The sequence below is a fragment of the Zingiber officinale genome, chromosome 10A, assembly GCF_018446385.1.
Source record: "Zingiber officinale cultivar Zhangliang chromosome 10A, Zo_v1.1, whole genome shotgun sequence".
NCBI lineage: Eukaryota > Viridiplantae > Streptophyta > Magnoliopsida > Zingiberales > Zingiberaceae > Zingiber > Zingiber officinale.
Genome location: NC_056004.1, coordinates 74,104,683 through 74,176,771, shown reverse-complemented (window position 1 = coordinate 74,176,771; position 72,089 = coordinate 74,104,683). Strand labels below are relative to the sequence as shown.

Here is a 72,089-nt window from a genome sequence, read left to right as displayed (position 1 = left end):
GGATCGGTCGACCGAACCTTAGTACAAAAGGATCAAAATTCCATCTCTCGGTGAAGTGTTGACCAAAGGTTCGGTTGACCAAACCACGGGATCAGTCGATCGAACCGAGGATAGATAGAGACTCAGTCGAGCTGAGTTGATCAGATCGAATGAGGCTAAGATCATCAGCTGATCGGTCGACCGAATGGACGAATCGATCTACCGAACCTGCCTAATCCTCCCCGTCATCCGTTCAGATGCAGCCTCTCCGGATATTGCCTTCGTTTGGTCGATTGATCCCGCCATTCGATCGACCAATCAGCTGATGATCTTCGCCTCATCCGATCTGATCAACCCAACTCGACTGAGTCTCTGTCTATCCTCGGTTCGGTCGACCAATCCCGAGGTTCGGTCGATCTAACCTCTGGTCAACACTTCATTGAGAGCTGGAATTCTGATCCTTTTGTACTGAGGTTTGGTCGACCGATCAAGGCTAAGTCCAACCTTGCAAAATTCTTAGTTTCCTGCAAAACAGAGTTAGACAAAATAACAAATAATATATAAATAAATAACATGACAGCCTTCGGACTATCCGATTCTGACTTCATATTTCCTTCGGAAATCTTAGGTCGAACTGACGCCTACTGTTTGCTCAGCGGGGAACGCGTCCTTACCTATTCCTCTCAGGAGAAGTTACCTGTTGTCAGACATAACAATAATTAAAGGAATTTGAACATGAGCATAAATACAATGATTTATAAAAAAAACCCTTATGCTCCCCCTTTCATAAAAGTTATGTTTACTCTTAACTTTAACTTTTCTCTCCCCCTTTGACAAAAGTTAAAAAGTAATATAAGTGGAGAGAAGGTTATTTGACAAAAAGGTTTTTACTCTGTTTAACTTTAAGCTCCCCCTGAAGGGTCGTACTTAAAAAAAACTTAGCTAGTTTTTAAGCGTTGAAAGTTAGTTAGCCTTTTCAAAAAACTTAGCTAAACTTAGCTTTGAAAGTAATTACTTTGAAAAATAATTAGATAAATTAGAAATTTTTTGAAAATACTTAATTTTATTAACAAAAACCTAGCTAAACTTAAGTTTTGAAAATTACTTAGCTGTAAAAAAAAACTTAGCTAATCTTAAGCTTTAAAACTATCTTAGTTTTTTCTATAAAAACTTAGATAAATTTTAGCTTTGAAAATAATTACTTTGACAAACACTTAGCTTAATTAAAAAATACTTTATTAAGTACTTTAGCTTTCTGAAAAGAAATTTTGATAACAACTTAGCTTTTAAAAAGACATTGATAAAAACTTAGCTTTAAAAAGATTTTGATAAACACTTAGTTAAGTACTTAGCTTTATAATGATTTTGATAAAATCTTAGTTAAGTGCTTAGCTTAAAAAGGATTTTGATTAAAGCTTAGTTAAGTAATTAGCTTAAAATTTTTTTTGATAAAAGCTTAGCTTAAGTACTTAGCTTAAAAAATACTTTTTTCAAAAACTTTTTCAAAAATATTTGAACTTGCTTTTACAAATAAGGTTTATTTTCAAAAATACAAAAAACTGAACTTTTTAAACATTTACAAAATTAACTTTGAAATCTTGAAAAAAAAATGCTTTTAAAAAAATTAATGCCTTAAATTTCTTTACACTCCCCCTTAATTAATTCCAAAAATAAATGAATACTCTTTAGGATATTCTAGAGTCCAATCATGTAAAATAAATATAAAAGTTATTATTTATTTTTCTAATTTTCCATCTCACATATTCTAAGTTATCAAGCATGACCAGCTTATGAGTTTGTGTGAGATGGAGTTAAGTTAATCTTGAAGTTGATTTTATCTATGATGGTATTAAAGAATATTTCAAAAAAATAATTTTAGTTAAATTTTGATTTAAAAAATATTAAATTTTGAATTTTAAAATATAAGTTTAATTATATTTAAACATTTGACAATATTAACATTTTAAAGATTAATTATAATTTGAAAATTAATTAATATTAACATATTGAAAATTAATTAAGTTTGAAATTTAGAATTTGAAATTAATCAATTAATTAAAATTAATTATATTTTTGAAAATCGATCATTATTTGAAAATTAATTATGATTTAAAAATTAATTATCATTTTAAAATAATTAAGATTTTAAAAATTAATTAAAAATTTCTAATTAATTTAGATTTTGAAATTAATTAATATTTTGTAATTAATTAGATTTTGACATTAATTATCATTTTGAAATTAATTATGAATTTTAATTGAGTTAGCTTTAATTTAATTAATTTAGGTTTGGTTGCATCTGGACAGAAGGCCAGGAGGATTTAGCAGGTTCGGTCGACCGAACATGGGGATCAGTCGACTAATCTGGGTCGAGTCAAAACTTGATCCCGAGATCAGAGGATCTGGATCAAGTTTGAAGAGGCTATAAAAAGGGATCTCAGCCAGCCCTTCAGGGACACTGAAAATCAAACTACTTGCTTTCTTATGTGCTGCTCTGAAATGCTTCTACATCGTTCAACTGCTACACCGACAATCGATGAACCTTTCCATCATCTTTGTCTTGTCGGTAACTTAGTTTAATATTGCAATTGTACTTGTTCTTCTTGTAGAGATTTCTCAAGCTTATAGTGATTTCTCAATGTAGGCGATCAACGATCGTGAGCCTTGGAGTAGAAGTCGTCATAGGTTCTGAACCAAGTAAAAGAAATCATGTTAGCGATTTCTTTTGTATCTTTCTTTATTCCGCTGCATTCTTACTTTGTGTTTTCCGATAAACGAATAAATTAGCCACGAGTGCTATTCACCCTCCCCCTCTAACACTTTATCGATCTTACAAATTCAAATCAAATAACTTAAATTATCATCAAGTTCACTATAATTATAAAAGTAATCGACACAAATCTAAAACTTAAAAATTAGCCAAATAATTCAGGGGGAGACTTCAAATTAGCTGGCACCTCCAAAATAATAGTCTACCCAGCTGGGTAATTAGGATTAGTTAGAAAGGGATAAAAGTTTAAATTGATCAATGGTATAGGTGAAGTTTTGGATGATAGTAGGTTAGGGAAACTTTGTCTATGCATGTTTAGGAAGATATGACTTTGACCTGGTGCATTTGGCTTAGTGGAACTAATTGAAGCTACCCCTTACAAATCCTAACTGGTTAGACAAAAGTTTTTTTATTAAGTTCAGTGGATATTTGGAAAATCTCAAAGGCATTGTTACTCTAATGATGCCTAGGTGACTCACCATAGCCCAAAAGTTTATCCGAAAAATATCTATTTGTTGAATCCAAAGCTAAATTTAAATTTAACACAATGTTAAACTCAATCCTAAAATTTAATCTAAACTCATATCACAAAATTATAGGATACCCTAATTGAAAACATAGATCAGGTGAGATGACTAAGGATCATAAAATTAAATTAAATCAAATTTAAATTAAATCAAATTAAATTAAAATAAAATTAAATTAAATCAAATTTAAATTAAATCAAATCAAATTTAAATTAAATCAAAATTAAATTAAATTAAATTAAATTAAATTCAAATTCAAGTTAAAGTTAAAACAACCTTAATCCTTGATTCAGTTAATAAGTGACTCCTACCTTTTGTAGGAAACCAAGTGGATATTGGGCAGTAGTTGTTCCACACACATGATTGGAGATTACACCAAGTTTACTCAACTAACATACAAAAGCTTAGGAACAGTTACTTTTGGTAACAACGGTAAATTCAAGGTAATTGGGATAGGTAATATTGAACTCAAAACTAACTTTATTATTAAAAAGGTATTATTGGTTGGTAACTTCAATATATTCTACTTAGCATCAGTCAACTGTGTGATTCTAGATATAAGATTAGGTTCCTATCTTCTGAATGCTTAATCAAGTACTTAGATAACCCTAACATAAACCTAAAAGGATTCAGGAAGGATAATATCTATACAATCAATCTAATTGTCTCTTCACTTAAGTGTCACCTAACAAAAAAAGAAGAAACCTGGTTATGACATAGAAGAATGTCCCACACAAACTTTAGAAACTTAAAAAAATTAAATGGCTTAGTCACAAACTTACCAAAATTACCCAACTTAGATCCAACAATCTGTAATGCTTGTCAACAAGGGAAGCAAACCAAATCAACCCAGAAATCAATTAATCAAACTCAAACCAGTTCAATACTAGAATTACTGCACTTGGACCTATTTGACTCTCATGGAATCAAATCCATTAATGGGAGTCTCTATTGCCTAGTAATAATAGATGATTACTCAAGATTTACCTAGGTAAAATTCCTAAAACATAAAAATGAAACGTTTGAAGTGTTCATTAAATTTTTCAAACAAATTAAAAATGAAAAAGATCAGAAAATAAAAAAAAAATCAGAACTGATAACGGAGGTGAATTTAAGAATCATAACTTTAACCCATTTTGCCTTGAAAATGGTTATCATCACGAATTTTCATGCCCTAAACCCCTCCAACAAAATGGAATAGTAGAAAGAAAGAATAGAACTCTACTTGAAGCCTTTAGGACAATGCTAAATGAGTATAAACTTCCAAAATATTTCTGGGCAGAAGCTGTCAGCACAACTTGTTATGTACAAAATAGAACCACAATAAATAAAACTTATAATAAGACCTCATTTAAACTCTATTATAATAAACAACCTAATATTAAATATTTTAAAGTATTTGGGTGCCCAGCTTATATATTAAATAAAAGAGAACACTTAGGAAAATTTACCTCAAAAGTAAAAAATGGAATTTTTGTGTGTTACTCATTAAATAGTAGAGAGTACACTAAGAATCGAAGAGACCACAAATATAAAATTTGAAGAATCCAATCTAAACCTAGAACAAACTCATATTCAACCAATTGACTTTGTTAGAGGTAACACTAATCTAGGGGAGCAAGTGACGAAGAGGACAATCAACCTCAAGAACAACAAACTAGAATCATAAGGATTAACCCAAACCATCCACTTGCCCAAGTAATTGGTGAACCATACCTAAGAGTTCAAACTAGATTAGCCTTTAGAAACTTAAGTCAAATAGTGTTAATCTCTAACATCGAACCCAAAATAGTAGAAGAATCATTAAGTGATCCAGATTGGATTTTGGCTATGAAAGAGGAACTAGCCCAATTTGAAAGAAATGAAGTCTAAGATTTAGTTCCATTACCAGAAAATAAAAGGATAATTGAAACCAAGTGGGTCTTTAGAAACAAACTAAATGAAAAAGGGAAGTTATTAGAAACAAGGCCAGATTAGTTGTAAAAGGATTCAACCAAGTTAAGAGACTTGACTATGATGAAATGTAACGACCCTACCCTCCCCTTAGCTAGTCTGTGGGAGTGGTGTTGGTTAATCTTAGGAAAACGTACCGGTTCCACTGTACAAAATTTTGTTGTACAAGTGTCGAACCTTTCCTTAAATAACCTATTGTGTTATTTAGAAGTTAAATTAGGAATCGCAGACGGAACTTGACATCATTGATTCCAAATTTAACTTATCTGTTCTTAATGGTTTAGATTTGAATCGCAAGCGGAACTTAACACTATTGATTCAAATCTACCTAAGTTATTAATTCCATAAATATTAATTTCCAAAATTGACTTCCAGGACTGCATGGTGAGGCACATGACCTTCTTGGATATGGGAGCAACCACCACCGCCTAGGCAAAGCCTTTTAAGGAAAGCTAATATTTATTTCCTTAAATAACTCTAGGTTAACCAAAAAGAACAATTGAATCACAAATTCGAAAAAGAAGAAAACACAAAATTAAAAAATAAATTCGATAAACTAGATCTAATTGCCTCTTGTATTTAGAATTCTTACAAAGAAAATAACTAGTATGATGCGGAAGAAAACTACTAGTTATACCTTCTCTTTGTAAGCTAATGACCTCGAGATCTTCTGTCGTATTTCTCGCCTCGCCTTGGACGTCGTGTGGGCGACGATCCTCCAAGATGAACACCACCCAAAAGAGTCCTTCCTCTTCCTCTAGAATTCGGCCACCACCACCACCAAGGAGAAGAGAGCAAAGGGAAAGGGAGAAGGGAGAGGGCCGACCACCAAAAGACCTCCAAGCAATAGAATAAGAGTTGTTTCTCATGAAGCCCCCTCACCCCTTCTTTTATATTACTTGCCCAAGGCAAATAAGGAAAAACTTTTTACAAAAAATAAAATCATCCAAGAGTTTTTCCTTTTTCCTTTTAATTTTCCTTTTCTTTCCTCTTTATTGAATCAATCACCAATTTTAATTTGTGATGATTTTAATTAATTTTATGATGGCCGGCCACTTGCTTGGGCACTAAGCAAGGTGGCCGGCCACCTCATCAAGAGAATAAAGGAAATATATTTTTATAAAATTTTACAAGAAAAACTCTTATAAAATTTTACAAGCTCTCTTTCCTAAAGTAGGAGTTAAAAAAGGAAAATTTCTAAAAATTAAAACCAAGTTTTAAAATTTAAAAACTCTCTTATAAAATTTTCTTTTTTAACATGATGATAGAAAATTTTAATTTTAAAACTTATCTTCCTTTTTTTCTTAAACCATGAGGATGGTTAAAAAAGGAAAGTTTTAAAACTTTTAAAACTCTCTATTAAAACATGTGGCCAAATTCAAATAAGGAAAGTTTTTAAAATTTAAATCTCTCTTTTAAAACTTATAGTTTTCTACAAAGAGAAGATTTTAAAAATTCAAAAACAACTGTAAAATACCGGAAATAGACGAATATTAGTAAGGGATTTTTCCGAAATTTTTGGAAATTTTTCGAGAATTTTTCGGAGCTCGTACGGACGAGTTGACAGGGATAAAAATGGGGCCGGAAAAGCCTGTTTAGGATATCCCATTTAAGTGAGGAAATGTTTATATTTACATTTCCTTTTCTTTTATTTTCATTATTTGTTTTTTTTCTCTGCCTCGCCGAAACCCCCCGTGCCCGAGCCTTCTCCGCGCGCGCCCGTTTCCTCGCCGCGACTTCCTCCTCTCGATCCCTCTGCCCTAACCACCTCGAGACAGTTCCTTCTCCCTCTCTTCATTTCTTCTCTTCTGCCGACGACCTCTACGCCCTAACCGGCGCTCACGGCGGTGTTTCTCCTCTCCTCCCGCGTGCATAAAATTGAGACAAGAGCGCCGCCTGTTCTCTTCTCTCCTACCCGAGCCGCAGTCCTCCTCTGCCGAGGTCGAAGGCAAGTCGCCTTCCCTTCCTGCATGCCCTACTCCCTCTGCTGTCGGCATCCGAGCCCTAGCGCCGATTTTTCTTCTCCTCTTCCGAGTTTAGGTTGCCTCCAAGTTGTGCTGTTCGGGGGATTTAGGAATTAGGGTTTGCTGTTGGTTGTTCTTGGCTTCGGCAGCCATTTTCCAGCGGCTACCTTTCTCTGGTAGCAACATCCCTGCTGTGGGTGAGGTAAGATCAGTGAATTATTTTCTTGAGTTAGGTTGTCGTTGGAATACTATGTTTGAACCCTAAATCTGATCCGTGGTCTCCACTCTTGCCATTACCTTTGATCCGGACAGTGTAGGGGAATCTTGAAGAGAAGTGTTTACTGTAAGTTTTCTTGGATTTGGGAGCTACTTTCATCCAGCAGCAAGGAACCGCTGTGGAGGTTAAGGTGAGGCATAGGAATTTGATATATGCTATTGATCATGTATGAGTTGATTTAGGTAGGAATTGGTACATATATAATTTCTTATGCATTTGAGTTAGGTGATTGATTATGTAGAGGTGTATTCATGTGAAAATGGATTAGGTGTGGAATTGGTCTGATGGTATGATTAGGGTTAAGGTAAATTAACCCTAGTTAATTGTTGGATTTATGTCAGCTTCTCGTGGATTTGATTTAGCTATTTTATCTATATGAAATTAGCTAAACCTGGAAACTATGAATATTACAGGACCTTGACGCGAGACGAGTATCTCGGAGTCAGATTGGACCTTTCTATTTTCGGAGGCGGGTACTTTTGACTTTTTTGTCTTTGATATGCTTAGTAATGAAATTAACATATTGCATCAATTGTGTTTCTTATCTGTTTCGGTTAATCACTACCCAAATCTTGGTACGTACTTGATTGATTGATTGATTTGCATCTCATGTATATTTTACCTGTTTATACATGCTTATAGGGGGTAGTGATATACCATGCTTCACCATGTTCAGGACCTAGGTTTTTATACCTTCTGTGTACCTTTGATTCGATATGATTCGTTGACCTAGGGTGCACTTTTCTATATATATGGATTAGGTCAGGATGTTTATATGGTTATTGCCATGCATCATTTGCATGATTGCATGTTGTGTGATAGTCCGCTCCATTATTGTTGAGCACATCGCCAGTTACATGGATCTGCACACACCACCACTCATGGGTTAGTGGTCGATTCAGGTAGAGTGTGTTGCAGCAGGGACTCTGTTAGGCACCGTTGGTCCGCTCATGGGTAGTGTGACACAACGTGTTATCCGGTAGGGATTCCTCCCCGTAGAGCATTGAGCGCCCCCATTTATGATTTGGGGTAGGAGGATAGGTGTACTCGACAGCATCCCGTCCACTCGGTCACTCATCGGAGTAGTGACGACAGAGTGCAGCGTTGTCACAGCCCTACCCACTCGGCCTCACTATTGTGTGAGATGATCGATCGGCGTCAGGGGACGGATCATTGGCATCATATGCATGATGCATTTATTGCTTGTGTTTGTGTTTGCTGCATTTATGCTGCATATTGTTTGGATACCTATGTTTGACATGCATATGTGATTTCCTTATCCTCGGACCGCTTGACCTTATACTCAGACTGTTAGTACAAGATTCTCCTGCTTACTTCGATGCATTTTTTATCTTTCTTATCGTGAGACCACGCATGATTAGTGCTAGGTGTTGTTTCTTTACTTGCATATCAATTGTACTGCCGAGTGTTGACTCACCCGCCCATTGTCGTTATTTTCGTGTTGATCTGTCGGAGGGAGTTTCATCGCTAGTCCCCACAAAGACGTGCTAGATCTCTCGATGGTTTATATATCGTTTAGTTTTGTTTTGCATTTATTGATTATGTGTGGATTTGGTTTGTTTGGATACTTGGTTGTTGTATGGATTTTTGTGATGATGATGGATTTTTATTCGATGTGTTTTTTTTACTACGTGCCTGCCTGGACGGCAGAAGAGGTGAGTTCGTCGATTTTGAGCTTTACGAGTGTAGTTGAGTAGGGTGGTTTTTGAGTCAGAGTATTACTACTTTGTTTGATTATATATAACTGCGTGGTGATGTTTTATTTTGTTGTTATTATTCCAGCCGCCTGTGGCTGAGGTATTTATGAGATGTAGAAAAGTTTCAGATTGTCCGCCGTACAGGGGAGATGTTGCCGAAATTTCTTCGGACGGGGACTCCTCTGGGGGCGTGACAATTTAGTGGTATCAGAGCCAGGTTGGCGATACTTGTTGACCTTCGGGTTTCGGATTTTCGAGATTTATCTGATACCAATTTAGTGGTATCAGAGCGAGGTTATACGGTTCTTTGATTTCGTATTTTGGACATTTGGGATAACATGATACCAATTTATTTGGTATCAGAGTGTCGAGGTTGGCGATACTTGTTTGATTTATTTCCGTGTTACGGATTTTTGAGATTTGGCTGATACCAATTTATTGGTATCAGAGTGGGTTATGACACCTGCTTTAGGTATTCTGGATTTTTGGATTAGCCCAAGTTTGCGAGTCAAACTGGGTAGTTGTTTGAGTGACATGGATTTTTCCATTATGATTGTGTTTGGATTTCCGTTTCGGATTTATATGGATTCTCGGTGATTTTTATGATCGGAAATTTTGAGGTCAAGTTGGGGACTGGACAGCGACGGAACATCTCCAGACGACATATAGGTATGATGTTTAATTTTATAGTTTATGACAGGTATTAGCATTCTTTATTTAGTACCTGTCTGGTTGCTGTAGCACATATTACTTGTGATGAGTTAGCCATTGAGGATGGTTGACCTTAATAGAGATAAAGGATTATAATCTCTGGTGATTTTTCTTATCATACCATCAGTAGTGTTAGCTTCTGTTACTACTCGTAGGAGATGGTGGCACATACCAGCCTCTGCTATTGTTAGTTGGGTAGTGGATGACATTTACCTATTCTTGTTGACTTAGCCAGTAGAGTTTTTATACTCATATCTTTTGGATATTAGGATATCCGTTACGATGAAAATTGGTCATTTGGGAAGTTATCATGTTTGATCATTGTTGAGAATGATTTGAGGTTGAGGAACATTGTGAGATCAGATATTGTGATGTGTTGATTTCTAATGATTTATGAGAGTAAATATTATGTGGTTGTCTAATGATCTATTACTAGATATTTGTTTTGATGATCTATTAGTGGATAATTATTTTGATGGTCTATTATTTGGGTTATCGTTGATGGTGACATAGTGAGTGTCATGTATGATATTCACAGGTTTGATGATTATAGTTGGTGATCAGATATAGATCAGGTGCTAGAGAGTTTACGGTTGAGTGTGTCTAGGAGATTTTAATAAATCTGGTTAGTTAACAGGATGATAAAATCGATATTTGCTTCTTCTGATATTGGACTATGTGGATAAATAATGATGTGATGTTTTGAATGTTAACTTGCTCTCATGGGGAGTAGAGACTTATTCATTTGATATTATGTGGGTTGATATTTTTGAGGATAAAAAAAAAAAATGAGAGTGTCTTGATGTTCTTGAATTCTGACTTTATCTTTTGGGTCGTATACCTTTATACATATGATTATTGTGGGTTTCTAGTAGATTATACCCGAGTGGTTAGACATACATGTCTGATTGTTTATTGGAGGTATTTGTCAATTAAAAACTATGTTGTGGAATGTGCACATATGTTTGAGTGTTTTATTGGATGTATCTTATCGATCTAATATGAGTTGTGATATGTGCAGATGTGTTGGGTGTAATATTTGAGGTATCTCGTTTATTATATGATTGTTTTGAGAGTATACATGTGTCGATTATGATTTGTTGGAAGTATTACGTTGATTATATTCTTGGCATAGGTGTACATATGTCATGTGAGTGTTGTTGAGGTGTATTGTTGATTATACCTATGTTGATATATGCACACGGGTTTGACAAGTATTGTTGGAGGTATCACACTGATTTATACCTGTGCTATGAGTGTGTTTGGTGTGTACAAATTGGAGGATTATGTCGATTATACATATGTTGTGTGTGCATGTGTACCAGGTGTATGGTGGGTAGCATCATGATGATTCTACCTATGTTGAATGTAGAATGCTGAGTGTCTACATTATGTTATTGGTTGTATAACCCTGTCAACTCATTCTCCTATTAGTGGGTGACCAACCCCCTAGGATGATGATAGAGTTGACTATGGATTTGATTTTTTTACTAGGTTGTTTATACCTTTGGCTGCCCACAGTGATATGTGGTTGAGTGGTCTCGTGCAGCCTCTAGTTGGATAGTTAGGTGCCTTGGACACTTATGGATCGTTTGTGGTGGAGCGGAGCTCCCACATATACATATTTCGGATTGCTTGTAGCGGAGCATTGCTTCCATATCTATTGCAGATACATGTTATGGATTATTTGTAGTGGAGTGTTGTTCCTACATATTGAGGATTTCTTGTGGTAGAGCGTTGCTCCCACATATGTGGTGTTTTCTGTGATGGAGCGTTGCTCTCACACGGGTGGATCTATTCTTGGTGATTTGTATTGTGGTGATTATATTTCAGACATATTGTCAGGGATCTTATGGTTAGAAATGTCTGTGATACGGACATTATGGGTCATGATTTTACCATTAGGGTTTGGAAAGTCTTAGATGTTTTCAGAGACTTGATGATTTTTGTAGTCCCAGGATGTTTGGATCGGTTTCCATTGTCTTTGTTGACGGTGTTGTGATCTATTTCGGATCCACGGTGAGTTACGCACTTCATCTTTGTATAGTTCTAGAGATGCTTCGATGGAAACGTCTAGATGTGAAGATCAGTAGTGCGTATTTTGGTTGTCTTCTGTGAGATGTTTGAGACATACGGGCATCAGTAGGAGTATACCGTGGTTCCACAGGAGATCGAGGTTGTTACCGTTGGGAGTAAACGGAGTCTATAGAAGAGGCTCGCAACTTTCTCTGTTTGGCTCGATATTTCCGGAGATACGTTGAGGGTTTCTCTCGGATTGCTATGCCACTTTCACGCTTGATCAGGAAAGGCATGAAGTACACTTGGACTGAGGAATATGAGATCAGCTTCTAGGAGCTGAAGCGGAGACTAGTGTCAGCTCCGATTTTGGTTTTTTTTTCCTTCTGAAGAGGACGGATTCGTGCTTTATACTGACGCGTCTCTACATGGTTTGTGCGTTGTTTTGATGCAGCACGGCAGGGTAGTCTCCTACTTCTCGGCAGTTGAAGGAGCATAAGGAAAACTACCCAGTACATGACTTGTGGCTGGCTGCCATTATTTGCCTTGAAGATTTGGCAGCAGCATCTGTTCGGTATTACATTTGAGATTCTCACTGATCATAAGAGTCTCAAATATATATTTTTACCCAGAAGGAATTTAATCTTCGACAGAGGAAATGGATGGAGTTCCTGAAGGACTACGATTGTACCATTAGCTACCACCCGGGGAAAGCTAATGTGGTTGCAGATGCACTCAGCAGGAAGTCCAGAGGGACTTTGGCTTGCCACCGGACTTCAGTCACGGACTTGATTCAGAGTTTCCCGGAGTTAGATCTTGAGGAGCAGGGACCGACAGAGCAAGGTATTCTTGTTACCATGGTTGCTCAGTCGTCGATCAGGACGAGGATCCGAGAGGCACAGGCCAGTGATCAGCATTTGCAGTTTATAGGCAGCAGACCGAGTTTACACGAGACGAGGAGGGTATTATATTCTTCCGAGGCAGATTATGCGTACCTCAGTCTCATCCGGTCTTACAGGAGCTATTACAGGAGGCACACCATTCTCGATTTACGATCCATCCAGGCGGGACCCGTATGTATCGAGACTTGAGGCGTTCCTACTGGTGGAACGACATGAAGAATGACATCGCGAATTTCGTAGCTAGATGTCTTGTTTGTCAGCAGGTGAAGGCTGAACACCAGAGACCTGCAGGATTACTTCAGCGGATTCCTATTCCTGAGTGGAAGTGGGATCACATTACCATGGACTTTGTGGTAGGGTTGCCGAGGACACGACGAGACCATGACGCGATTTGGGAAATTGTTGATCGATTAACCAAATCAGTGCACTTCTTAGCGATCCGGAGGATTGATTCCCTGGATCGATTGGCAGATCTGTATTGTCGAGAGATTATCAGACTACATGGTGTTCCATTGAGTATCATTTCGGATAGAGATCCACGGTTCACGTCTCGTTTCTGGCAGAGTCTGCAGCAGGCCTTGAGCACACAGCTCCGTTTCAGTAAAGCTTTCCATCCACAGACAGATGGACAGTCAGAGCGGACCGTTCAGACATTAGAGGACCTGCTGAGATCATGTGTTATCGATTTCGGAGGCAGCTGGGAGGACCATCTGCCGTTGGTAGAGTTTGCCTACAACAACAGCTTCCATTCGGCTATCCAAATGGCACCGTTTGAGGCGTTGTACGGTAGACCTTGTCGGACACCCGTCCTCTGGGATGAGGTTGGAGAGGCCCAGCTGTTGGGACCTCATAGAGTTCAGCAGGATGCAGAGTTGGTCCGTACTATCAAACGGAGGATGTCAGAGGCGCAGGATCGCCAGAAGGGTTATGCTGATCGGAGACGTAGACCACTAGAGTTCTCTGTTGGCGACCATGTATTTCTGCGAGTTTCACCCACGAAAGGGGTGAAGAGATTTGGCCTCAGAGGTAAGCTAGCTCCGCGGTACATTGGTCCTTTCGAGATCTTGGAGAGGATCGGAGCGGTAGCTTACCGATTGGCACTACCACCGTCCCTGTCAGGTGTTCACGATGTATTTCACGTATCGATGCTGAGGAGATACGTGCCTGATCCGACACATGTGCTGGCAGATATCCCAGTTCCAGTTCAGCCTGACATTACATATGAGGAGGTTCCGGTACGGATTCTCGACCGGAAAGAGCGTCAGTTGCGGAACAAGACTATCCGGCTGGTTAAAGTCGGATGGCAGCATAATTCGGACGAGGAGGCTACTTGGGAGCTTGAGGATATGATCCGAGCTCGATATCCCCATCTTTTCACTTGAGGTATGTGATTTATTTACCGTTCAGCATTTATACTCTATATCTGTTGTTAGTACTTGCTAATGGTAGATAACGAAATTTGGGGACCAAATTTTTATTAGTGGGGGAGAATGTAAAATACCGGAAATAGGCGAATGTTAATAAGGGATTTTCCCGGAATTTTTGGAAATTTTTCGAGAATTTTTCGGAGCTCGTACGGACGAGTTGACAGGGATAAAAACGGGGCCGGAAAAGCCTGTTTAGGCTATCCCATTTAAGTGAGGAAATGTTTATATTTACATTTCCTTTTCTTTTATTTTCTTTATTTGTTTTTTTTTCTCTGCCTCGCCGAAACCCCCCGTCCCCGAGCCTTCTCCGCGCGCGCCCGTTTCCTCGCCGCGACTTCCTCCTCTCGATCCCTCTGCCCTAACCACCTCGAGACAGTTCCTTCTCCCTCTCTTCATTTCTTCTCTTCTGCCGACGACCTCTGCGCCCTAGTTTCTCCGCCGTCTGCCGCCGTCGAACAGAGAGTGCCGGCCATCCTTTCCTCTGCCCTAGTGACAACAGTCGACCGCCTCCTCTGTGCCGAGGTCGAAGGGAGAAGTCGCCTCCCTCGTCTGCACGCCCTACTCCCTCTGCTGTCGGCATCCGAGCCCTAACGCCGATTTTTCTTCTCCTCTTCCGAGTTTAGGTTGCCTCCAAGTTGTGCTGTTCGGGGGATTTAGGAATTAGGGTTTGCTGTTGGTTGTTCTTGGCTTCGGCAGCCATTTTCCAGTGGCTACCTTTCTCTGGTAGCAACATCCCTGCTGTGGGTGAGGTAAGATCAGTGAATTATTTTCTTGAGTTAGGTTGTCGTTGGAATACTATGTTTGAACCCTAAATCTGATCCGTGGTCTCCACTCTTGCCATTACCTTTGATCCGGACAGTGTAGGGGAATCTTGAAGAGAAGTGTTTACTGTAAGTTTTCTTGGATTTGGCAGCTACTTTCATCCAGCAGCAAGGAACCGCTGTGGAGGTTAAGGTGAGGCATAGGAATTTGATATATGCTATTGATCATGTATGAGTTGATTTAGGTAGGAATTGGTACATATATAATTTCTTATGCATTTGAGTTAGGTGATTGATTATGTAGAGGTGTAATCATGTGAAAATGGATTAGGTGTGGAATTGGTCTGATGGTATGATTAGGGTTAAGGTAAATTAACCCTAGTTAATTGTTGGATTTATGTTAGCTTCTCGTGGATTTGATTTAGATATTTTATCTATATGAAATTAGCTAAACCTGGAAACTATAAATATTACAGGACCTTGATGCGAGACGAGTATCTCGGAGTCAGATTGGACCTTTCTATTTTCGGAGGCGGGTACTTTTGACTTTTTTGTCTTTGATATGCTCAGTAATGAAATTAACATATTGCATCAATTGTGTTTCTTATCTGTTTCGGTTAATCACTACCCAAATCTTGGTACGTACTTGATTGATTGATTGATTTGCATCTCATGTATATTTTACCTGTTTATACATGCTTATAGGGGGTAGTGATATACCATGCTTCACCATGTTCAGGACCTAGGTTTTTATACCTTCTGTGTACCTTTGATTCGATATGATTCGTTGACCTAGGGTGCACTTTTCTATATATATGGATTAGGTCAGGATGTTTATATGGTTATTGCCATGCATCATTTGCATGATTGCATGTTGTGTGATAGTCCGCTCCATTATTGTTGAGCACATCGCCAGTTACATGGATCTGCACACACCACCACTCATGGGTTAGTGGTCGATTCAGGCATAGTGTGTTGCAGCAGGGACTCTGTTAGGCACCGTTGGTCCGCTCATGGGTAGTGTGACACGTGTTATCCGGCAGGGATTCCTCCCCGTCATCGTGTACCGGGAGTTGAGAGCATTGCGCTCCCCCATTTATGATTTGGGGTAGGAGGATAGGTGTACTCTGACAGCATCCCGTCCACTCGGTCACTCATCAGGAGTAGTGACGACAGAGTGCACGGTTGTCACAGCCCTACCCACTCGGCCTCACTATTGTATGAGATGATCAACTGGCGTCAGGGGTGACCAGGACGCATCATTGGCATCATATGCATGATGCATTTATTGCTTGTGTTTGTGTTTGCTGCATTTATATGCTGCATATTGTTTGGATACCTATGTTTGACATGCATACAGGATTTCCTTATCCCTCGGACTGTTTGACCTTATACTCAGGACCTGGTTAGTACAGTATTCTCCTGTTTACTTCAGATGCATTTTTTTTATCTTTCTTATCAGGAGACTGTACGCATGATTAGTGCTAGGTGTTGTTTCTTTACTTTGCATATCAATTGTACCTGCTGAGTGTTGGACTCACTCCGCCTCCATTGTCGTTATTTTCAGGTTGATGCTGTCAGGAGGGAGTTCCAGTCGCTAGTCCCCACAACACGTAGTGCTAGATCTCTGCAGACTCGATGGTTTATATATCGTTTAGTTTTGTTTTGCATTTATTGATTATGTGTGGATTTGGTTTGTTTGGATACTTGGTTGTTGTATGGATTTTTGTGATGATGGTGGATTTTTATTCGATGTGTTTTTTTTACTACGTGCCTGCCTGGAAGGCAGAAGAGGTGAGTTCGTCAGTTTTGAGCTTTACGAGTGTAGTTGAGTAGGGTGGTTTTTGAGTCAGAGTATTACTACTTTGTTTGATTATATATAACTGCGTGGTGATGTTTTATTTTGTTGTTATTATTCCAGCCGCCTGTGGCTGAGGTATTTGTGAGATGTAGAAAAGTTTCAGATTGTCCGCCGTACAGGGGAGATGCTGCCGAAATTTCTTCGGACGGGGACTCCTCTGGGGGCGTGACAACAACCCTCCTTGTTTGAATATTGTGGTCAGCCCCTTCATGCTTGGTCACCAAGAAAATGGTCGGCCCCTAAAGGAGAGGATGTGGTCGGCCCTTGCTTGGTCACCAAGCATTGGACCGACCCACTTCTTGGACACCAAGAAGATCCTTACATTTGGATGGACTTGAGGCTATAATGAGACTACGACAGGGACCTAGAGGAGAAATTGGTTTTGGCCTTCCGATGAGCTTGAGTATCCCGTGTTTGCCCCGAACACGCAACTCAAGTTCATCGATAATAACTCATTCCACTAGAGAGTTATTACCGCACTACCGCACCAATCCCAAATTACATTATGGGCTCCTTCTTATCATGAGTGTGTTAGTCTCCTTGTGTTTAAGATTACGAATGTCCACTAATTAAGTAAGTTACTGACAACTCACTTAATTAATATCTAGCTCCAAGAGTAATACCACTCAACTTTATTGTCATGTCGGACTAGGTCCACCTGCAGGGTTTAACATGGCAATCCTTATGAGCTTCTCTTGGGGACATTCTCAACCTAGATAACTAGGACACAGATTCATTCTATAATCAACAACACACACTATAAGTAATATCATTTCCCAACTTATCGGGCATATTGATTTATCAAGCTAAACCTCATCCTTTGATAAGTCAAAGAAATAAATATTAAATATATGTGCTTATTATTATATTAGGATTAAGAGCACACACTTCCATAATAACTAAGGTCTAGTTGTTTTACTAAGTCAGTACAAAAAGAACTTACCTAAATGATCCTACTCAATACACTTAAAGTGTATCAGTGTAATTTATTATTTAAGATAAACTAATACTTAATTATACTACGACTATTCTGATGGTTTGTTCCTTTTCATCTTAGTCGTGAGCAACTGTTTATAATTTATAGAGAACCGACAACATGATCTTCTGAGTGTGACACCACACTCCATATTGTCTACTATATAAATTAATTGAACAATTACATTTAATAAATAAATACAGATATTGACCAATGTGATTCTTTTATTTCAACAAATAAATGTTTACAAAAGCTAGACTTTTAGTATACACTCTAACAAGTGGGACGTTACTTAACGTAACTATTAACTTTACTTAACTAATGTCATCCACATATTGATAGTAATACTTAGAACTCTTTGAAAACTCGAAGAGTACAATTAACTAGCAGCTGAAGACATAAATGACTCATCTCAACACCCTACTCAAGCATTTGTTCACAACTAAAATATATCAATCTGCACATGCATGCGACAGTGATACAACTCAAATAATGGAACTAATGTGCATAGCAATTTAAATGGAAGAATTCTAAATACTTAAAAACATTCTATGAATAAACCATCAACATGAAAGAATGATTCCAACAATGCAAGAAGGACTTAATCCACCTAAATTTCACAACCAATCTAAATGCAAAATCTTAATAAATTCTTTCGCAAAGTCCCAAGACTTCCATAGTCCAGACATCACACATCCATCCCGCACCTCCTTGTCGCCTTCCTTCACTATAGCTTTCCTTTTCCTTTATCTGCAGTAAGAGGAAATGCAACTATAAGCGGATGCTTAGTAAGCGCTATATAACTCACAAAACTCGGAAATGCATGTGTACAAGAAAGAATCTAGGAACTAAATGCTTTAAAAGAAACTACTCATGCTCATCTAATATCAAAGGAATCAAAACAGACTGAAATGCTAAACATGTAAGGCTGCTCATGCTTGCAAATAATAGTAAGAAGAATCTAAACACCATGCTAGAATAAAAGAGCTAAACTTGCTGATTTTTAAACCTATGTGAAACTTATTCTATTTGTTCCCAAAACTTATACTCTTATACTTCAAAATAGTAATAATCTCTTGGGCCCAGGCTTAGTACCATTGCGTGCTCCCTAATAGAAACTGAGGTAGTGAGCCACCAGTCCTACGAGGGTAAAGACCTTGGTCTTACCAGGACCAAGACCTCGGAATTGGTCACCTGGATTTATTTAACGACAACCTCGGAAGTCGGGTACTAGCCTTTTCAAATAAAATACATATTATCTTTAAATACTCCCACAATGGAATGCCTCGGCATTTCTTCAAACACTTGGTGTACGTTTGATCCCAATTTCTGAAATTTGGGATTTAATTAAATCCTTGGTCTTTTCTTACTTATAACTACTCAATTATACAATCTATTCATGCTCAATAACTCAACACGAAACTAAATCTGCAGAATGCTAAGTTTCATACTTTAAAAACTAAGAACTAAAGCTATCTATTCATGATACATGCACCCAAAACCAAGGCAAAACCCACTGCATACTCACAAAATGTATAGCAGTTTATACACAATGCAACTAGTAAAGAAATTGCTACTGGAACCAAAAAAAACATAACCGTTCTTCATGCTCAGTGCCACGGCAAGGAAAACAAAATAGACTGAAATGCTACACATAGTCGTTCATTGCAGTAACCACGAAACCAAACCTACATGCTCAAGAAAACTAAACCATTTCTTGTTCATTGCCTAGCAGCAAAAATCCGAAACCTGTAAAGCTCCATATGAACCGATCATGCCCATTAAGATCACAAACAGAAAGATCTAATTCAAAATCTGAATTTCTAATTACAAGGTCTGAAGAAAAAAACAACCCACATGCTTAACCTATACCATTCATTTTCTTTCTTTGAGATTCACGTCAGCAAGCTCAAAAGCACCGTTTCTTATAGCATGCTTCAAAAAGAAACAAGAAGAAACAAGACTCCAAGAGTTACTCCTACTGCAGGTGAGAAGCACTTACCTTTGTTCTTGAACCTACAACCGAAATCGGCTTCTAGGGTTTCTGATAGCTCAAAATTTCCGGTGACTCCTCGCGTCTACGCGTTCTCCTCGCCGAGAGGATCGTGAGGATATGAAGAAACCTTCTGATTGATCCTTGGCCGGCCGTCGGAGATGAAGCCCTAGCTTCCTTCTTCGTTTCCTCCCAAGCAGGGAACGACGCGTGTGCAGTCGGGAGAAGGAGAAGTTTAGGTCACGGAAAATAAAACCTCAACTCCTCTCTTAACTTATCCCTCTTATACTTAGGTTTTTCCGTTATCTACTACTGCTTAAATTTCTTTCGCCCTTTATTTGATCAGCACGACCCTGCTGGGTTCCTGGTCATCCGAAACAACTTAAGACTTTGCTTAACTAGGGGTCTCGGTTCGAACCTCGGCCCAACCTCTTTTTGCCTCAACTTTGTTTCTCTTGGTAAAAATACCAAACGAACTCCGAAAATTACATAAAAATACTCTAAAAATTTCTAAGAATCTCTAGAATATTTCTAAAACATTTATAAATATTTATAATTACTATTAGGACTTGAAATGAGGAAATTTGGATTATTACATGAAGCATATGCACCAGTTTCTAGACTTGAATAAATTAGAATGTTACTAAGTTATGCATCCCATAAGGGATTCAAATTATATAAAATGGATGTTAAGTTAGCCTTCCTAAATTGACTTATTAAAGAAGATGTGTATATAGGTCAACCCCCCGGGTTTGAAGACTTAGAAAACGCTAATCATGTGTTCAAATTAAAGAAAGCCTTGTATGACCCAAAACAGACCCCCTGACCTTGGTATGAAAGGATAACCACATACTTAATCTCAAAAAGTTTCAAAAAAAGTCAAATAGACCCAACCCTTTTTGTAAAAGTAATTAATCAAAATCAATTTATAGCTCAAGTCTATGTGGATGATATAATATTTGGATCAACTGACTCAAAACTGTTACAAGAATTCATAACTTTAATGGAACAGGAGTTTGAAATGAGTCTGGTAGGACAACTAATATTCTTCCTAGGTCTACAAATTAAACAAACAAATGAAGGTAACTATGTTTATCAACACAAGTATGCACTTGAATTATTTAAGAAGTTTGGAATAAAAAACTCCAAAGACATTAAAACTCCAATGGCTAAAAATACAACCCAAGATAGTGACCCAAGTGGAAAACCTATACCTCAAATATTATAGAAGTGCTATAGGAAGCCTACTGTACCTAACTGCAAGTCGGCTAGATCTCTTATTTACAGTCAGTATGTGTGCTAGGTATCAGACTTATGCCAAGGAATCACACTTGGCTAGTGTTAAAATAATTTTTAGATACTTAAAAGGTACATCCAATGTAGGAATGTGGTACCCTCGAGTAGACAATTTTAAACTGTTAAGATACTCTAATTCCGATTATGCCGGCTGTAAACTCAATTGGAAAAGTACAAGTGATGGTTATCAACTACTTGGATCATCACTTATCTGCTGGTTTAGTAGAAAGCAGTACTATGTTGCATTATCTACTATTGAGGCAGAGTATATTATAATAGGAGAATGCGTCACACAACTATTATGGATGATGCACACCTTAAAAGATTACAATCTAAATTTTAAACACACAAAAGTGTTAATTGATAATATGAGTTCAATCAACTTAACAAAAAAATCCAATGCATCATCCAATAACTAAACACATTGAAATTAAACACCACTTTATCAGGGATTATGTCGCTAAAGGAGATATTGAATTTAATTATATTGAGTCTAAGTCCAACTTAACTGACATCTTCACCAAGTCACTCATTGAAAATGAATTTAGCTACTTACGACTATAACTAGGAATGTGTTTCATATAATAGGATTGCTATTTTTTTCTTTCTTTAAAATAATTTGAAAATTTTAAGGAAAAAATCTTTTTCTTAAAATTCTCATTTCCTTAGACTTTTGAAATTGATTTTAGCCTTAGTCTAGATTAGCTCCATAGAAAGCATGTTCCTATAGACCTAGGACTTGAGCATCTCACAAACACACTAGGACTCCCTTGATTGTGTATTCCAAAACTTAGAACAACATGAGATGCGTAGGCCCTTTGCCTGAACTTAAGATGCTTATATCAGTGCATCAACACAAGTTTGGGTGTAAAATACCAAACATAACAGTAATCAGGTTAAGTAATCCATCTTAGTTAAAAACTAACTGGACAAATATACTTAACTTGACAAACCCAGTGAACACTGCTATCTTCTAATAGTCAGTTAGTAACTACTAGTTAGACATGTAAGGACATTTTCTAGATGATTAGATTACATTTAAATGTAAGGTTCAAGGGGAGAAAATGATTCTAAGTTGGAAACTTCTTGAAAACAGACTATTTCTAAATTTTAAAAGTATGTTTAATGTTAAAGTTGTCTTGTAAAATATTTCATTAAATATTCATTTTGAGAATCATTTTTATTCTGATACTTTGTCAAATTATATGTGTTGAAAAATTAATTTGAAAAATATTTCAATTTTTGAAAACTAATTTAAACAAACTTTGAAAGATCTTTTTGACCACCTTAGAAAGGTTTCATTCTTTCAAAACTTATTTTTAATTTTTCTTAAAACTTTTCATTTTTAAAGTATCTTAAAAATATTTTCTAAGTTCAAATTCCTGCATAAAGTATTTTGAATAGTTAATATTATAATATTCTTTAAACTCTCCCGATAATCCTGGAATTTCTTTATTGCCAAATATTCATTATCTTTTTACTTAGTAGTTATTTAGTCATGTTTTCTAATGAATGTCAAAGGGGGAGGGTTAAAGTTTAAGTTAGAAAACAAAGAAAAAAATAAAAATAACTTAACCCTAAAAATGATCAAGAAAACAAAACTAATTGTCTCAATTCTTATTTCTCTTAATCATTCATCGTGCTTGCTTTGCATATTTTTTTTCCTAACTTAACCCAGGTTGTCATTGCATCAAAAAGGGGGAGATTGTTAGTGCAGTTTGCACTAACGATCTAACTAAGGTTTTGATGAATGACAAACTAAGTTAAGTTAGGTATTGTTGTGATCTAACCACTTTACCAAGTGCGAAGGAGTTAACTAGATAGGTCAACGGGCTGATCAGATATCTGGTGTGAAGTCTAGGTAGGTCAATGGGCCGACCGAATATCTGGCAAGAAGTCCAGATAGGTCGATGGTCCGATCGAATATCTGGAAAGAAATTTAAATAGGTCGACGGGTCGACCGGATATTTGGTAGGAAGTCCAATTGGGTCTGCAGACCAGACAACTAGAAAATTAGTAAGTAAAGGTAAGTCACTGGAGGAGAGTGACTAAGAGAGGGTGTGTCCCGATTGAGGGGATAATATACGTCGGTCCAGGTTAGGTCCATTTCAGATCCCTAATCCGAGACCTTGACTAGTTCTGGGTCCTGAAAGGATAGGAACTAATTACTACTTATTATTATAACTATGATAACTTTGTTTTATAGGGTAGATATTTTAATTTTGGACTAACATCTTTTTGCAAGACAAAAGAGCAAAAAGCCTTCAGATAAACAATACCTGAAGGTGCCTTCAAGGCTGATGGAAGGCGCCTTCGCACTATTCTTGGAAGGCACCTTCAGAGGCTTTGGAAGGTGTCTTCTGTAGGATGACCTTTGGTTGTCATCACGGATAAGAGCCGGGACGATCAGGATTAGACTTCTCGGGTTGAAGGTGCCTTCAATGGCTATGGAAGGTGCCTTCCAAGCCATTTATAAGGATGCTCGCCCAAAGTTTCATACACAACACTTATACGAGCTTTTATGCATCCAAACAACTTTTCGACTACTACAGGCTCCTGCTGTTGCCCTGCTACGACTCTACTACACCCTACTGTCGCTGAGTAGCCAACCAAACATTGAGCACAAACCGACTGACTTCAGACATAGTTTGGTAACATTTGTTAATTGCACTTAAATTATGCAAACAGAAAGTATAGTGTGTTACACTTCTTTGATTTCCTTTCTGTACTCGATTTCCTCTTCCGAAGTTACCAGAAGAGGATTTTAGTGGATTATCAATCGATAGGTCCGTGAGATCTGAGTCTTGGAGTAGGAGTCGTCGAAGGCTCTGAACAAGTAAACCTCTTGTGTTCTCTTTGTGACTTTCCGTTTTCTTATTTCTTTTTTTGCTGTATGTACTTGTTTCTTTTAAAACAATAAAACAAGATTTTTAAAAATCACGTGATTTACCCCTCCTCTCACGTGTGACTCGATCCAACAATTTATTTGTAACTTTATGATATATTTGAAAATTCTGTAATTATTATTTGAGAGATTAATCAAATCGTGAATAATTTTTGGAGAGGGGACTCAATGTCATACCCAAGCATTCCAGCACTCACAAAAGAACTCTGGTGATGCGAGTTTAAGATATAACCAATTTATTTTATATATAAAATAATTAAGTTAATATATATTCTATTATTTTTTCCCCATTTTAGTGGTTATTTACTTGGGACCCTTATTATAAGATGGAAATTAAAAGAAGTTTTAAAAAGAAATGTAGTGATAACATTCAACATGTATTGAATCATGCCAAAAGTATTGGAAAAAAGCCTACCTTTATCAGGTCAGACAATTGGATTAAGATCTCCAATTTTTGGCAAACTGATGAGTGCAAACAAAGGAGTATGCAGAATAAAATAAATCAAGCTTATAATTCTAGAGACTCATGTGCAATATATGTGGGATGATCTATAAATATTGAGGAGTATTCATGTAGATTGGTAAATTTTCAACTCTATAATTAGATTTTTAATCTATTTCATGCTATTACATTATTTCTAACCATATTATTTTTAGTTCAAGAAATTGGTAAAAGTGCGAGAATTTATAGACACTTTTGTCTACACTTTTTTTTTAAAAAGACTTGGAGTGGAGATAGAGCTAGAACATTTAAGGTTTGATTTAATCTTTAATATTACTTTTTAACTTAGATTTTGTTACTTATCTATATGCTCTAATTAAGATTTTAATTTTTCATAGGAGAGATATGATGAGTTGTTGCTATCACATAGAAGTTTAGGTGATGGCGATAATATTGAGGGATCTGAGCCGTTTGTTACTAATAATTTGGATTTATGGCTGCAGGCCAATAGAGGAGTTAAAGGGGGAAGGATAATAGGTATGAGTTCTATGAGCAGAATCCATAATGTTCCTCGTAGATCTTTTTCTTCTTCTACCCCACCCGCAATAACGACACAGATCTATAACTTAATTGATGACGTTGGCAATTTAAAGGGTATAATATCTCAAAGGGATCAACAAATTTTAGATTCAACAATAAAATTCACAAAGGTATCTCCATATGATAGAAATGTGCAAAGAACAAGCCTTTCTTTTGCAACAATTTCAGCAATTTAGATCGAGTCCAAGTTATATTCCTCTTGGTACTAGTGATGATGTCGCTAATAATGATGATGATGTCGTCGATGACGATGCTGATGATGATGCATGAATGTTTGTAATTAGAATTTTTAAATTCTTTTATTTTATTGATTTTGTAAATTCTTCATTTTTGTATTTTTGATTAGTACTACTATTTTTGTTTCAAACAAGGTTGGTAGGCCAAGATGATGGGGTATCAAGTAAGAATATGTAAGTCTTTACCTATTTATTTTTGTGTTAGTTTTAAGATTTTTCTTTTTGTTTATTTATTTTTTTGATGCACGTAGAAGAAGAAGGAATTGGAATGAGAAGGATCTCCATGAGATTATCTCCTACTCTATCTTTTTCATGTTTTTGTATGAGATTGGAATTTGGATATTATGACATGTTTGTAGTAACTTTATTGTAGTGTTGGTTTATGTTGTTAGTTGTATTTGTATATTTGTTGTAATTTGTATTGTTGGATGATGATGTTTATTGTATTGTTATTTTTATGTTCTTAGTTTATGTTGTATATGGAACATGTTGGGATGTTGTATATGTTTGGTTTATGTTATTGATATTTGTATTCATTTTGTTGTACACTAACATGTTAGTGTTTGGTTTATGTTTATGTGTTATTGTTATTGTGTTTAGTTGTGTATTATGTTTATGTTATTATTTTAAATGTATATTGAACAGGGTTTGAAAAAATTGTAATAGGGAAAAATATCGAAATCAAAAGGTTTTGGAATTTTTTTTACTTTTGGGATGAATTTTGTGACGAAATTGGGTTCGTTGGAAATCTATCATAATCTCTAGTTCTATTGAAATGTTGAAATGAATTCACATTTTCATTGGAAATTTCCAATGAAAATAAAAATTTATTGGAAATTTCCAATGAAAATGAAAGTTCGTTGGAAATTTTCAATGAAAATCAAAATTCGTTGGAAATTTTCAATGAAAATCAAAATTCGTTGAAAATTTTCAATAAAAATCAAAATTCGTTGGAAATTTCCAACGAAAATAAGAATTCATTGGAAATTCCCAACGAAAGGTAAAATTCGTTAGAAATTTCCAACGAAAATCAAAATTCGTTGGAAATTCCCAACGAAAGGTTAAATTCATTGGAAATTCTTAATGAAAATCAAAATTTGTTGGAAATTTCCAACAAAAATATGAATTCGTTGGAAATTTCCAATGAATTTGAATTTTCATTGCAGAAATTGAATTTTCGTTAGTTTTTTCACGAATCTGTTTTTTCATCGTGGGTTCCAATGAATATTTTTTTGTTGCAAGTTTTGCAATAAATCATCATTTGTCGCAAATTTGTAACGATTCGTTTTTTCGTTACTAATTTGCAATGAATTTGGGGTTCGTCCAAGATTTTCCCCACCGACATTTCCAACGAATATTTGTTTCGTTGTAAAATTTACAACAAATATCATATTCGTTGCAAAATTTACAAGGAATTTTGCAACCAATATCATATTCGTTGCAAAATTTGCAATGAATTTTGCAATGAATATCGTATTCATTGCAAAATTTGCAACGAATTTTTGATTTTTCGTTGCAAATTTTTGGGAGAGCATATTTGTAATGATTTTTTTTCATCGCAAATCAAATTTCCAAAGATTTTTTTTAAAAAAAGTCGTTGCAAAATTCGTCCTTAATTGACAATATTTTTGTAGTGTATAATAATGCATGCTCTTGATGCCTTACTAGAGATAAATAAGACTTGGACACCTAATCTATCTTCAAGAAGCACTAAGGATTTCATGATTTAAGTACTGTTATTATTTTTAGGAGCCTATAGAGTCACATACAAGACTTAAATTCTCGACTTGAGATACATGTAGTTTGAGAGAAACCACAGCATATAATAATTTAGAGTTAATAATTATAATTATCATCGCAAATAATTATTCTGATTAAATTGATTAAATGATGAAGGATTTAATTGGAATAAATTAAGAGTTAATTTATTAAATTAATGAGTTTACTTGTAAAATTAAGAGCTAATTATAAAACTAAGAGTTAATTTATACAATTAAATTATGTTTATTTTTTTCTAAAAAGAGTTAACTAGATTTTAATGTGGAACTTTTAAAAGATAAAAGAATTGTAGAAATTAATTTGAAAAATATACATTTTTCAAAACATTTTTAGAAAATTTCAAAATCTATATTGTTGAGAAAAATTAGAAATGAGTTCTTAAGTTATCTAACATTTTAACTATTCTCATATGGATTGATAAGTTATCTAACCCAAATCAAAAGATGGTTGAGAACTGTTAGAGTGTATACTAAAAGTCTAGCTTTTTGTAAACATTTATTTTGAAATAAAGAATCACATTGGTCAAATGTCTACATTTATATGCAAAGTGTAGTTGTTCAATTAATTTATATTGTAGATAAAATGGTGTGTGGTGTCACATACAGAAGATCATGTTATCAATTCCTTATAAATTATAAACAGTAGCTCATGACTAAGATGGAAAGGAACAAACCATTGGAATAGTCGTAGTATAATTTGGTATTAGTTTATCTTAATTATAAAATTACACTAGTACACTCTGAGTGTATTGAGCAAGACCATTTAAGGTAAGTTCTTTTTATACTGACTGCATAAAAGAACAAGACCTTTGTTATTATGTGTAACAACCCAAATTTCCTCATTAAGAGTTCTAATTGTGTTTAAAAATATTTAGAAATGCTTTAGAAATATTCTAGAGATTTTTAGGAATTTTTAGAGTATTTTTATGTAATTTTTGGAGTTCGTTTGGTATTTTTAACAAAAGGCAGAAGTTTTAAAAAATAAAGAGGTTCGGCCGAGGTTCGAACTCGTGACCTCCGACCCGAACCGAGACTTAAGCGGAACGTGATGACCAAGAACCCAGCAGGGCCATGCTGATTAAGGAAAGGGCAGAATTGTATTTAAGTAGTAGTTGATGATAGAAGTTTTGAGTTGTAAAGAGAGGAACTTAGGGCTTGATTTCTTTCGTGACCTAATCTTTCTCCTCTCCTCTTCTCTCTCGCGCGCGGCGTTTCTGCTCGAGCGAAAACAGAGTCGAACCTAGGGTTCGTCTCTGGCGACCGGCGAGGGGTTTATTTCGTGGGTTCTTTACATGGTTGTGATCCTCTTGTTGAGGAGAAGCCGTAAACGCGAAGCAGAGGACGAGAGTTTGAGTTTCCTCGAAGCCCTAGAAGCTCCACTTCGGTTGTAAGTCCAAGAACTCCAAGAATAAGTAAGTGCTTCTCACCTACAGTAGGAGTAGCTTTCGGATTCTTGTTTCTTCTTGTATTTCCGAGTATGCAGTCAATTTCTTGCTCCCCAAATGAGTACGAACGACCTTACCTTAACCTTGCTGTGCGAATTTCGTTGAGTATGTAATTAGCAAGAACAACCTGGTATCTGAGCATGTGATTTCAGACTTAGTTTCCTTGCTATACAAGGAATAAGAACAGTTTTATTAGATTTTTTTTGTTTAGAGCCTTAGTTACTGCTGTGAGCTTATATTAGCCATTACAGATTCTATTGGTTATTCCAGTAATCACGAAGTTTCATTTTTTTCTTAGCTGTAGTTTAGTGTTCTTTCTTTTGTGACTACCGTGAGCAGGATAGTCCTTGATCATGTTCCGGATTTTGATACATATGCACATATGTGTTCATTTGCTTATAATAGCTCTTTAAATTGAAGCATACAGTTAGTTTTCTTGCTATTTTAACAAGCATGAGCAGCCATGTATTTTAGTGGAATGATTATGTGTTCTATTAAACCTTTGTAGGGGATTATGAGTAGCTATAAGTAAGAAAAGACCAAGGTCTTGATAGGATCCCTATATTTCAAGAATTGGGGGCAGCAGCACGCCAAGTGCTCAAAGAAATGCCAAGGCATTTATTTATAAGAGTATTAAAAGATAACAAGTATTTTATTATAAGAGGCTAGTACCCGACTTCCGAGGTTGTCGTTAAATAAATCTAGGTGACCAATTCCGAGGTCTTGGCCCTGGTAAGACCAAGGTCTATACCTCGTAGGACTGATAGCTCGCTACCTCAGTTTCTATTAGGGAGCGCGCTTGGTACTAAGCCTGGGCCCAAGAGAAAAGTTTATTATTATTTTCAAGTATAAGATTATAAGATTTTGGAACAAATGAAACAAGCTTCACTTATGTTTAGAGTCAGCAAGTTTAGTTTCTTTTAATTCGAAGCATGCAGTGTTAGTTTTATTTGTTTCCTGATTAGTTTATTGAGAATGATTAGCCTTGTCTTCCAGCATGCAGTTTTATTCTTGTATATCATGAGTATGCAAATTTTAGTGCTTTGCTATTAGATGAGCATGAGTAGTTTCTTCTTACAGATTCAGTTTTTAGTATTGCTGTATTTATATGCACTTTCGAGTTTTTGTGAGTTAGACAACGCTTACTAAGCATTCGCTTATAGTTTACATTTCCTCTTACTGCAGATAAAGGAAAGGAAAAGCTATAGCAAAGGAAGGCGACAAGGAGGTGTTAGATGATGTGTGTGATGCCAGGACTATGGGAGAGACTTGGGGCATTATTAAGTTTCCGTGTTTTAGTGGTTAAGAAACATTTGAGATTGTACTTTATATTCCATATCATTTGAGATTATTCTTGTTTTAGATCGCATGCTAAGATGAGTTCTGTTTAGTAAGTAGATACTTTTATGTTTGCATTGAGATATAGTTTCATATGTTTCTGCTATTATGAGTTATATGTGCATGTTCCGAATTTGGAGTATTGTATCGTATTTTAGTTCTGCTGAACTGCATATACTCTGCCGAAACTGTAAGTTTTCTGGAAAAATTTAAGTATAGTTTGTTATACTAGTTAAGTAAGAATCTATAGTAGTTATGTAACGGGCACCTTTAGAGAGTAGTGAGAAGGGTGGTTGTTACAAGTTGGTATTAGAGCAGTTCCTATTCTCGAGCATCACACACACATCAGTATCAGCCTTGCCGTCTTCAAGTATGAAAGTACTTAAGTTTTTCTTTTATGTCTTTCCTTATTATTTGTAATGTAGAGTATCTGTTCATATGTGCTTAAGTAAGGTAGAAGTTCTTGTTTCTCTTTTATTTATATGTATATGCATGTTTAGAAAGTATGGAGACGATTTCAGTTTTCCTTTCTGCATAACCAGATGGCAAGAAGGGGACGTCCCCGTACCACTCGTACTGAGGACCGAGCTCAGGAGAACGAAGAGCCCAGAACAACTGAGCCTAATCTTTCTGAAGTTGTTGCCCAACTCCAGAGACACGTGGCAGAGCAGCAACAAGTGATTGCCAACCTGATGGCCAATCAGCAGCCAGTTCCTCCCACCCCTCCAACCATAAATGTGGGGACTCCATTGGTGACTGAGGACCCACCAGTTACTCAGGAAGTCGCCACAACATCTCAAAGACAAGAAGCATACCTCATCCAGTGGCTGAAGTTGAAACCAGAAAACTTCTCAGGCATGATTGAGCCTTGGGATGCCCAAGCTTGGTTCAAGACACTAGAGAGCACAATGGAGCTTCTTGACTGGATAGAAGTTGAGAAGGTCAAGTGTGCCTCCTTCTGCCTGGCTGGAGATGCTCGTATGTGATGGGAGAGAGTTAAGAGCAAGAGAGCAGTCGACCAGATGAGCTGGGCTGATTTCGAGGCAGAGTTTTATGAAGAATTCTTCCGCCAGCGGATCACCAATAAACACTATGAGGAGTTTATAGAATTCAGACAGGGTGACCTGCCCATGGAAGAAGCAGTTAAAAGATTCAATAGGCTAGCTCGTCTCTGCCCAGAGCTAGTAAGGACGGAGAAGGAACAAGTCAGACTGATGCTTAGGATGCTGAGACAAGGGATAGCACTTAATGTGAGTAGTGGAACTCACCAGCCCCAAACTGGTGAAGAGCTGATCAGCAGAGCATTAGTCACTGAGCACTATTTGAATAGCATCAAGGCACAACGAGCGCAACACAAGCCAGTCAAGATCGAAGACAAGATAGTGGCGAGCCAGAAACCCCAGTCAAGTAATTAGAACTGGAAGGGCAAGGGTCACAAGAGAAAGCAGTGGAACTCAGGAGGTAACCAGAAGGTAGGACTAGCAAACAAGTAGACAAAGTTCCCTCCCTGTCCTAAATGTGGGAGAACACATCCAGGAGCCTATCTTTTGGGTAAGACGGGATGTTATTCGTGTGGGAAGGAAGGACACATGGATAAAGAATGCCCTAACAAGCTCAAAGCACCTCAACCACAGCCAATACAATATGGAGGCAAGTCTCAGTTACATTATATACATGCAACTCTGGAAGGACCTCAGCTCAGTCAAGGAAGGTTGGAAGCCCCACCAGTTCCAGCCAGTGCCAGAGTATTCTCCCTCACTAAAGAGAAAGCTGCCAGTGCCTCCACGGTCGTAACAGGTCAAGTAGTTATTTTTCAGCGTTTAGTTACTGCACTATTTGATACTGGGGTAACCCATTCTTTTGTATCAGTACCCTTTGCCAAAGAATTACATGTACCTACAGAGAGTATGAACTCCAAGTTCTTGACGACCCTACCTTCTGGGGAAGTCATGGAGTCCAACCAGTGGCTTGGGCTGTACCAGTCAGAACTGCAAACCGAGAGCTATATGTTGATCTAGTAGTCCTTGCGATGCAAGATTTCGATGTTATTCTAGGCATAGATTTCCTTAATAAGTACAGCGCCTCGATGGACTGCCGCAGAAGGAAAGTAATTTTCAGTCCAGAAGGCGAACCACCCTTTGAGTTCACAGGAGTGCCAAAGAGGAAGACCCAGAAATTCCTCTCTTCTCTAACAGCTCACCAGATGTTAGCTAAAGGGTGTGCTGGTTTTCTTGCATACATTGTGAATACAGAAGAACAAGAAGGACTCAAACTAGAAGATGTTCAGGTAGTTTGTGAGTATTCAGAGGTATTTCCAGAAGAGCTACCTGGACTACCTCCCAACAGAGAAGTGGAGTTTGAAATTGAGTTGGTTCCTAGCACCGGCCCAATTTCAAAAGCTCCGTACCGAATGTCCCCAGCAGAGTTGAAAGAGTTACAAGAACAACTTCAGGAGCTACTTGACAAGGGATTCATCTGCCCTAGTCATTCACCCTGGGGAGCCCCTGTATTGTTTGTCAAGAAGAAGGACGGATCCATGTGAATGTGCATAGATTATAGAGCGCTAAATAAAGTGACAGTTAAGAACAAGTACCCTCTTCCCAGAATAGATGATCTCTTTGATCAGCTAAGAGGGGCCACGGTGTTCTCAAAGATAGATTTGCGCTCTGGATATCACCAGCTGAAGGTTAAAGAAAGTGATATACCCAGAACACACTACAACAAAAACTACAAATGACAATGGATATTATCCGTTGTCGTAGGGTCAAAAAACCGTTGTAACTGAGGGTGTTGTAGAATGTATTACCCTACGACAACGGTTTTGAATCCGTTGTCTTTGTAGACATTTGACAACGGTTTTTATCCGTTGTTGTTTATATGCCCAAAATTTGGCTACGAAGGATACGACAACGTTTTAAAACCGTTGTGGTAGATAATTTCAATAACAGAAATAAACCGTTGTTGTAGACATTTTTTACAACAGATATAAAATGTTGTAGTAGATAATATTTGACACGTTTTGTTTTTTTACAACAGTTTTAATATATTTTACAACTGATAAAACCGTTGTCTTTTATCACTTTTTACAAAAAAATTTTGTTGTGGTTTACCTAGTTTTTACAACATTTTTAACTGTTGTCTTTAATGTTCATTAATACCAAACAACCAATCTTATTTTACTAAGCAAACCACCAATACAAAACTAAATATTTACTACATTAAATCCAAAATAAACATCCATATATAATTCATCTTGTAGCCACATATACAAAAATATATAAAATGAGTTGTTACTCATCAAAATACACATGTTTTCCATTACTCTCCATATACATTAAATCACATGTTTTCCATTTGCTGTTCTCCATATGGCTTTTAATTTACAAATTAGCAAGGCAAGCTACATCCTAACAAAACTCACTTCTTGCATCAAAAAAACTCAAGCCTCACGAATTGCCCGACCTGCAAGAGAAAATTTAACAAAACTTATCAAATTCCAGAATTCCAAAAGGAGAATGTAATTAACCAATCTGTAGTGCATAGAAGGCAAAAACAAACCAAATGAAGGAAACAAAAAGAGGTGTTTATTAGAGAATAACAGTACATGGAATCTACTAGGAGTAGTGATACCTAGCTTAGCATAGTTTATTAAATAATTAGTACTGCATGCAGCTAACATTATTTAAGTGAACTATCATCCAAGATCAATAGAATCCATGCAAAGCACATTACATACATTAACATCTTGAAACAAAGTATTCATGCAATTTTCTGTGTCATTTTCCAGACTGCATTACCTTTGAGACCTGGTAGGCACAATATGCTTTTCCATTTTGCAAGTAACAAGTTTCCAGGAGCTGCAAATTGATCTGCACTAAATAGACCCATCACAAAAGCATAAGTGAAATAATTGAAGGAGGATGTTTGTGAGTGCATATATAGGAGAGGAAGGGGGGTTCAATCTATATAGCATAATTGTAATATTGAAAAGTATCAGTGCTGGTTCCGTCTAACTTTGTTAGATATGAAAATCCTGATATCTCCATATATAGCTGGTTATCCAAAATATGTCACAATATGCTGGCCCTAAACGTGCATTCGGTTTTTACTAGCTAGAGCTTTGAAAATATAATACAAGTTCCATACCAGAATAAGATTTCAGGATCATTTGCCAAGATTCACATGTTAAATATATATAAAGATTCAAGGTGGTAATATGTGTTTGCTTATTTGTCTAGGTGGTGCAAGAGTGCAAAGAAATATATGAGAACTCACTTGTAAACGGTAACCCTCCGAAGACAGGATTCCTCTTCGGTAGGGTCAAGTGTCTGGCAGCACCCAAAGGCTCAATATGGAGGAAGCTTGGTCAATAAAGCATTAATGGTTGCATGGAGCCACTTCACCATTCAACTTCATAGCTACTGTAGTATTCTTTTATGCTAATTCTTCTCAATCTTTTTACACTTCATTCTATGCAATTTTCCGATGGCATCTCATCTGAATATTTGAATGTCTGTTGCAAATAGAAATATTAGTGACAGTTGTAATATTTCATTGACCAAAGTTTGTTGTACCTTATAAACTATGGATATTTAGAAATCCAAAGATGATGCATGCGTATTTTTATTAATAGATTAACTGATCTAGTCTGTTGGTCACTAGCTTCATATTGAAGTCAATTTAAATCCAAATATTATTTCACTTACCTGATAGTCCAAAGAAGAGGGCAACATCACCATCTTTGCCCATATTATTGCTAGAGTGCAGGGAGAGCATGTTTCTTTTAGGCATTAGATAGTGCATCACACCGAACAAACCCTTCTTCATCTCCCCGGCATACTGTGTGCCAAGGATGACCATTTTTTTCCTATCAAGATTAAGATCAATGCTGATGGAGGTAGTCATGTAGTGTGTGTATCGATTACATGGAAACTGGCCAGCATTGTAAATTGTGAAGTCCGGAGTACTGAAATCCTCCAGTTCTTCAGGCGTAGGACGGATGCACCTGCGATCCTTCCAATTATTTCATGCAAAAGAGAGTTTTTCTTCTTCTAGTTTACATGTTTTCCCTTGGCATTAAGAAGAGAAAGAGGAGCTAGTTAGCTCACTAACACTAATATATGCATATGTATGATCCAGCCTGCTACTAACACAACTATGATTCACTACTAGAGATCAACAGAACCAACGCAAAGATGACTTATCTAGATAACTGTTGAACTGTAGAATTGAAGAGCATCTTTAGCATTCTTATTAGTAGTATTTTTCACTTACATGTTGTGCATGAACAGGGAATGATAGGCTCTTGCAGAGACAATTTGAACTTTGATTCGATGCTCGGGATCCCAGTTGAGGAATTGGTCATTCACAAATACCTTGTATCATTCAGATGACATATTAGGATCTATGAGGAATTACATCAAACACTTGATGTGCATGTGTACCTTATCCAAAGAGTTGAGGTAATCAACAACCCTCTCCCTGTTCACCAGGAAGGTGTGCTCATCCATCTCTATGTTCGGTGAGCCTTTGCGTGAATAGTGCACATACATTTTGAGAAGGAACCATCAAAGGAAGGATCATGAATTAGTTGTGTGGACTTACTTTCCCCACCAAAGCTCATTGGCAGTGGTTTCATCCTTGACGACGCGCTTGTCCCTCGGCGAACGACCAGTCTTCGTGCCAAACAAGGTAGCCAAGGCTCCGGTCGATGTTATGAATGATCCATGTTCATGTTTTATGGCTTGCTCGTAGAGTTCTACAAGGAATTCATGATTCTTTCAATGAGAATGAAATGTGATGATTTCAGTGATGAAGAGGAGATGAGAGCAGACACCGGGCGGGGAGAGGTTGTAGAGGGCATGGGTAAACTTGAGGGCGCTGTCGCTGACGCTGATGGTCGGCGTCAAGTAGTGGTGGTGCTCGGTGGCGACCTTGGTCGCCTCTGCCTTCCTGGCCGGATCGCCCCTCACCACCTTCGGCCCTGTCTCCCTCGTCAGTGACGTCAATGAATCACTGCGCACAGCATGATTTCATTACAAGAAACGCGGGAGAAAGATTAGATTCCACCTTCTTGTTCTCAAGAATTGTTTCCTTTTAGGTTTAGAAAAATCAATCCGGCGGTAGCCCACCAGTATCCGGCAAGGAATCTGGATATTTCCCCCTTTTTTATTATTGAGAAAGAGATGTTTGTTTGGAGATTAAATATTGACCTGATGGATTGGAGATGGAGCTTCTGGCGCTCCTCCTCTGAGATGGTGACGAAGGCAGCGTTGCCCTGCTGCGTGCCATCCTTGATGGGGGTGGTCGACGCCTACCTTTTCTTCTGCAGGGAGTGCAGTTCGTCGATGGTCTTCGCCTTCACCGGCGGCGCGCTGTCGTCATGGCAGATCCCGTTCTCCTGTTTCTCCCTCCCGTGCATCTGGATCTTCGGCAGCCCATTGGAGAACGCCGCTGCTCACCAGGAAACGAGAAGGAGCACAACGTCGTATGAGGAGAGGGAAAGATAAATGTCTTAGGTTTGGGTACGCGAAAACACGGCGCCGAAAAGAAAACAGCGAGGGAAAGGAAAACAGCGAAGGGGGGAAATGACCAAATTCAATTACAACAGTTTTTTCAAAACTGTTGTTGTAGTAGCTAAAAACGCGGATAAAGACAACGATTTATAAAACCGTTGTAAAAAGTGTTGTCGTTTTGCTCAATGACAATAGTTTTGCTAAAACTGTTGTCTTTTATATTTAATGGGGAGTTCAAAGACAACGATTTTGGAAAAAACCGTTGTCTTTGAGCAAATACGCAACGCTTTCTCTTAAAATCGTTGTCGTAGGGGTGTTGTCGTTTGCAGTTTTTGTTGTAGTGACAGCTTTCAGGACCAGATACGGACACTACGAATTTGTAGTGATGCCATTTGGAGTGACCAATGCTCCATCAGTCTTTATGGAGCTGATGAATCATGTCTTTAGGGAATATTTGGACAAATTTGTCATCGTGTTCATCGACGACATTTTGGTCTATTCAAGAACCCCCGAGGAGCATGACACACACTTGAGAATAGTACTGCAGATTCTTCATCAGGAATAGCTCTATGCAAAATTCTCTAAGTGTGAATTCTGGTTAGACCAAGTAGCATTCTTAGGTCACGTCATCTCAAGAGAAGGCATCAAGGTAGATCCTACCAAGATAGAGGCAGTCAACAACTGGTGTAGGCCCAAGAACGCCAGAGAGATCAAAAGTTTCCTTGGTCTAGCTGGGTATTACAGAAAATTTGTGGAGGACTTTTCCCGGATAGCCTCTCCACTTACAGCCCTGACGAGGAAGAATAAGAAGTTTGAATGGTCAGACAAATGCGAGCAAAGTTTTCAAGGGTTGAAGAAAAGGCTGACCAGTGCCCCTATTCTGACAGTTCCAGAAAGTGACAAGAGTTTTGACATCTACAGTGATGCTTCCAAGATAGGCCTAGGAGCTGTACTCAAGCAAGAAGGGAAAGTTATAGCTTATGCTTACAGACAACTCAAAGACTATGAGAAGAACTACCCCACTCATGATCTTGAGCTGGCAGCAGTGGTCTTTGCACTAAAACTCTGGCGACACTATTTGTATGGAGTCCAGTGCAAAATCTTCACAGACCATCAGAGTTTAAAGTATTTCTTCACCCAGAAAGACTTAAACATGAGAGAGCGCAGGTGGCAAGAGTTGGTCAAGGATTATGACTGTGAAATCCTCTACCACCCAGGTAAAGCTAACAAAGTGGCAGATGCACTAAGTAGAAAGTCCAGTGCACTCCTGATGTCTTTGTCATCATTAGCCCTGCCACTGCAGAAGGAGTTGTCAGATTTCGGACTTGAAGTTATTTATGAGCAACTCTATGCATTGACCTTAGAGTCAACCCTGCTGGAGGATATACAGAGAAAGCAAAGGAAAGATCCAAATATCCAAAGGATCAAGCAAGGGATACAAGAAGAAGACAATTCAGAGTTTAGAGTATCAGACAGTGGAATCCTCTATCAGGGGAACCGCCTTTGTGTCCCCATTGATGAAGAGTTGAGAAAGAAAATTTTAGAAGAAGCTCATAGTACACCTTACTCCATGCATCCTGGTTCCACTAAGATGTACCAAGACGTGAAATAGAGGTTCTGGTGGTCTGGACTAAAAAAAAATGTTGCTAAATATGTCAGTACTTGCCTGACATGCCAGAGAGTCAAAGCAGAGCACCAGAGACTAGGAGGAGTCCTGCAACCCCTTCCAATACCAGAGTGGAAGTGGGAAGACATATCCATGGACTTTATAATAGGTCTTCCAAGAACCACGAATGGATATGATGCGATATGGGTAATAGTGGACCGATTGACCAAGTCTGCTCATTTTCTAGCCATCAAGGTGCCCCACTCTATAGAGCAGTTGGCACAGCTATATGTTAAGGAGGTGATCAGACTTCACGGAGTTCCTAAATCTATTATTTCTGATAGAGATGGGCGTTTCACCTCTCACTTTTGGGAGTGTGTTCAGAATGCACTAGGCACCAAACTCAAGATCAGCACAGCCTTCCATCCTCAGACTGATGGACAGACAGAGCGAGTAAATCAGATTTTAGAAGATATGCTCAGAGCTTGTGCGCTAGATTTCAAGGGAAGTTGGTGCAAGTATCTGTGCTTAGCTGAGTTTACCTACAACAATAGCTATCAGGCCACCATCAAGATGACACCATATGAGGCATTGTACGGTAGGAAGTGCAGATCACCCATTTGCTGGCAAGAAGCAGGTGAAAGAAAAGAGATGGAATCAGAATTGGGCAGGCAGGCCGAGATGATAGAAGAAACCACACAGGCTATCCAGAAGATCAGACAGAGAATTGAGACTGCCCAGAGTAGATAGAAAAGTTATGCTGACACACGCCGTAGGCCACTTGAGTTCCATGTAGGGGATTCAGTCTTTCTCAAAGTTGCTCCTATGAAGGGAGTGATGAGATTTGGCAAAAAGGGCAAGTTAAGTCCCCGCTATGTAGGACCCTACCTGATCATAGAGAGGATTGAGAAAGTAGCTTACAAGCTGGACTTACCACAAGACATGTCAGCAATACATAATGTGTTTCATGTCTCCATGCTAAAGAAGTGTCTCCACGAGCTTAGCCAAGTGATTCAGCCTCAGTCAGTGCAGATCCAGGAGGATCTTAGCTATGAAAGCAGACCTACACAGATAGTGGACAGAGAAGTTAAGAGACTAAGAAATAAAAAAGTACCACTGGTGAAGGTCATCTGGTAGAATCAGAAGCATGAGGAAGTTACTTGGGAGCGTGAGGACAGCATGAGACAGAAATATCCAGAATTATTCTAAGTTCGAGGACGAACTTTTTATAAGGTATGGGGAATTGTAACAACCCAAATTTCCTCATTAAGAGTTCAAATTGTGGTTAAAAATATTTAGAAATGCTTTATAAATATTCTAGAGATTTTTAGGAATTTTTAGAGTATTTTTATGAAATTTTTGGAGTTCGTTTGATATTTTTACCAAAAGGCAGAAGTTTTAAAAAATAAAGAGGTTCGACCGAGGTTCGAACCCGCGACCTTCGACCCGAACCGAGACTTAAGTGGAACGTGATGACCAAGAACCCAGCAGGACCATGCTAATTAAGGAAAGGGCGGAATTGTATTTAAGTAGTAGTTGATGATAGAAGTTTTGAGTTATAAAGAGAGGAACTTAGGGCTTGATTTCTTCCGTGACCTAATCTTTCTCCTCTCCTCTTCTCTCTCGCGCGCGGCATTTCTGCTAGAGCGAAAACAGAGCCGAACCTAGGGTTCATCTCCGGCGCCCGGTGAGGGGTTTATTTCGTGGGTTCTTTACACGGTTGTGATCCTCTCGTTGAGGAGAAGCCGTAAACACGAAGCAGAGGCTGAGAGTTTGAGTTTCCCCGAAGCCCTAGAATCTCCCCTTCGGTTGTAAGTCCAAGAACTCCAAGAATAAGTAAGTGCTTCTCACCTGCAGTAGGAGTAGCTTTCGGATTCTTGTTTCTTCTTGTATTTCCGAGTATGCAGTCAGTTTCTTGCTCCCCAAATGAGTACGAATGACCTTACCTTAAGCTTGCTGTGCGAATTTCGTTGAGCATGTAATTAGCAAGAACTACTTGGTATCTGAGCATGTGATTTTAGACTTAGTTTCCTTGCTATACAATGAATAAGAACAATTTTATTAGATTTTTTTTGTTTAGAGCCTTAGTTACTGCTGTGAGCTTATATTAGCCCTTACAGATTCTGTTGGTTATTCCGGTAAGCACGAAGTTCCATTTTTTTTCTTAGCTGCAGTTTAGTGTTCTTTCTTTTGTGACTGTCGTGAGCAGGATAGTCCTTGATCAAGTTCCGGATTTTGATACATATGCACATATGTGTTCATTTGCTTCTAATAGCTCTTTAAATTGAAGCATACAGTTAGTTTTCTTGCTATTTTAACAAGCATGAGCAGCCATGTATTTTAGTGGAATGATTATGTGTTCTATTAAACCTTTGTAGGGGATTATGAGTAGCTATAAGTAAGAAAAGACCAAGGTCTTGATAGGATCCCTAAATTTCAAGAATTGGGGTCAACAGCACGCCAAGTGCTCAAAGAAATGCCAAGGCATTTTATTATAAGAGTATTAAAAGATAACAAGTATTTTATTTTAAGAGGCTAGTACTCAATTTCTGAGGTTGTCGTTAAATAAATCCAAGTGACCAATTCCGAGGTCTTGGCCCTGGTAAGACCAAGGTCTTTACCCTCGTAGGACTGATAGCTCGCTACCTCAGTTTCTATTAGGGAGCGCACATTGGTACTAAGCCTGGGCCCAAGAGAAAAGTTTATTATTATTTTCAAGTATAAGATTATAAGATTTTGGAACAAATGAAACAAGCTTCACTTATGTTTAGAGTCAGCAAGTTTAGTTTCTTTTAATTCGAAGCATGCAGTGTTAGTTTTATTTGTTTCCTGATTAGTTTATTGAGCATGATTAGCTTTCTCTTCCAGCATGCAGTTTTATTCTTGTATATCATGAGTATGCAAATTTTAGTGCTTTGCTATTAGATGAGCATGAGTAGTTTTCTTCTTACAGATTCAATTTTTAGTATTGCTATATTTATATGCACTTTCGAGTTTTTGTAAGTTAGACAGCGCTTACTAAGCATTCGCTTATAGTTTGCATTTCCTCTTACTGCAGATAAAGGAAAGGAAAAGCTATAGCAAATGAAGGTGACAAGGAGGTGTTCGATGATGTGTGTGATGACAGGACTATGGGAGAGACTTGGGGCATTATTAAGTTTCCATGTTTTAGTGGTTAAGAAACATTTGAGATTGTACCTTATATTCCATGTTATTTGAGATTATTCTTGTTTTAGATCGCATGCTAAGATAAGTTCTGTTTAGTAAGTAGATACTTTTTTGTTTGCATTGAGATATAGTTTCATATGTTTATGCTATTATGAGTTATATGTGCATGTTCCGAATTTGGAGTATTGTATTGTATTTTAGTCCTGCTGAACTGCATATACTCTGCCGAAACTTTAAGTTTTCTGGAAAAATTTATGTATAGTTTGTTATACTAGTTAAGTAAGAATCTATAGTAGTTATGTAACGGGCACCTTTAGAGAGTAGTGAGAAGGGTGGTTGTTACAAGTGTCTCACTTGGCTACCAGGATTTATAAAATCTACTACTTAGCTTGGAGGTCTAAAGTTCGAATCCTGGGGAAGGCAAAAATCTACTGCCAGGGGTGGAAAGTCCTAGTGAGTAACGACACGGTCAAAGGGTTGTCGGTCGACGACATGAGAGGTCACCAAATGGGCCGACGACATAAGGGGCCGCCGCAAGGGCCTCCTAAGAGGCCAAAGGGCCGAGTCGTTACAATAAAAAGACACCTTTTTATTGTAACGACCCGACCCTTTGGCTTTTTGGGCGGCCCTTGTGGCGACCCAACTGGCGGCCCTTATGTCGGCGGCCCATTTGGCGACCTCTCATGTCCTCACTAGGACTTTCCACCCCTGGCCAGTGGATTTTTTCCTCCCCCAGGATTCGAACTCTAGACCTCCAGGCTTAAGTACTAGAGTTTATGAATCCTGGTAGCTCACTTGGCTACCAGGATTCATAAACTCTAGTACTTAAGCCTGGAGGTCTAGAGTTCGAATCCTGGGGGAGGCAAGAATCCACTGACCAGGGGTGGAAAGTCCTAGTGAGTAATGACACGGCCAAGGGTCATCGGTCGACGACATGAGAGGTCGCCAAATGGGCCGACGACATAAGGGCCGCCAGTTGGGCCGCCACAAGGGCCGCCCAAGAGGCTAAAGGGCCGGGTCGTTACATTATGGAAGTGTGTGCTCTTAATCATAATATAATTGTTGGTTAGTCCTAGGAATATCGTACCGGTTCCACTGTACAAAAATTTTTGTACAAGTGTCGAACCTTTCCTTAAATAACCTATTGTGTTCTTTAGAAGTTAAATTAGGAATCACAGACGGAACTTAACATCATTAATTCTAAATTTAACTTATCTGTTCTTAATGGTTTAGATTTGAATCGCAAGCGGAACTTAACACTATTGATTCAAATCCACCTATGTTATTAATTCCATTAAATATTAATTTCCAAAATTGGCTTCCAGGACTGCATGGGAGGCACATGACCTTCTTAGATATGGGAGCAACCACCACCGCCTAGACAAAGGCTTTTAAGGAAAGCTAATATTTAATTTCCTTAAATAACTCTAGTTAACCAAAAAGAACAATCGAATCACAAATTCGAAAACAAAGAAAACACAAACTCGAAAAACTAATTCGAAAAACTAGATCTAATGCCTCTTGTATTTGGAATTCATACAAAGAAAAATAAACTAGCATGATGCGGAAAAAAATACTACTAATACCTTTCTTTGTGAACTTTAATGACCTCTTGATCTTCTACCGTATTCCTCTTCTAACCTCGGACATTGTGTGGGCAACGATCTTCCGAGATGAGAGCCACCAAGCACCTTCTTCTTCCTTCTAGGTTTCGGCCACCAAGAGTCCTTCTTGATGGATAGGTTCGACCACCACCAATGCTCCAAGGGATGCTAGAGACTAGGCTTCCTTTCTCTCCTTCTTCTCCTTGCTTGATCCGACCACCAAGAGAACTCCACCAATGTAGAAGTTTCGGCCACAATAAGGAGAGGAGAGAAAAAGAGGGGCCTGCCACACCACCAAGGAAGAGAGGGAGGAAGAAAAAGAATAGAGTCGTTAGCCATGAAGGCACCTTTACCCCCTCTTTTATATTCCTTGGTCTTGGCAAATAAGGAAATTTTAATAAAAACTTCCTTAATACTTTTTCCATGAAAAAGAAAGTTTTAATTAATTAAAATCAAATTCCTATTTTCAATTACAATGGCCAGCCACCTATTAAGCTATAAACAAGGAGAGTTTTAATTATAATAAGAATTAAAACTTCCTAATTTGTCTCCGGAAATTTATAAAAAAATTTCCAATAATTTTTCCTTCATGGTGGATTATAAAAAGGAAAATTTATAAATTAAAATATTTCTTTTAAACATGTGGATGAATTCCAAAAAGGAAAGTTATCTCTAAAAATTAAAATCTCCTTTTAATCAACAAATAAGGAAAGATATCAAATCTTTTCTTAATCTTTTGTAGAAACTTATAAAAGATAATATTTAATTTTAAACTCTCTTTTAAATCATGAACATGGTTAAAAAAGGAAAGTTTTCTCAAAATTAAAATCTACCTTTCAATCTACAAATAAGGAAAGATTTCAAATCTTTTCTTAATCTTTTGTAGAAAGCTATAAAAGGAAAGATTTAAATTTTAAACTCTCTTTTAAAATCATGGAATCCACATAAGAAAAATTTTAAAAATAAAAGTACTTTTTATTTTAATATGGCCGGGCACCTAAGCTTAGGTTCAAGCTAGGGCCGACCACCTCATGAACCCATGAACCATGCCTTTGGCCGGCCCTAGCTTGGACTCCAAGCTAGCTTGGCCGGCCCCTATAGGTGGGTAAGAAGGTGGGTATAGGTGGGTATAGTACTCTATAATTAAGAGGCTATGATAGGGACCGAGAGGAAGAATTGGTTTTGGTATTCCGATGAAATTAAGCATCCCGTGTTCGCCCCGAACACATAACTTAATTTCATCAATAATAATTCATTCCACTAAATAACTATTATTGAACTACCGCACCAATCCCAAATTACATTTTGGGCTCCTTCTTATTATGAGTGTGTTAGTCTCCCTGTGTTTAAGATATCGAATGTCCACTAATTAAATGAGTTACTGACAACTCACTTAATTAATATCTTAGTTCAAGAATAGTACCACTCAACCTTATCGTTATGTCGGACTAAGTCCACCTGCAAGGTTTAACATGACAATCCTTATGAGCTCCTCTTGGGGTCATCATCAACCTAGATTACTAGGACACATTTTCCTTCTATAATCAACAACACACACTATAAGTGATATCATTTCTCAACTTATCAGGTTTATCGAACTAAATCTCACCCATTGATAAATTAAAAAAATAAATATCAAATATATGTGCTTGTTTGTAAAATACCAGAAATAGGCGAATATTAATAAGGGAATTTTCCGGAATTTTTGAAAAATTTCGGGAATTTTTCGGAGCTCGTACGGACAAGTTGACGGGGATATATAAAAAAAACGGGGCCCGGAAAAGCCTGTTTAGGCTACCCCATTTTAATAAGGAAAAGTTGATTTTCCTTTTCCTTTTAAAATTCTTTTTTTTTTCTCTTCCTCGCCGAAACCGTCCGTGCGCCCTCTTCCCTTCTCTCACGTCGATTTCCTCTCAGCCTCTTCTTGCCCTAACCAGCGCCGCAACAACCGCCGCTGTCGCCTCCCGATTCCCTTTCCCCCTTCTCTGATCCGACGAGCCACCGCCGACCCAAGTCTTCTTCTTCTTCCTCCCTGTCCAAGCGGCGGCGACGCGCGAGCACCAGCCGAACCAAGCCCTCCTTGCCCTAATCGCCGAGCCCTAGGTGTCGGCGACGCCCCCTCCTCACTGCCGCCGTGACGCCAAGCGCCACTGCACAGAGCCGACGCCCTTTCCCCTCTTCGGACCTGCACGCCGACGCTGAACCACTGGTCACAGGACCACCAGAGGCGATCGCTCTTCCTCTGGCCGGCACTTGAGCCGTCGCCGGTGCTCTAGCACCCTGGTTACCGCCGTCCCTCAGTCCGAGCAGAGCCGAACCTTTCCTTCTGCCATAGCCGAGCCTCACCCCTTGCATGAGTTGCTGCCTCGGGTTCTACCGAGCCTTTGGTTTAGGGTAAGTTGTTGGTTTAAAGACTGTGAATTTAATGTTAAGGTTTGATTCACAGAGGTGAATGTATTGACTATGAATTTTGGGTGTTTGATGTATAGGTCAGTGGTTAAATCTAGTACCAGCCATAGTTTTGGCAACGGGTGCATCCTCGATAAATTAACGACAAAGTATACGAATTTGGGTGAGTTTTGGAATTTGGTAAATTGTAGGCTTGTGATACATTTTGTGGTGAATTAGGATTTACATGGTTAAATGTTGTTCACCTTGATCGTTAGGGTTAATCTGAACGAAGGAAATATTTAGGGTTTTGCTCTGAATTGTTGTTAAGGATTTTATTTAGCTATTCGTTTGGAGTGTAGCTAAATAAAAAGATTTATTTGTTTGACACAGGACTTTGATTCGAGATGAGTATTTCGATTTGTCGGACTGGACCATTTCGATTGGAGGCGGGTACTTTTGACTTATTGTCTTTGATATGCTTAGTAGTGAAATTAACAATTTGCATTAATTGTGTTTTCTTATTTGTTTCGGTTAATCACTACCCGATACATGTTACCTGCTTGATTGATTGTTTGTTTGCATCTCGTATTGATACCTATCTGATTTCACATGCTCATGGGTAGTGATATAACCATGTTTTACCCTGTCAGGACCTAGGTTTGATACCTTATTTGATCAGTATACCTTGATATGATTTATTTACTTTGGTGCACATTATTATATGTCCAGAGATTGATTTAGCATATTACCATGCTTAGTGACATGCACCATTCGCATGATTGCATGCTGTGTGAGAGATTGCTCCATTATTGTCGAGCACTTTGCCAGTTTTCATCACTGTTCGGTGCTCCGTTGTGACGCTCATGGGTAGCGTGACACAACGTGGTAGCACATCAGTTTGACTCTTCCAGTGCTCCGTTGGTCCGCTCATGGGTAGTGTGACGCAGCGTGTAGCACGTTAGAGATCCCTCCCCGTCATAGCGTACCAGGAGATGAGAACATTACGCTCCCCATTTATGATTTGGGGTAGGAGTACGTGTGTACTCCGACAGCATCCCGTCCACTCGGTCACTCATCAGGGGTAGTGATGCAGAGTGCACGGTCGTCACAACCCTACCCACTCGGTCCCACTTTTGTTGTGAGTTGGCTGACTGGCGTCAGGGGTGACCATGACATTGGCATCATAGGCATGATGCATTCATTGTTTGTGATTGTGTTTGCTGCATTTATATGCTGCATATTGTTTGGATACCTATGTTTGACATGGATACAGGTCTTTCAGACTGTTTGTCCTTATACCGGGTCCTGGTTAGTACAGATTCTCTCCTGCCTACTTCGGTTTGCATTTATCTTTATTTTTATCAGGAGACTGTACACATGATTAGTGCTAGGTGTTATTTCTTTACTTTACATATCAATTGTACCTGCTGAGTGTTGGACTCACCCCGCCTCCATTGTTGATATTTTCATGTTGATGCTGTCAGGAGAGAGTTCCAGTTGCTGGTCCCTGCAGACCTCGAGGATATGATTGGTTTTCTTTTGGTTTCTTTTCTGTTCTAGACTGTTTCGAACTTGTTATGTTTTGGATCATTTTACTTGTGGACATTGTATGGATTTTATTATGTCGATGGATTTGGATTTGGATTTATTCTACTACATGCCTGCCTGGACGGCAGAAGAGGTGAGTTCATCGGATTTGAGCTTTACGAGCGTAGTTGAGTAGGGTTGATTTCGAGTCAGGGTATTACTATTCTGTTTACTTATTATATAAACTGCGTGGAATTTGTGGTTGTATTTTTATTGTTTTTATTATTCCAGCCGCCTGTGGCTGAGGTATGTGAGTATGTAGAAAAGTTTCAGATTGTCCACCGTACTGGGGAGATGCTGCCGAAATTTTCTCGGACAGGGACTCCTCTGGGGCGTGACAATTTAGTGGTATCAGAGCTTAAGTTTTGCGATTTTTGTTTTCGTATTTTGGAATAACCTGATACCAATTTATTTGGTATCAGAGCGCCAAGTTTGGCGATACTTGTTTGGTTTCCGTGTGTTGGATTTTGAGATTTATCTGATACCAATTTATTGGTATCAGAGCAGGGTTTTGATACCTACTTTTGGTGTTCTGGAGATTTATCGGATACCTGTTGTTGGTATTCTGGATATTTGGGTTAGCCAGGTTTGTGAGGCAAACTGGGCATTTTTCAGATTTTCGATATGGTTATGTTTCGGATTTCCGTTTCGGATTTATTTGGATTTCCGGCGATATTCTCTTTCAAAATTTTGAGGTCAAAAGTTGGGGACTGGACAGCGACTGAACATCTCCAGACAGCAAATAGGTATGATGTTTATTTTAAGATTTTTATACTTGTTGTAATATCTGTAATTTAATTTAACATATATGAGATGATCTACTCGTATTGCTGCAAGACGTGGTGCTGGACGACCACGTGCGAGGACCACGGGATCTCTGGATATGCCAGAGATGCCCACGAGCCTCGCTGGGCCGTGGACTCGATCTTGTGGGCATGTTGGGCTTCAGACCTCGACGGCTCCTATAGAGGTACCTACCTCGGTTGTGCCGAGCGCACCTATCCTACAGAGTTCCGGACCATCGAGGGTACCATTGGCGTGCATTCGACATCCGCTCTAAGCCCACACAGTATTCGATCACCACCGCCACTGGATCTGATGTACCCGACACCGGGCTGTGCCCCAAAGGCCTATAGTAGCAGAAATGCACCATATCCCGTACCATTACCTCACCGTACCTCCCTACCACTTATGTTCACCGGCGGTACCAGACGACTTATGCTTGATATACTGACCGGAGTTCCTCCTTACATTTATTCCGCGGTACCACCGTAGTATCAGCCCAGTGTTTCGCGATTCTCGCGGTAGTCCCGAGCATAGCTCATCGATATTGTCCGAGCTAGGATTCGGCAGATCGAGTCGATGAAGACTCGCTTTACTCTTTTCTGCGGAGATCTCGATTCGAGTATGGCTCTGTCATGGATAGAGACTATGGAGCGAACTTTCTTCTATATGGCTTGCTCCGAGTGGGAGAAAGCGGATGGCTGCCTACCATTTATGGGATGAAGCTAATGCACGTGGATTACTCGGTTCTATTATTGGTGGCGCAACGTCACGTGGCGAGGTTGAGAGAGGCTTTGAGAGCCGCTTCTTTCCACCGCCTTATCGATGGCTCGCGACGAGTGATTTTATGAGTCGAGGCGGAACAACCGCCGATGAGTATAATATCAATTCCACCGGTTGGCTAAGTTTTGTCCAGAGTTAGTCGGAGGGCGAACTCGCATCTGATTTATTCGGGGCGGATGGTTATCTCGCATGTACGGCTCGGTTTAGATCACATCTTACTCTAATGCACTGGATCGAGCTTTGATGATAGAGTTACCTCAGCAGACAGCATATCCGGACAGGAAAAGAAAGCATACGGGTCAGACATCAGGGCAGATCCAGCAGACACAGGCGACAGGACAGCATCAGAGTAGTCGCAGACGGTCAGGTCAGAGTTCTTCTGGGGTATCTCGTAGGCCTCAGAAGTCAGGACAGTCTTCCTCAGGACGTTTCCGGTCTCCTCGGCAGGATCGGAAACAGTCCACCAGCGATATACAGTGTTTCCGATGTGGTTCCAGAGACCACATCACTTCAGCCTGCACTTTGGAACAGTCAGTTTGCTTTTATTGCAAACTGCCTGGGCACCAGAGCCGAGATTGTCAGCTGAAGGCTCAGCACACGGCTTCCGGAGGGTCAGAGCAGAGGGGACAGTCTAGTCAGTCAGTGTCACGACGAGGAGGGCAAAGATTCTCACCCTCACAGCGTCAGCAGGGAGCAGCTCCCTCAGCAGCAGCATTTGGCAAGCTTGGACAGGAGTACTCCAGTGCTTCTGTAGCACCCCAGAGTTTTGTTCCAGGACCTTATTATCCGACTCAGGGGCAGTACCAGACTCAGTCCCAGCCAGCTGCACAGTATCAGTCACCATCCTCTCAGTCTTCTCTGGCACATTGTCCAGCAGCGCCTCAGTGGCAGGCTTCTGCCCAGCCGCAGCAGCCGCTGGCAGCGTTACCACCTCCTCCTCCGCCAGAGACTGGACGTGTTCATGCGATTACCAGAGAGGATGCGCAGCGAGCCGACGGATCCATTTTCCGTGGTATGATTTCCATTTATGCATTTTCCGCTGATATATTGATTGATACTGGTAGCTCGCACTCTTTTATATCCCGTACCTTTATGCGGGAGATTGGTAGATTGCAGCGATTGACTGTCTCCCTACCGTCCGGTGATACATTAGACGTCACCCAGGAGGTCAGAGGTTGCCCGTTAGACTTTGGCAACATGACACTTACGGTAGATCTTCTAGTATTGGAGATGATCGAGTTTGATATCATTCTTGGCATGGATTGGCTGTCAGTATATCATGCTACCGTTGATTGCCAGACAAGGGTGGTCACTTTTCGGCCTTCGAACCAACCCTCGTGGAGTTTCACTGGCATCAGAGATGACGGCATCTCGATTATTTCGGCGATTCAGGCGCAGAAGCTGCTGTCTCACGGCTGTCATGGTTTCTTATTATCTCTGATTAGTACTGAGGACAGTAGTAGTTCGCAGCTCTCCGATGTTTCTGTAGTCCGAGAGTATCCAGATGTATTCCCTGAGGAGCTTCCTGGTTTTCCTCCCAGAAGGCCAGTGGAGTTTACTAATGAGCTGATTCTGGGAACCTCACCAACATCGAAAGCTCCGTATCGTATGGCACCAAAAGAGTTGAACGAGCTGAAGGTTCAACTCCAGGGGCTTTTAGACAGGGGATTCATTCGCCCTAGTATTTCCCCATGGGGTTCTCCGGTATTATTTGTCAAGAAAAAGGACGGCACCATGAGGTTATGTATTGACTACATACAGCTGAATGCAGTGACCGTCAGAAATAAATATCCTTTACCACGGATCGAGGATTTGTTTGATCAGCTCAGAGGTACAGCAGTGTATTCTAAGATTGATCTGCGATCCGGATATCATCAGTTGAGGGTCAGAGACTCAGATATCCAGAAGACAGCTTTCCGTACCAGATACGGTCATTATGAGTTTTTGGTAATGCCATTTGGGCTTACCAATGCTCCAGCGGTGTTTATGGACTTGATGAACCGCATTTTTCTTGAGTATCTGGATCAGTTTGTTATCATTTTCATTGATGACATATTGGTCTATTCGCATTCCGAGGAGGAGCATGCACGATCTTCGGATAGTCTTGAGATTCTTAGACGACATCACGCCAAGTTTAGCAAGTGTGCATTCGCTATCCTCGATCGGTTTTCGGGACACGTGGTTTCTAGCGGGGTATTTCAGTTGATCCTCGAAGATCAAGGTCGCACCACGGTTAGCGGACCGGCCGGTCAAGAGATCTGCGGTCAGGACTAGCAGGATATTACCGACATTTTGTGGAGGGTTTCTCGCGTATTGCTATGCCGCTGACACGCCTTACCAGGAAAGGCATGAAGTTCATGTGGTCAGAGGATTGCTAGACCAGTTTTCAGGAGCTGAAACGGAGATTAGTGTCGGCTCCAGTTTTGGTTTTACCTTCTGGAGAGGATGGATTTGTACTCTACACCGACGCTTCTCTACAGGGTTTGGGTGCTGTTCTGATGCAGCACGGCAGAGTAGTCTCTTATGCTTCTCGTCAGCTGAAGGAGCATGAGAAGAACTACCCAGTTCATGACCTGGAGTTAGCTGCCATTATCTTTGCTCTGAAGCTTTGGCGGCATCATTTATACGGTATTACATTTGAGATTCTCACTGATCATAAGAGTCTCAAATATATTTTCACTCAGAAGGAGCTTAATCTCCGACAAAGGAGATGGATGGAGTTCTTGAAAGATTACGATTGTACCATTAGCTACCACCCGGGTAAAGCTAATGTGGTTGCCGATGCACTCAGCAGGAAGTCCAGAGGGACTTTGGCTTGCCACCGGACTTCAGTCACAGACTTGATTCAGAGTTTTTCTGAGTTAGACCTGGAGGAGCAGGGATCTACAGAGCAGGGTATTCTTGTTGGGTTCGTCGGGCCGCGAAAACCGCTTTTTCGCGTCGCGGAAACCCCGAGTCACCCAAAGCCGTAGATCAGTGCAAAGATTCGTAAACAAAACTTTTCGAAAAACCTTTTCTTGTACGAGTTTGTAAAACCTTTAGATCTACACTAGATAAGGGTTATACCTTCGAAGCGTGCCTTTCGCTTATCCCGCTCGTCCAAGGAGTTGCCGGATCTCTAGACCGTCAAGCGTCGGTCCTCTAGAAGTATCCACACGGACACGTAGGTGGAGAAAACCTCACACAAAGGTGTGCTAGCACCTTGGTGAGATTCGGCCAAGAAAGGAGGAGAGGGAGAGGGAGAGCTTGAGAGGAAGAAGGAAGAAGATGCACACAAGTGAATGAAAAATGAATTCACATCAATTCACAAAGTGGCCGGCCACTTTCTTCTAGTGTAACTCCCCATTAAATGCAATTAATGTGAAGTTAATAATAAAATGGCTTTGTAACTTCCATGAGGTGGCATCCATGATGATGTGGAATATCATCATTGGTCCACCTAATGCCAACTCACCAATGAGGTGGCAAAAAGGTCAAGTCAAAATTGACCTTTGGTCTTCCTTCTCTAGTCAAGTCAAACTTGACTCAATCTCTACCATGGTTGATCTAATCCAACCATTTGATTCGAGCCAATTTAATATAATGAATCTAATTCATTAAATTAAATTGATTTAATAAGTCATAATTTAAATTAGACTTATTAAATACATGAATCAACTTGAGTCGAACTCAAGTTAGCCCAATTAGGATTACTCTTAATCCAATTTGATTTATCAAATAAATCTAATCCTCTTGGTTCATCATATGAACCTAATCTCCATCTATTTGTCCTAAGTGTGTGACCCTATAGGTTCTTGTAACGTTGGCAATGCCCTAAACCCATTTAGGAGCATAAGTAATGAGCGGTATCTAGCAACACATCATTACTACCCAAGTTACAAGAATGTCGAGATCCAACATCACCTTGTGACTACTAATTGTGACTCCTCACAAAATAATGACAAGTGTCCTTCTATCCTAGACATCTAGATTGATCAATGTGAGGCATAGACCGTGTCATCCTCTAATCAATCTAAATCTTGAACTCCAAGTAGACTCACTCGATCAAATGAGCTCAACATCTAATGTTGACTCATTTGGGCATGGCCATGCACTTAGTGGTCTCACTCTATCAAGAATAGCGATGTCGCTCCCGTCATATGGGAGGGATAGATCCCATCTACATCACTCACATCCCTCTTCATAATTCGTTACATACCCAGTAATCGCCTTTATAGTCCACCCAGTTACGGGTGACGTTTGACGAAACTAAAGTACATAACTCCTTATGTAGGGATCCATGGTGACTTCAGGTCTAAGGACTAATAGTCATACTAATAGCCAATAAGAAAGTATATGACACTCATATAACAATCCATGATACTTTCTCATGGCGGGTCATTCATTATACATTCTCTAATGCATACCCATGTGTCAGCTTGATATCTCTATATCCATGACTTGTGAGATCAAGTCATCGAGCTGACCTACATGCTAGTCTTATTGTATTAACATTGTCCCTGAATGCTAATACTCGACTAGGAATGATTTAGAGTAGTGTTCCCTATATCATCTCACTATCGATTCAACTAATCGATTGATATAGGTATGAACCTTCTACTCAAGGACGCTATTATACTTAGTCTATTTGGCACTAATATAAATAAGTATAATAACCAAACAAATGCCTTTATTAATATACAAGAATATGATATACATGAGTCCATACAATCATCAAATGATTGGCTCTAGGGCTCTAACTAACAATTCTTGTTACTATGGTTGCTCAGTCGTCGATCAGGACGAAGATCCGAGAGGCACAGGCTGGTGATTAGCATTTGCAGTTCATTAGCAGTCAGATAGCTTCCGGGCAGCAGACCGAGTTTACACGAGACGAGGAGGGTATTATATACTTCCGAGGCAGATTATGCGTACCTCAGTCTCATCCGGTCTTACAGGAGCTACTCCAGGAGGCACACCGTTCTTGATTTGCGATCCATCCAGGCGGGACCCGTATGTATCGAGACTTGAGGCGTTCCTACTGGTGGAACGACATGAAGAAAGACATCACGGATTTCGTAGCTAGATGTCTTGTCTATCAGCAGGTGAAGGCTGAACACCAGAGACCTGCAGGATTACTTCAGTGGATTCCTATTCCTGAGTGGAAGTGGGATCACATTACCATGGACTTTGTGGTAGGGTTGCCGAGGACACGACGAGGTCACGACGCGATTTGGGTAATCGTTGATCGATTAACTAAATCTGCACACTTCTTAGCGATTCAGATGACTGATTCCCTGGATCGATTGGCAGATCTGTATTGCCGAGAGATCATCAGACTACATGGTGTTCCGTTGAGTATCATTTCGGATAGAGATCCACTGTTCACATCTCGTTTCTGGTAGAGTCTACAGCAGGCCTTGGGCACACAACTCTGTTTTAGTACAGCTTTCCATCCACAGACAGATGGATAGTCAGAGCGGACCATTCAGACTTTAGAGGATCTGCTGAGGTCATGTGTTATGGATTTCGGAGGCAGTTGGGAGGACCACTTGCCGTTGGTAGAGTTTGTCTACAACAACAACTTTCATTCGGCTATCCAGATGGCACCGTTTGAGGCGTTGTATGGTAGACCTTGTCGGACACCCGTCCTTTGGGATGAGGTTGGAGAGGCCCAGTTGTTGGGACCTCATAGAGTTCAGCAGGATGCAGAGTTGGTCCGTACTATCAGACGGAGGATGTCAGAGGCGCAGGACTGCCAGAAGAGTTATGCTGATCGGAGACGCAGACCACTAGAGTTCTCTGTTGGCGACCATGTATTTCTGTGAGTTTCACCCACGAAAGGGGTGAAGAGATTTGGCCTCAGAGGTAAGCTAGCTCCGCGGTACATTGGCCCTTTCGAGATCTTGGAGAGGATCGGAGCGGTAGCTTACAGACTGGCACTACCACCGTCCCTGTCAGGCGTTCACGATGTATTCCACGTATCTATGCTGCGGAGATAGGTGCCCGACCCGACGCATGTGCTGGCAGATATTCCAGTTCCAGTACAACCTGACATTACTTATGAGGAGGTTCCGGTACGGATTCTCGACCGGAAAGAGCGTTAGTTGCGGAACAAGACTATCCGGCTGGTTAAAGTCGGATGGCAGCATCATTCGGACGAGGAGGCTACTTGGGAGCTCGAGGATACTATCCGAGCTCGATATCCCCATCTTTTCACCTGAGGTATGTGATTTAGTTTACCGTTCAGCATTTATACTTTTTGTCTGTTATTAGTACTTGCTGATGGTAGATAACGAAATTTGGGGACCAAATTTTTATTAGTGGGGGAGAATGTAAAATACTGGAAATAGGCGAATATTAATAAGGGAATTTTTCGGAATTTTTGAAAAAATTTCGAGAATTTTTCGGAGCTCGTACGGACAAGTTGACGGGGATATATAAAAAAAAACGGGGCCCGGAAAAGCCTGTTTAGGCTACCCCATTTTAATGAGGAAAAGTTGATTTTCCTTTTCCTTTTAAAATTCTTTTTTTTTTTCTCTTCCTCGCCGAAACTGTCCGTGCGCCCTCTTCCCTTCTCTCACGTCGATTTCCTCTCAGCCTCTTCTTGCCCTAACCAGCGCCGCAATAACCGCCGCTGTCGCCTCCCGATTCCCTTTCCCCCTTCTCTGATCCGACGAGCCACCGCCGACCCAAGTCTTCTTCTTCTTCCTCCCTGTCCAAGCGGCGGCGACGCGCGAGCACCAGCCGAACCAAGCCCTCCTTGCCCTAATCGCCGAGCCCTAGGTGTCGGCGACGCCCCCTCCTCACTGCCGCCGTGACGCCAAGCGCCACTGCACAGAGCCGACGCCCTTTCCCCTCTTCGGACCTGCACGCCGACGCTGAACCACCGGTCATGGGACCACCAGAGGCGATCGCTCTTCCTCTGGCCGGCACTTGAGCCGTCGCCGGTGCTCTAGCACCCTGGTTACCGCCGTACCTCAATCCGAGCAGAGCCGAACCTTTCCTTCTGCCATAGCCGAGCCTCACCCCTTGCATGAGTTGCTGCCTTGGGTTCTACCGAGCCTTTGGTTTAGGGTAAGTTGTTGGTTTAAAGACTGTGAATTTAATGTTAAGGTTTGATTCATAGAGGTGAATGTATTGACTACGAATTTTGGGTGTTTGATGTATAGGTTAGTGGTTAAATCTAGTACCAGCCATAGTTTTGGCAACGGGTGCATCCTCGATAAATTAACGACAAAGTATACGAATTTGGGTGAGTTTTGGAATTTGGTAAATTGCAGGCTTGTGATATGTTTTGTGGTGAATTAGGATTTACATGGTTAAATGTTGTTCACCTTGATCGTTAGGGTTAATCTGAACGAAGGAAATATTTAGGGTTTTGCTCTGAATTGTTGTTAAGGATTTTATTTAGCTATTCGTTTGGAGTATAGCTAAATAAAAAGATTTATTTGTTTGACACAGGACTTTGATTCAAGACGAGTATTTCGATTTGTCGGACTGGACCATTTCGATTGGAGGCGGGTACTTTTGACTTATTGTCTTTGATATGCTTAGTAGTGAAATTAATAATTTGCATTAATTGTGCTTTCTTATTTGTTTCAGTTAATCACTACCCGATACATGTTACCTGCTTGATTGATTGTTTGTTTGCATCTCGTATTGATACCTATCTGATTTCACATGCTCATGGGTAGTGATATAACCATGTTTTACCCTGTCAGGACCTAGGTTTGATACCTTATTTGATCAGTATACCTTGATATGATTTATTTACTTTGGTGCACATTATTATATGTCCAGAGATTGATTTAGCATATTACCATGCTTAGTGACATGCACCATTCGCATGATTGCATGCTGTGTGAGAGATTGCTCCATTATTGTCGAGCACTTTGCCAGTTTTCATCACTGTTCGGTGCTCCGTTGTGACGCTCATGGGTAGCGTGACACAACGTGGTAGCACATCAGTTTGACTCTTCCAGTGCTCCGTTGGTCCGCTCATGGGTAGTGTGACGCAGCGTGTAGCACGTTAGAGATCCCTCCCCGTCATAGCGTACCAGGAGATGAGAACATTACGCTCCCCATTTATGATTTGGGGTAGGAGTACGTGTGTACTCCGACAGCATCCCGTCCACTCGGTCACTCATCAGGGGTAGTGATGCAGAGTGCACGGTCGTCACAACCCTACCCACTCGGTCCCACTTTTGTTGTGAGTTGGCTGACTGGCGTCAGGGGTGACCATGACATTGGCATCATAGGCATGATGCATTCATTGTTTGTGATTGTGTTTGCTGCATTTATATGCTGCATATTGTTTGGATACCTATGTTTGACATGGATACAGGTCTTCTATACCTTTCAGACTGTTTGTCCTTATACCGGGTCCTGGTTAGTACAGATTCTCTCCTGCCTACTTCGGTTTGCATTTATCTTTATTTTTATCAGGAGACTGTACACATGATTAGTGCTAGGTGTTATTTCTTTACTTTACATATCAATTGTACCTGCTGAGTGTTGGACTCACCCCGCCTCCATTGTTGATATTTTCATGTTGATGCTGTCAGGAGAGAGTTCCAGTTGCTGGTCCCTGCAGACCTCGAGGATATGATTGGTTTTCTTTTGGTTTATTTTCTATTCTAGACTGTTTCGAACTTGTTATGTTTTGGATCATTTTACTTGTGGACATTGTATGGATTTTATTATGTCGATGGATTTGGATTTGGATTTATTCTACTACATGCCTGCCTGGATGGCAGAAGAGGTGAGTTCATCGGATTTGAGCTTTACGAGCGTAGTTGAGTAGGGTTGATTTCGAGTCAGGGTATTACTATTCTGTTTACTTATTATATAAACTGCGTGGAATGTGTGGTTGTATTTATATTGTTTTTATTATTCCAGCCGCCTGTGGGTGAGGTATGTGAGTATGTAGAAAAGTTTCAGATTGTCCATCGTACAGGGGAGATGCTGCCGAAATTTTCTCGGACAGGGACTCCTCTGGGGTGTGACATTGTTATTATATTTGGATTAAGAGCACACACTTCCATAATAATTGAGGTCTTTGTTCCTTTATAAAGTCAGTATAAAAAGAAACGACCTCTAATGGTCCTACTCAATACACTCTAAGTGTACTAGTGTAATTATATAGTTAAGATAAACTAATACTTAATTACACTACGACCTTCCAATGGTTTGTTCCTTTCCATCTTGGTCGTGAGCTACTGTTTATAAATTATAAGGTACTGATAACATGATCCTCTGTGTGTGACACCACACACCATGTTATCTACAATATAAATTAATTGAACAACTACATTTATCATAAATGTAGACATTTGGCCAATGCGATTCTTATTTTAGATAAATGTTTATACCAAAAGCTAGGCTTTTAGTATACATCCTAGCAATAATAACAAGCACATATACTCAATATTCATTTCTTTAATTTATCAAAGGATACGATTCAGTTCGATAAATCAATAGGCCGATAAGTTGGGAAATGGTATTATTTATATGGTGTGTTATTGATTATAGAATGAAACTGTATCCTAGTAATCTAGGTTGATGATGTCCCCAAGAGGAGCTCATAAGGATTGTCATGTAAACCCTGCAGGTGGACTTAGTCCGACATGACGATAAAGTTGAGTGGTACTACTTTTGGAGCTAGATATTAATTAAGTGAGTTGTCAGTAACTCATTTAATTAGTGGACATTCTATATCTTAAACACAGGGATACTAACACACTCATGATAAGAAGGAGCCCATATAGTAATATGGGATTAGTGCGGTAGTTCAATAATAACTCTTTAGTGGAATGAGATATTATTGATGAACTCGAGTTGGATGTTCGGGGCGAACACGAGAAGCTCAAGTTCATCGGGAGACCAAAACCAATTCCTCCTCTCGGTCCCTGTCGTAGCCTCTTATTTATGAAGTCTTATACACACCCATACCCACCTTCTTACCCACCTTATGGTGGCCGGCCAAGCCTAGCTTGGAGCCCAAGCTAGGGTCAGCCAAACCAAGGTGAGTTGGTGGCCGACACTAGCTTGAACCCAAGCTTAGGTGGCCGACCAGAATAAATTAAAAGAATTTTATTTTTAAAATATTTTCTTATGTGGAAGCCATGATTTTAAAAGAGAGTTTAAAATTTAAATATTTTCTCTTATAGTTTTCTACAAAAGATTAAGAGAAAGGTTTGATATCTTTCCTTATTTGTAGTTAAAAGGGAGATTTTAATTTTTGATAAAACTTTCCTTTTATGTAACTATCCTCATGATTTTAAAAGAGAGTTTTAAAATTAAACCTTTCCTTTTATAGTTTCTAGAAAAGATTAAGAGAAAAGATTTGATATATTTCCTTATTTGTATATTGAAAGGAAGATTTTAATTTTGAGAAAACTTTCCTTTTTGTAATCATCCACATGTTGTAATAGAGAGATTTTAATTTATAAAAGTTTCCTTTTATAACCAACCATGAAGGGAATTTTTAAAGAGAAATTTTATTTTTTAAAATTTTCGGAAACAAATTAGGAAGTTTTAATTTTGTGTTTCAAACTTTCCTTGTTTGGAGGAATTGAGGTGGTCGTCCACATTGATAGAGAAAAGGAAATTTTTTTTAATCAATTAAATTTTCCTTTCTATGGCAAAGAAAATAAGGAAGTTTTTATTAAAACTTTCCTTATTTGTCAATAACAAGGAATATAAAAGAGAGGGTAAAGGTGCCTCACCTCATAAGAACATACATCTAGTATTCCTCTCTTCTCTTCCTTGTGGTGGCCGGCCCTCCCTCTCTTCTTCCTCTTCCCCTTTTCTTCTTCCTTGGCCAGCGGCATCAATTCTCTAGGAGACCCTTGGTGGCTGGATTTTGCTTGGAGAAGAAGTAGAGAAAGGAGACTTTGTTTCTTTGCATCCCTTAGAGCTTGGTTGGTAGCTGAAGACCTTCATCTCTAGAAGATTCTTGGTGGCCAAAATTTGCAAGGAAAAGAAGAAGGCTTGGGTGGATTCTCATCTAGGTAGATCGTCGCCCACACGATGCCCGAGATAAGAAGAGGAATACGACAGAAGATCGTGAGGTCTATAAGCTATAAAAGGTATAACTAGTTATTAGTTTCTGCATCATAACTAGTTCATCCTTTTATTTAGATCTTGAAATACCAAACACAAGAGGCTAATGAATTTAGGTTATCGAATTTAAGTTTTTGATTTTGTGTTTCTTTTATTTTTCGAACTTGTGATTCGATTGTTCTTTTTGGTTAAACCTAGGGTTACTATAAGGAAATTAAATATTAAATTTCGTTGAAAGGCTTTGTCTAAGAAGTGGTGGATGCTCCTATACCCAAGAAGGCCTAGTGCCTCACCATGTTTAACCTGGAAGCCAATCTCTGAAATTAATATTTAATTGAATTTTTAACATGGGTGGATTTGGATCAATAATGTTAAGCATCGTTTGCGATCCAATTCTAAACCACTAAGAATAGATAAGTTGACTTTGGAATCAATAATGTTAAGTTTTGGTTGTGATTCCAAATTTAATTTCTAAAGAACACAATAGGTTGTTAGGAATGGTTCAGGACTTGCACAAAATTTTTGTACAGGGGAGCCGATATGATATTCCCAGTAGCAACCAATAATTGGTATCAAAGCTAGGGTTTGCTTCTGTGTGTTTGGTTTTCAGTTTAATTATACACATGTCATACATAATTTAGGCAGGATAATAATAGGATATGCTAACTCTGTGGTTGCAGGCTCCAACTATTATGGTTTATAGTGATTGTGTGTGATTGGACCTTGGACATGTCAAGGACATTTTATGTGTGTGCATGATTGTATGTATTAAATACAGCAGGAGCTGTATTAGTTTTAGGATTTTACGTTTTTATTTTGATCTAGATTACATGTACATTCCTTTGTGGAATATAGGATCGATATATGTAAAATTCTATTTTTGTCGCGGATCGTATCCTTGCGAGGCGTGGTACTATTTGTGGACCAAAGGCGTAGTGGAAAAAGAAGCAAGATAGATGCGACGACTAGACCCGATTGTGGTGGCTAAAGATGGTAGCAGCTAGGGTTGGCAGCACATGGAGGATAGTGATGGAAAAGGCCATAATAGTTGGAAAATTGTTTTTTCATATTTATTGCTTTATTTGCTGTGATGTGTGTATGAATGTTAAAATTCCTCACCTTAAATAACTAAGTGGGAGAGGGATTAGTAAATAAATTCCACGGTCTCCATTACTGGTTTGTAAGTGATGCAACAAACTTGGGAGTTGGCTCTGAGTGTCTCCCTCTACAACGGATGAGTTTGTTTGCGGATCACTAGGTCAAACTTCCTTTATGGATGGTTATAGGAAATTATTTAGGAGCGTGTGATCTTCTCCAACTGAAGGGGCACAATCCTATTTAATGGACTAAGTATCAAGTAATGGTACATACTTAGAAACATTTAATAGTATCCTCCCCAACAGAGTCACTGCTATTATTTGTGTGACCAAAGGAATACCAACTATTAATTTTATTCATCATAAAGTTAGGATGACAAGATAATAAAATTAATGGGTAAAACCTCCTCTTACAAATGTTGAATTTGTATACGTCCACACTAACGTGGCATGCAAAATTCACGGTATTTTGAGGTGTTGGTAAATTTAAATAATATTGTTCGAGGAATCAATATTATTCTAAATTTAGACTCTTGACCAAATGTTTTTTTGTGATTCTTAGGATGACTTTCAACCCACTGGCTATTATACTGAAAGAGAACATACTTACTGGTCCCTATTACATAGATTGGAAAAGAAACCTGGACATTGTCCTAACTACTGAAGGCTATAAGTTTGTACTGTTAGAGGTCTGCCCTAATGTGCCTAATAGCGATTCTAGTGAAGAGGAGATTGAGTATTATAGGAAATGAGTCAAGGCAAATGAGATGGCGCGGAGTTACATTTGGCTTTTATATCAAATGTGCTGCAACATCAGCATCAGACCACGCCTACTGCCCATGACATGATGTACAATCTCAAGGAACTCTTCGGACACTAGAATCGGGCTGACAAGCAAGATTGTATGATCTCTAGGTACTAGACTAAGAGCAGGAATGAAGAAGCTGAAAGGCAAGTGCTTCATTTGCAAGCAGTCTGGACATTTGTAAGCGGGCTGTCCTCGTAGGAAAAGAACAATATAGGTATATTGTCACGCCCCCAGAGGAGTCCCTGTCCGAAGAAATTTCGGCAGCACCTCACCTATACGGCGGACAATATGAAACATTACTACATACAGAATATACATCAGCCACACTCGACTGGAATATATGCACAAATAGAAACAACATAACACGTAATTTAATATACTCAGCCTACCCGGCTGGACAAAATGAAATAACACATAACCACCATCTATAACCATCAGCCTAAACGGCTGGAACAAAATAGAAACACATACAGCGGAAGACAGAACGATAAATACTCAGCCTACACGGCTGGATGTAAACGCAGCGGAAATCACAAAAAGAAAACAAATGTATGACCGACAAAGTCACTAACAGAATTACCTACAACCACCAGACTAGACTCCATAATCCATATCGAAGCATACAATACCAAGTTCACAAAACCAAAACATAAATAGCGTTAGTAACTAAAACCAGAAAAAGAAACTATCCTCGAGTGTGTCGTGGGACTGGCAGCTGGGACTCTCCAAGCATCCATGACTCATCTACCTGTTACCTGGCGAAAGAAAACCATTTTACGGGGTGGTGAGTATTGGAACTCAGCGGGTAAGGAAAGAGATAGTGCATGAACATAACATATAACTAGAAAGTGAGCCAAGAGTATACAGTCTCATAAAAGAAATAGCAGATACTACAATAGAACCAAAATAAACACCCATACCTGAAACCATATCCTAGGCTAGGTATAGTAGGACAGAACTGGTACTAATCTGCTACAGTACTACTCATAACTACAGAGACAACAAGCAAGGTATATACAAGCAATAACAGCGTATGTAAACAACAGCAGTAAATAAGCAATAACAGCATATATAAACAACAGCAGCCCAAGCAAATATAATAACAGCGTATGCACGGATGGCCACTCCCGCCCACCTCTCCGCACCATGACCCCTGTATGGTCGAGAGGCCGGGTCAGTGACAGACTGTACACCACTCCAGCTACCACCCACACAAGTGGCCGAGGGGACAGTTGCATAGCAGCTAACTAGCTACATCTGCGATGGGGTCCCTGCTGCTCGTACTCCAGCTACCACTCACACGAGTGGCCGAGTGCGGCACGACAGGACAAGCGGCATCAACTCCAGCTACCACTCTCACGAGTGGCCGTGGATGCGGCATGCATGCAATGACATGATGCGAACAATGCAACAGTCATCATATATATATAGGCAGAAACAGGTATGCTACATGAAGCCAGCATGCTCAATATAGTACATAAATAAACAACAATTAAAGCATACAAATATGATATTTAATACCTGCTACTGATCATGGACAACAACAAGAGACTGTATGAATATAAAAACGAGTAACTCAAAGGTTTTGAGTGGAAGTATCAAGCATAGGAAAAATTTCGAGTGGAGTCAAGGTAAAGCAATTCTTATCCAAAATAGCTCATGCACTAAGTTCGTAGAACTAGAGAATCAAAGGAAGAAGTACCCGCCTTTAATATATAATCTGAACCGAGGGACGCCCCGTCACGTCAACCGTCTCAATCAACGTCCTGTATCAGCGTAGGCAAAATAAATCACTAAAAGTTCTAATACAAGTGAATGATGTAGTGAATGGGACCCAAGGAAATACCACAAGGAACCATAGCAAAAATTTTCAAATCTCCCCTAAATCCAAAACTAATTTTGCCAAGACAGAAACCTCATCAAGGTTGATTCACCAGATCCAAATCGATCTCGAAACTAAAGCCTACCTTGAAGAAGTAATAACAATAACCCAACTCGGTTCACAACCTTTAAACCTGTTAAATCTTTCCAAACAATCCAACTATCATGAAAAATCGAGGTCCACCACTAGAACTAAATTTCAAGCACTTCCCAAATTCTGACCGGGAATTCCACCATCAAGGAGCAACAAATTCCACATTGAAACCCATCCTCAAATTCACCAAATTTTTGGCCGGGAACTCAACATCAAGGAGAACCGAATTCCATACAAAGAAACCTCCAAACCGTTACCCATGAATCAAAACCATGCTATGCAATCAACAAAAAAAAACCAATCAAAATTCCTCAAATCCGAAACAGAAAAATCAAGAAATCCTTGTGCAGAACCAGGCATCATCCGTATCATGTTGTAACCTACAGAAAGAAACATTCATCTCATACTTACGGAGGGAATCTACTTGCTGGTTTGGTTAGGGCACGACTTGGAGAGAATCGGCGGCCGCGACTTCGGCTGAGGGTGAGATCGCAAGCTGTGGTGCCCGCGTGAGGGAAAGAAGCCAGAGGCTGTGGCCCGGTGGCTATGGCTCGTCGGAGAAGAAGATCGGCGATGGCTTTGGGAGCAGAAGGTTGCGAGAGGGAGAAGAGGTTCGGCAAGGGCAGAGGGGGCGGCGTCGCGGTGCTCACGCGAAGAGGAGAGCGTCGGCTGTGTGGCTCGCGTGAGGGAAGAGGAGGCCGACGCCCGCGTGGTGCTCGTGCGCGGGTCAGAGAAGAGGCCGGCTGAGCTCGACGAAGGAAAGGGAGGCGCTGTCGTGAGGGCTCGGGAGAGAAGAGGGAGTTCGGCGAGGGAAATTAGGGAGGAGAAAGCAGAAGTTAGGTTTATATAATTAAACCTAGGGTTTAATAAACTAACTTTAGGTTAATTTAATTAATCAACTCCCAATTTAATTGGGATTCCCAACAGATCTCCTCCGAGCCCAATATCTCTATCCCTATAATTATATCATACAAGCTCCAATTAAATCCCAAATTTTTTTTCTAAAAATCCCTGAAAAATCCAATAAAAATATTTGTCAAATAACCCTATTTTTAATTATTATTTAGGTGTCGTATTTTACATTCTCCCCCACTAATAAAAATTTGGTCCCCAAATTTCCTACTCAACTCAGGGAATCCTCATCCAAGGGTAACAACCAAGTAAACAACTTATATCCCACTCTATCATAGTATCATGATCAAATTTCCAATTGTAAGAGATGACTATGTGGGTTATGAGCTCACCCTGCTTCCGCTGTGCTCACTCTACTTTGTGGGTTATGAGAAGCACATAATCCCCCACTAAATAATGAGTCTCATCGACTATAACTAAAAAGAATGGAACTTGAGAATGTATCTAGACCCGTGCTATATCTTAGCTTCCTTAAAGGCACATTACACTTGAAAGAAGAGGTCACATTGGCTTACAACTTAAAATGATTATCACATAGTGCCGATTGGCGCAAATCCATTAGACGAATTGACCCCTTTGGGCTACTATATACCAGCATATTACACTGGATTAGATGAAACTCAGGAGAAGTTATAACCTCTCAAATATATGAAGGTAGCCATTTAGCATTGCAACCACAATGGGGGTATTTAACAAATAGAAAAGGGTACACAGAATAATGCAAGCAATGCTATCAGAACCTATAAATGTGAGAGCTATCCAAAGACCATAAGTTCATTAAGGCATGACTACAATAAAAACCAGAAACTAGATCGACGAAGGTTGATAATATTGGAAAATTGGTGTAGAGTTATTTGACAAATTTCCAAACTACAATGACAATCAACCTGAATACATCAAAATTTCAGTAACTAAAGAATTTTTCCAGAACTTTATATAACCATCTTTATACTATTCAAGACATGCAAACATCTATGGGTAACTTTTTACCAAATGAGTTAACAAAATCTGATGCAGGATTAATTACTCGTATAAATAGTTTACCAATTAGGGAATATTTACATTTACTGTAAGTACATCTTGTTCTTGACATCCTAGGCGGTAACTCTATCGTCAGGATGACCAGTATCACTAGGTAAGGGTCTAGATTCTAGATAACAAGATCACTTTCGTGATCGGCCTGGAATACGATGACTTACAAGCTAAGTGTTATCATGCTAAACTAAATCAGTGAGTATCAAATAGACAGGTATAGAAACAACTGGTCTATCAGTAAAATAAAATAGTGAATACAAAAGGTAAAACCACACTAGAGATGTACCTTACTTCCTATAGCTCGGAGATTCTTGCCGCTGCCTGGTCCCACCACTCGAGAGTCACATCGAGGGTTCAACTTACAAAGGGAAAACCAAACAATCGGAACACCGAAAATCATAAATTGAAATAAGGTCGAAATTTCAAAACACAAAACTAGGCATCACAAAACCTGAGCTCTGATACCACTAAATTGGTATCAGATTAACTCGAAAATCATAACACGAAAAACAAGCATCGCAAACCGGCTTTGATACCACTAAATTGATATCAGATTAACTTAAAATCATAAATCAACACAAGATCGAAACTGCTCTGATACCACTAAATTGGTATCAGATTAACTTAAAAATCATAAATCAAAACAAGATCGAAACTGGCTCTGATACCACTAAATTGGTATCAGATTAACTCGAAAATCCAAAACACTAAAAATAAATCGCAAAATATGAAACATAAAAATAGGCTTCGCAACTTGGCTCTGATACCACAAAATTGGTATCAGATCAACTTGAAAATCCAGCTCACGAAACCTGCTCTGATACCACAAAATTGTCACGCCCCCAGAGGAGTCCCTGTCCGAAGAAATTTCGGCAGCACCTCCCCTGTACGGCGGACAATATGAAACATTACTACATACAGAATATGCATCAGCCACACTCGACTGGAATATATGCACAAATAGAAACAACATAACACGTAATTTAATATACTCAGCCTACCCGGCTGGACAAAATGAAATAACACATAACCACCATCTATAACCATCAGCCTAAACGGCTGGAACAAAATAGAAACACATACAGCGGAAGACAGAACGATAAATACTCAGCCTACACGGCTGGATGTAAACGCAGCGGAAATCACAAAAAGAAAACAAATGTATGACCGACAAAGTCACTAACAGAATTACCTACAACCACCAGACTAGACTCCATAATCCATATCGAAGCATACAATACCAAGTTCACAAAACCAAAACATAAATAGCGTTAGTAACTAAAACCAGAAAAAGAAACTATCCTCGAGTGTGTCGTGGGACTGGCAGCTGGGACTCTCCAAGCATCCATGACTCATCTACCTGTTACCTGGCGAAAGAAAACCATTTTACGGGGTGGTGAGTATTGGAACTCAGTGGGTAAGGAAAGAGATAGTGCATGAACATAACATATAACTAGAAAGTGAGCCAAGAGTATACAGTCTCATAAAAGAAATAGCAGATACTACAATAGAACCAAAATAAACACCCATACCTGAAACCATATCCTAGGCTAGGTATAGTAGGACAGAACTGGTACTAATCTGCTACAGTACTACTCATAACTACAGAGACAACAAGCAAGGTATATACAAGCAATAACAGCGTATGTAAACAATGATAAATAAGCAATAACTAAAGATATATAAACAATGAGCATTCAAGCAAATATAATAATGATGACGGATGGCCACCTGCCCACCTCTCCCACCATGACACCTCTTGGCGAGGCAGGTCGATGAGGCGTACACTACTCCAGCTACCACCCACACAAGTGGCGGGAGGGCATTGCATAGCATAACTAGCTACATGCGATGGGGTCCCTGCTTTCGTACTCAACTACCACTCACACGAGTGGCCGAGACGACAGGACAAGCGGCATCAACTCCAGCTACCACTCTCACGGAGTGGTCGATGACATGCATGCAATGACATGATGCGAACAATGCAACAGTCATCATATATATATAGGCAGAAACAGGTATGCTACATGAAGCCAGCATGCTCAATATAGGACATAAATAAACAACAATTAAAGCATACAAATATGATATTTAATATCTGCTACTGATCATGGACAACAACAAGAGACTGTATGAATATAAAAACGAGTAACTCAAATGTTTTGAGTGGAAGTATCAAGCATAGGAAAAATTTCGAGTGGAGTCAAGGTAAAGCAATTCTTATCCAAAATAGCTCATACACTAAGTTCGTAGAACTAGAGAATCAAAGGAAGAAGTACCCGCCTTTAATATATAATCTGAACCGAGGGACGCCCCGTCACGTCAACCGTCTCAATCAACGTCCTGTATCAGCGTAGGCAAAATAAATTACTAAAAATTTTAATACAAGTGAATGATGTAGTGAATGGGACCCAAGGAAATACCACAAGGAACCATAGCAAAAATTTTCAAATCTCCCCTAAATCCAAAACTAATTTTGCCAAGACAGAAACCTCATCAAGGTTGATTCACCAGATCCAAATCGATCTCGAAACTAAAGCCTACCTTGAAGAAGTAATAACAATAACCCAACTCGGTTCACAACCTTTAAACCTGTTAAATCTTTCCAAACAATCCAACTATCATGAAAAATCGAGGTCCACCACTAGAACTAAATTTCAAGCACTTCCCAAATTCTGACCGGGAATTCAACCATCAAGGAGCAACAAATTCCACATTGAAACCCATCCTCAAATTCACCAAATTTTTGGCCGGGAACTCAACATCAAGGAGAACCGAATTCCATACAAAGAAACCTCCAAACCGTTACCCATGAATCAAAACCATGCTATGCAATCAACAAAAAACAACCAATCAAAATTCCTCAGATCCGAAACAGAAAAATCAAGAAATCCTTGTGCAGAACCAGGCATCATCCGTATCATGTTGTAACCTACAGAAAGAAACATTCATCTCATACTTACGGAGGGAATCTACTTGCTGGTTTGGTTAGGGCACGACTTGGAGAGAATCGGCGACCGCGACTTCGGCTGAGGGTGAGATCGCAAGCTGTGGTACCCGCGTGAGGGAAAGAAGCCAGAGGCTGTGGCCCGGTGGCTATGGCTCGTCGGAGAAGAAGATCGGCGATGGCTTTGTGAGCAGAAGGTAGCGAGAGGGAGAAGAGGTTCGGCAAGGGCAGAGGGGGCAGCGTCGCGGTGCTCACGCGAAGAGGAGAGCGTCGCCGTGGCTCGTCGTGAGCCCGGTGGTGGCGTGAGGAGGAGAGCCGGCTGTGAAGAGGCCGGCTGAGCTCGACGAAGGAGAGGGAGGCGCTGTCGTGAGGGCTCGGGAGAGAAGAGGGAGTTCAGCGAGGGAAATTAGGGAGGAGAAAGGAGAAGTTAGGTTTATGTAATTAAACCTAGGGTTTAATAAACTAACTTTAGGTTAATTTAATTAATCAACTCCCAATTTAATTGGGATTCCCAACAGATCTCCTCCGAGCCCAATATCTCTATCCCTATAATTATATCATACAAGCTCCAATTAAATCCCAAAAAAAATTTCTAAAAATCCCTGAAAAATCCAATAAAAATATTTGTCAAATAACCCTATTTTTAATTATTATTTAGGTGTCGTATTTTACATATATCTTATTCTCTAGTAGTTGAAACATGTTTAGTGGTGTTATCTAACGGTACATGGTGTGTAGATACGAGAACCACTAATCATATCTGCAAATCATTGCAAGGGTTCCAGGAAACCCGACAACTACACGAAGGAGAAATCACTGTTTACATGGGCAATGCTACAGAAGTAGCAGCTGTTGCAGTGGAAAATGTTTATAGGAATAAAATATTAGTTTTGAGAAATTGTCTTTACGTACCAAGTTTTAGAAAGAACTTGATTTCAGTTTCTAAACAATACAAGAATGGATATTCTGTCTATTTTGATAACAAAGATGTTATCAAGAAAAATAGAGAAGTTATCTATTCTGGTACGTTGGATAGCAATTTGTATACTCTAAATCTAATAACTCCCACGATGCAACAAATAGAAATTAATAACGCATCTTCTAATTCTAATAAGAGAAAGGAACCTTTGGAAATGAATCAAACATATCTTTGGCATCTAAGACTTGGTCATATTAACTTAAGTAGGATTCAAAGGCCGATAGCCGATGGACTCTTGGGTTCATTAGTGTTGGAAAACTTTTCAACTTGTGAATCTTGCTTGGAAGGTAAAATGACCAAGAGACCTTTTAAGACCAAGGGGTATAGAGCCAAAGATGTGTTAGAACTAGTTCATTCTGATTTGTGTGGTCCTATATCTATCCAGGCAAGAGGTGGTTTCGAATATTTTGTCTCTTTTATAGATGATTATTCGAGATATGGGTACATTTACTTGATGCGCCACAAATCTGAATGTTTTGATAAGTTCAAAGAGTACAAGGCTGATGTGAAGAAACGTCATGGTAAAAGTATCAAGACACTACGATCTGATCGTGGTGGCGAATACCTCTTTGGAGAGTTTAGGAATTACTTATCAGAGGCTGGGATTCAATCCCAATTGTCTGCACCTGGTACACCCCAACAGAATGGTGTGGCAGAACGAAGGAATAGGACTCTTATGGAAATGGTTAGATCGATGATGAGTTATTCAGAATTACCAAATTCATTCTGGGGATATGCTTTAGAAATGACAGTGTACATTCTGAACTTGGTACCTTCTAAATCAGTACCCTCTACTCCCACGGGATTGTGGAATGGGCGTAAGCCTAGTCTGAGTCATGTTCGGATTTGGGGCAATCTAACACATGTGCTGAAGGGAAATACTAACAAGTTGGAATCACGTACAGAAGTTTGTCTATTTGTAGGATATCCTAAGGGAACGAAAGGTGGTTTGTTTTATAATTCTAAAAATCAGAAGATCATTATTAGCACCAATGCTCGATTTTTAGAGGAAGATTATGTAATAAACCATAATCCCATGAGTGAGATTGTTCTAGAAGAAATGAGAGAGGACATGCCTACTTTAGTACCAACAGTGCAAGATGAAATATCACAAGAAACTGCAATACGTATCACAAATGATACACAATAACAGACAATGCCTCATCGTAGTGGGAGGGTTATTAGGCAACCTGAGAGATTCATGTTTTTGGGAGAGTCTTCGGACTTGGTCCCTGGTGAACATGAACCTGATCCTTGGACATATGACGAAGCACTCCAAGATAAAGATGCAGTATCTTTGCAAAGAGCTATGAACTCTAAAATAGAATCTATGTATTCTAATAAGGTCTGGGAGCTTGTAGAACCACCAAATGGTGTCAAAACTGTTGGATGTAAATGGATCTACAAAAGGAAAAGAGGGACAGATGGGAAAGTGGAAACCTTCAAAGCAAGGCTTGTTGCGAAAGGGTACACTTAGAAAGAGGGAATCAATTATGAGGAAACCTTTTTGCCAATAGCTATACTTAAGTCTATCTGGATACTCTTATCTATTGCTGCTCATATGGATTATGAGGTTTGGCAAATGGATGTCAAGACAGCTTTCCTTAACGGAAGTCTTGAAGAAAACATCCATATGAAGCAACCAGAGGGGTTCATTGAAAAAGGCAAAGAGCATCTAGTGTGCAAGCTAAATCGGTCTATTTATGGACTGAAGCAAGCTTCAAGATCTTGGAACATCCAATTTAATGAAGTAATCCAGTCGTATGGATTTATTCAGTGTCCGGATGAGTCTTGTGCATACAAGAAGTGTGATGGAACGTGGTGGCATTTCTTGTACTATACGTAGATGACATTTTGTTAGTTGGAAACAATATCAAAGTGTTGTTGGAAGTAAGAGTATGGTTGTCCAAGCAATTTGATATGAAGGACTTGGGAGAATGTGCACATATTCTCGGGATTAAAATAATAAGGGATCACAAGAAAAGAATGTTGTGCTTATCCCAAGCTTCATATATCGATGCAATCCTAGCTCATTTTAGCATGCAAGACTCCAAGAAAGGTTTTCTACCTTTTAGGCATGGAGTATCTTTATCTAAAGAGATGTCTCCAAAGACATCAAAAGAGATAGAAGAGATGAAGGCAATTCCTTATGTTTCAGCTGTAGGAAGCCTAACGTATGCTATGTTGTGCACGAGACCGGATATCTATTTTGTCATGAGCATGGTTGGCAGATATCAAAGTAATACAGGGTAGGGACATTGGACTACCGTAAAGCATATATTAAAGTACCTGAGAATGACTAGAGATTATATGCTGGTATACCAAGCAGATGATCTGCTCCCTGTGAGTTACACAGATTCTGACTTCCAATCAGATAGGGACAAATAGTAAGTCAACCTCGGGGTTTTGTGTTTACTTTAGGAGGTAAAGACATAACAATGGAAGAGTGTTAAGCATAGATGCTTTTCCGGACTCCACCATAGAAGCTGAGTATGTGGCAGTCTTCGAGGTAGCCATAGAAGCTGAATTGCTCAGTAACTTCATGATGGACTTAGATGTGATTCCTGGTTTGCCCAAAATTATTGGTGCAGTAGCAAACTCGAAGGAACCACGAGCCCATAAGGCAAGTAAACACATAGAGCACAAGAACCACCCAATACGAGACATCGTATAACGAGGAAAAGTTATTGTAGCCTAGATTGCATCAGATGTTAACCTGGAAGATCCATTCACTAAGGCCCTTCCGGCGAATGCTTTTGATCGGCATGTTGAAGGAATGAGAATTAGATGTATGGCAGCGTTTATGACAGCATAGTCTTTTAGTATAAGTGGGAGATTGTTAGAATATATACTAAAAGCCTAGCTTTTTGTAAACATTTATTTTGAAATAAAGAATCACATTGGTCAAATGTCTACATTTATATGCTAAGTGTAGTTGTTCAATTAATTTATATTGTAGATAACATGGTGTGTGGTGT

At 39.4% G+C, this 72,089-nt stretch overlaps 2 long non-coding RNA genes and 1 pseudogene across 2 annotated transcripts; 1 reads left to right on the top strand and 2 right to left on the bottom strand.

The window, feature by feature from the left end:
* The first annotated feature begins 14,952 nt into the window (after positions 1-14,952).
* On the top strand, positions 14,953-29,781 carry LOC122026422. The gene is made up of 3 exons (XR_006124143.1): positions 14,953-14,993; positions 15,104-15,198; positions 29,723-29,781. It is a non-coding gene; the product is annotated as an uncharacterized LOC122026422 (long non-coding RNA).
* Positions 29,782-34,573: 4,792 nt separating this feature from the next.
* On the bottom strand, positions 34,574-39,126 carry LOC122026705 (annotated as a pseudogene).
* Positions 39,127-61,738: 22,612 nt separating this feature from the next.
* LOC122027496 lies at positions 61,739-64,038 on the bottom strand. Its single transcript, XR_006124428.1, has 2 exons — positions 63,650-64,038; positions 61,739-62,018 (listed from the first exon to the last, which is right to left on the bottom strand). It is a non-coding gene; the product is annotated as an uncharacterized LOC122027496 (long non-coding RNA).
* Between the last annotated feature and the right edge of the window lie 8,051 nt (positions 64,039-72,089).